Source organism: Sylvia atricapilla, chromosome 12 (genome assembly GCF_009819655.1).
Source record: "Sylvia atricapilla isolate bSylAtr1 chromosome 12, bSylAtr1.pri, whole genome shotgun sequence".
Lineage (NCBI taxonomy): Eukaryota > Metazoa > Chordata > Aves > Passeriformes > Sylviidae > Sylvia > Sylvia atricapilla.
In genome coordinates this window covers 6,647,206-6,713,951 of record NC_089151.1, presented here as the reverse complement: position 1 = coordinate 6,713,951, position 66,746 = coordinate 6,647,206, and the positions used below count along the sequence as shown (strand labels likewise).

Here is a 66,746-nt window from a genome sequence, read left to right as displayed (position 1 = left end):
AGCAGCCCAGAGTAGGAATGCATCCTGGCCCCCACCCCTCCTGGGGACGCTGTGGAGCATCCCTGGGTGTCGCAGTGCTGGGGTGGGTGCAGAGGCACCAGGCACCTCTCATCATACCCCTGGTGTCCCCAACACCCCCCAAGCTGGCTCCCTGCTGACCTTAGCTGGCTGCAGCTCCTGCACAGGGGTCTCCTCTGTCACATGGGGCACCGGGGGCTGGGGGACCACCCGGTCAATCCAGCCCATCATCCCGCTGGCTGCGGGCAGTGCCGAGGGGTCTCCAGCTGGCAAGAGCCCAGCAGCACAGGGGCACAGTGCCCAGGGAGTACCAGCTGCACCAGCTGTTCACGTTGTCTCCTGAGCTGCCCAAAAAGGTTCTTGGTGTCCTTCTGTTTCCACGTCCTGCTTGGGAAACATGGCACTGCAGCACAGCCGGAGCAAACCCGGCTCAACTCCTCATCCCTCACCACTATTGTGAGCAAACAAAACACTCTATTTTATTCTCACCATCTCAGTTAAACTTGCTTTTTCTAAAGGTAGCACCTCATTCAGATATTTTATTTTTCACAACCTGTCCTGACTAGGAAGCCACTGCAGATAGATCACGGAAGTTGTGATGCTCTGCTCAGGGTCCTCTGCTCTCCCCATCATTTTTCCTTTGAGGGAAGCTGAACAGTAATTTGAACAGAATTTTTTTATGAGGAAGTTCATGTCCAAACAGACATACCCCCTTTTTTCTGCCCCTACAAAACAGCTCTGGTCTTCAATGACATGAAGGAGTTGGCAGTCTTATGCATCCTGCTGCATTGCAGGCACCCAGCGGTGCCACCACCTGTTGTGGCAGCTCCTTTTTCCAGCCAGCAAAGGGCCTTAGTCTCATTTCTAAGAGCAAGAAGGGCACAGACTCACGGGCCCATTTGCAGCAGGGATCACTGTGGCCTTTTCTTCCCCCCAGCAGCTGATCAAACCTCTACATTACCCAGCCCTCACAGCATCCCTCCCCATGGACCGGCACAGCTCATCCTCCAACTCCATTTCAGATCACCAAAGCCCCATGTGGTGTGCAGAGATGCCCCTGCAAAAGTCCCAGCCACATCCCTTGCCTCCATCGATTCCACTTACCCCTGCAGGCTCACCACTGCCTCCCTGGGAAGCCACTCCTGGCCACTGCAGCTCGCCACTGACCCCCCCAAACCCACCTCAATCCGCTCAGGGCTCTGTGGGGATTAGCCCTGTGCTGCCTGCAAATGGGATTACTGGCACTCAGCTGTCCTGAGTGTCCAGGCTTCCAGCAGCCAGCCTGGCTTTGGTGCAGGGTGCTGCAGAAAAAATAAAACAACAAACCAAAAACCAACCCCAAGATCAAGCAGATTTGAGCAGCCTCAAAATCCCTGGAGCCACCAAAGCTACCCCAGGCACTCACCGGCAGCGCTGTGGGGAAGGCAGTCGTCCCACCCGTGCACAGGTGGGTGCAGGGATGTGCAGAGGAGCAGCGGTGGAGCTGCTGAAACCCCGTGGGGTGACACAAGGTGATGTGCCGAGGGTGCTCCACCCACAGCTCTGCCCCTGCTCCGGAGCAATGAGAGCAAATCTGTGCTGGGTCGAGCTAAGCCTCCCCTTGCTGAGCCTGCCAATTGCTGCTTGATCCGTTTACCTCCAGCCCGGCACGACTGCCAGCCTTTCCCACTGCCCCTAATCTTGGCCACAGTGACACCCTGGAATCCAGGTACCCGCATGGCTTCTCTGCTCCATGTCCAGCCTGTTTCTGTAGGTCCAGAGCTCCCTGGAGCAGTGATGGACCTCCCTGATCCTGTTCTTTCTTCCCTGGCTCCAGGGGCGTCTCCATCCTGCCAGGCAACAAGTACCCATCCTGCCTGGCCCCAGCACCTCTCTAACAGGCTCCTCTCTTGTTATCACAGGATAGGGGATGCAAGACAAACCCTCAGGAAAAGCCTGAAGAGTTGTCTGAGGGGCTGGGATCCCCAGAGCACAACGTGCAGCAGCTTCTGCCCCCCTGAACAGCTGCTCCTTTCTGGCAGGAAGAGACTTCTGCCTGCTCCTGCCCTGAAGCTCCCAGGGAAGAGTTTTGCCCTGGGGAAGGATCATTCAAATTCTAGCAAGGGGCAAAAACACACAGCATACTCTGCTTGTGTTTGCTTTTGACCCCTGGGACCCTGCTCGAACCCTGCATCTTCTGGTCACCAGGAAGATGAACCATCAACTCCACCTCAAAAAAATGTAGGGGCAAGAAAGGAAACATGAAAAAACCCCCAAGCAGAGCCAGACAGAGCACACAGATGAGGAGGCAGAGCTTGGCACATGGCCTCCGCTCCAGAAATCTTACACACCCACAGGAAGGTATAAATAACTATAAATTTATTAGTAAAGCAAAACCATTTGACACTCACACAGAAGAGCGGGATGTGTTATTACAATATATATACACACATACATGGAGTATCATCTTAGAAACACATGGGGAGCAGTGTTAAAGGCACTGCAAGCCACACAAACCTCAGCAACCTTGGCTGCGACTTCTGACAGCCCTGGGAACTCTACCAGAGTCATGACCACAGGTTAGGAGGCACCCAAGAATCTCACTGACCATGAAGTCCCTCAGATCCACGGCTTGGAGGCACTCAGAAACAAGCCCACGGTCCAGCTCCCACCTATGGTCCTGCTCTCCCCACTGAGCATCTCAGACACGCTGCAAGAGCAGCATCTTCACATCCAGAAAGTGTCAGAGGCAGCTGCCAGGAGATGCTGCGGAGGAAGCCGGGCAGCTGGGGGGAAGCTGGGTGCTCACCTGGCCTGGGGGGAGCTGCCAGCCCCAAACCTCACTGGCCTGCCCTTGTTGCATCTCAGCATTTCACCTGCATGCACAGGAACCTTCCCACAGGTGAACTCACCACCCAATGGAGAAAGAGTCAAACTCTGAAGGTTTTGCCTATTTTTTAATGGCCAGGCTTCAGCTGCAGCCTGGAATTGATGGTAAATACCCAAGGGAAATGTAGAAAGTGTTCTGCTCCCTCCTCTTCTCCCTGCAAGGCAGGCTTGAGTGCCCAGAGATGGTCCCAAAACTCTGCCAGAGGATGCCTTCCCCATGGAAAAGACATGGGCCCCAAGACTAGAGCATGCACATCTTCCCACCCAGATTGCAGAGATGGCATCTGCTCACCAGAGAACTGGCATGGCCAGCTGAGCATCCCCATGGTCCCAGGGGTGTCCATGCCACAGCCAACTCAGCTCAGCTGCCTGCCTGATGCACACAGCTGCTCCACAGCCCTCCCAGGGGAACGGACTGTGCTGCCTGAGCCCACCCCAGTGCCACAATGTCTCCCTAGGAATGTCTGACAGTCCTTCACTGACTTAATCCCCAGCCTTGGAGATGGAAATGGCTGCTCCCACCGCAGTCCCCATTTCCTACAGCTCTGTTCTGGCTTTTGGTCCTGGCTTGGATTCACTTGTTGGAGCATGGGCAGCATCTAGCTGAGCAAAGCTGCCAGGTCACAGGCATTGCCCGTGCCCAGCACAATGGATGGCTGCTGTGGGGAAGGACCAGGAACACCCACTGCATTCCAGCAAGATTTAGATCCTAAACACCTGATCTCACCATTAGTGGTCTGGTATCACCTGGATCTAGCCTCCGCCTGGGAACGGAATTTGGAGCTGGGGGGAGCAGAGGGAGATGGGAATGAAGGAAGAGACTTCACAGTCAGTATGGAAGAAGGAATAAAAAACAAACCACTGCTTACAAATAAAGAACTCAACAAAGAGAAAAGAAGCAGAGAATGTCTTTTAAAAGTATAAGCTGTGGAAGGGAAGGGGCTGAGACAGCTGAAGGCATCCTGTAGGTAGAGTTAGGGGAAATGAAGGTCAGTAAAACCCCAGGTCACAAACTACCTTTACCTGGACCCAGGAAGCCAGAGGAACAGCAGCCCCAGAGAGCAGGACTTATGCCCTGGACAACACCCACACAACCTCTGCCCAACCTCACCCTTCTCTGCCTACTCAGCAGCATCCCATGCTCAGACTGCCTGCCAAAGGGAGGGACCACCCACTACCCAGCCCCACACAGCATCCTCAGCTGCTCTGGCAACCAGGTCTTGAACTGGCTCAAGCACTTGCCACAGAGCTGATGGCACACCAGCTCCAGCACAGCAACTCTTTTAGGTGCTGAAGGGCAGTGAGGAATGCAAGAGGCCAAGCAGAGGCAGGAGCCTGAAAGTTGCTTGAAAGAAAAACAGAAGTGAAGTGCAACAGGTAGAGAGCTGGTTTACTCCCCAGAGGGCTTTGGCCCCAACTGCTCTTTGGTTTGCAAAGGAAACACCAGCAGTCAGCAGAGCCCTGCAGTGTGATGCCCCAGGGACATCAGGCCAGCCCCTGCCTCCCCATGCAGCACAGCGCTCCTGACACTCCTGTGCCTCCTGCTGCTTCCACCACTCCCAGCTCACTGGACAACACACAACCTGAAGGCACAGCAACGGAGATGGAGCTGCTTCCCCTACCCCTGCAGGCAACACTGCTGCTTCCAACTAGAAAATGCTCCTATAAAAATATACGCACAGCTCTCTGTGGCCACTCAGTGCTCATCCTGCACAGGTCCTCTACCCATAAGCTCCTGCTGCATGTTCTCCATGGGCTTTTACTGGATTTGGGCTGTCACAGGGCAGCAAATGACACAAGAGACTGAGTCACCATGGACTCACAGCCAATCCTAATGATGTCCTGATCCTGCACCATGATGTTTTTGAACCTGGAAGCACCTCTTCACCAGCTGATGGCTGGACCTGAGCTCATCACTGCCAAGCTCCCCACTGCATTCCCTCTCTCCCTGGCATGGGGTCCCATGCACACAGCTCTGACGAGTCTCTGGCTATTGCCACATCCTAGGCAGAGCCATAGCTCCTCACTGAGATACCCAGGGCTTTCCCAGCTGCCCAGCAGAAGAGAAACAGCCTCCAACAGTCCCTATGTCCAGCTGTACCAAGGGAACAGCATCTGGCAGCTCCATGACCCCTCACAGTGTGGAGATGTGCCTGGGGCTCACCATCGTCCTCCTCTGCTCCAAGCACCAAGAAGTCACCCAGGCAGCTCCCCTGGGCTCCTGGGGAGGGAAGAGAGGAGAGCACAGCCAGCTAATGATTTCTCCAAACCTCCTCTAGCCAGGAGCTGCCCCAGAAAGAAACAACAGAGCCACAGCGGCCCGTGGAGGCTGCAGCTGACTCTCTCACACCCTCCTCCTAGCAAAGACAAGTCTCTCTGCAAACTGAGCCCTGGGCACTGATCCTGGCTGCCAGTGCTGTGCCCAAGTGCTCAGGGTGACCACTGAACCCCTGGCAGCTGTGCTGGGCAAGAGCAGAGGGAACCATGGCCCAAGGCAGGAACAGAGCAAGTTCAGGTGGGTGCCACAGCCCTCATCTGGCCCCACACTCAGAGCCTCCATCACCACCAAGCCCTTCTGTAGACAGGATTATCCTTCCTTTGTTTGGACTCTCTTTTACTCCTACAGTAAAGCATACACTGAACTTACTACATATTAAACAGCAAAAACCAGCTACCTAGAACTAAAGAGCTCTTTAAAAATCCAAGTTACCACATCTCTTTTTTTTTTTTTAAGATCCAGTATGACATCAAGTTAAACTATACAGTATTTTTAATGACTGCTTTAAAAAAAGGTAAAACAAAAACAAAAAAAAAAGAGGAAAAAAAACACAGATGGAAAACTTGGTAGGAAGTTCTACATCTTTGAGGCAGCACAAAGTAAGATAACCATCATGGGTCCCTCTTCCTTGGGCAGCAGAGAGCACAGTCTGTTTTAATCTCCTTAGAGTTGTGAAGAAGACTCAGCCCCAGGGTCTACCCTGTCACTGCACTGTCCCAGCCCCTGAAAATGAACCCTGTTCTCCCTCACTATTCTGGAAATGGAAACCTACAGCCTTTCTCCACCTTTCAGACAAGTGTCCCCCAACAGAGATGCAGACCCAGTCCAACCAAATGCAAGGTTAATCTGTCTACACTTGCCACGGACAATTTATTAACCTTGTCCTATTCACCCGTGCAGCACATGGGCAACTTACTGGCTGCTGTTGACTACAACCTCACAAGAGCACCACAGCTGGCAGGGACCTCTGAAGACCATCAGGTCCAACTCTTGCCTGCACAGGGTCAGCTACAGCAGGTTGTCCAGGACCACATCCAGTCAGGGACTGAACATCTCCATAGATGGATACTTAACATCTTAATATCTCCAAAGACAGAGGGGGGAAGGCTGGAGGACAACCTAGTAGGCACATCTTCAACCTTCAAGGCATCTAACTGACATGAGAAGCCAGCCAATTCCTGCAGAGGAAAACACCTGAGGCTGTATCAACCTTGCTAGGGGAAATTTATTTTTAAGTGATGTTTACAAGAAGTGTGCAAAACCTGAAAAATACAGACGAGGTAAAGAAAGGGCAAAGGGATAAAACAGGACTTCTGCAAGAGGGGGAAAAAATAGACTTCTCCTTTACCCACTGCTAATTTGCCCTCCCCATGGAGCCGAGCCTGCAGTCCAGAAAGGAATTCTCTTGGTTCACTCTGGTTCCTCCAGCAAATCAGACACCAAGCCCCTGCCACGTGCCGTGGTTACTGCTGGCCATGGCAACACCTCTGCAGTTGTAGGTTATTGTAGTGCTCATCTCACCCTTTAGTGTTGGAGCTGTGACAGCCCTTTGCCTGACCCTGCTGGAGGTACCACTATCAGCCCCAGGGGTGCTCAAGGGGCTGGAGTCAAGGCTCAGCAGGAGGGCTAGGTCCCTTGGGAAGCAGCTCTTGAATGCCAGGCTTTTGGTCGGGAGCAGGGTATGAGTGCTGTAAGAGAATCATGGAACTGTTAGGGTTGGAAGGACCTTTGGAGATCATCTAATCCAATCCCCCTGCTAAGTCAGGGTCACCTAAAGCAGGTTACACAGAAATATGTCCAGGTGGGTTTTGAATGTCTCCAGAGAGGGAGAATCCATGATCTCCTCCCGGGCAGACTGTCCCAGTGCTCCTTGCCATGCTTTCTGGGAGCAGCACAGTGCTTCCTACAGTTCCCTGTGCAGTTGGCAGGGACAGGGGGCAGGCAGGCTCCCTCAGAACCCTTGCAGAGTGTGATAGCCAGCAACTGCAAAAGCAGCAATGCCAAAGTGCTTTTTGGAGCTGTGAAGCCCCATGGCTTTTCCCTTTCAACACTCTAGAAGCAGGGAGAGCAGGGGAGGTTTGGGCACTCAATCAAAACTAATGATCTGAATTGGTGCCCTCACCGGAGCCTGGACCAAGCTGGGAGACCCCAGCAGCAGAAACCTGCTACCTCCATGCCAAGCAGCACACCCTGGGAGAAGGGAGTGCTGGCTCTGCCTTGCTCCTAAACCCTCTCCAGGAGGAGAATCACCCAGCCCTCCCCACCAACCCTGCCGGGCAGGGCAGGGGAAAAAAGCTGCATGCAAAGAGCTGGCGCCTGCCACAGACTGCTGAGCTCCCAGGACTGGACTGCAGGAACAGCATGAACTACAGTCCAGAGAACACCAGGCATCTACAGGCATAGTTTCCTCTCTCCACCTCCCTCCTTCCTTTCCACCCCTTTGAGATGTTCACGTCGTCTGCTGCTACTTTGATACAGGTGTCATATCAACCACCGAGGCCAGAGGAAAGTCCACCTGCCCACACACCGTACTCCCCTTTCCCCCACACTCCTGGAGGTTGGCAACGACCGAGGAGAGGGAAGGGAAGGCCGAGGCTCGGGAGCGTCCCATGCGAGCTGAAAGCCACCGCGTGGCGGGAGGCTCATGGCAAGCAGGCAGCCACCTGGTAGGCACCCTCGGCCGTGTGCTGCACGCTGTGCTCCTGCAGCAGGCCCAAGTCCAGGAACCGCTCCCCGCACCACATGCACTTGTACTGCTGCTCCCGGGCGTGCACGCTGTGGTGCTTGTTGAGGTGCTCGCGCTGCTTGAAGGCCTTCTCGCAGGAGGAGCACTTGTAGGGCTTCTCGCCCGTGTGCACGCGCCGGTGGCGCTGCAGGTCCGAGGCGTACTTGAACCGCTTTTCACAGTCGGGGCACTTGAGGGGCTTCTCGCGGGCCGGGTCGCAGCGGTGCTGCACGAACTCCGAGGAGGAGAAGAAACGTCTCTCGCAGAGCGTGCACTTGAGCGGCTTCTCGGCGCAGTGGGCCAGCTGGTGCTTCTGCAGAGCCGAGGCCCGCTTGTAGGACTTGTTGCACACCGCGCACTTGAAGGGCCGCTCCGCGTTCTGCACGCACTTGTGCCGCAGCAGTTCCGAGGACTGGTTGAAGCCTTTCTGGCACACGTTGCACTTGAAGAGGTTCTCTATGCCGTGCACGTGCTGGTGGTACACCAAGTGCGAGGGCTGCACGAAGCCCTTCTCGCACAGGTTGCACTTGAAGCGCTCCTCGGCCTTGTGCGTGCGGCGGTGGCGCATGAGCGCGTACTGCTGCTTGAAGCTCATCTGGCACAGGTCGCACTTGAAGGGCCGCTCCTCGCTGTGCGTGCGCTCGTGCTGCCGCAGGTCCGACGGGCGCTTGAAGGCCTTCTGGCACTCCCCGCAGCGGAAGGGCCGCTCCCCGCTGGGCGTGCAGGGGTGCTGCAGCAGCTCCGAGGACTCCTTGAAGTGCAGCTCGCAGACGTTGCACTTGAAGAGGTGCTCCCCCGAGTGCGCGTACATGTGGCGCACCAGGTGGGAGCGGTGCTTGAAGGTCTTCTCGCACACCGTGCACTTGTAGGGCCGCTCCGAGCTGTGCGTCCGTTTGTGGTGCACCAGGTGGGAGGACTGGCTGAAGCTCTTGTCGCACAGCGTGCACTTGTACGGCTTCTCACCCGTGTGGATGCGCTCGTGCCGGGACAGCTCCGAGAGGTGCTTGAAGGTTTTCTGACAGATGGAGCAGCTGTAGGGCTTCTCCGAGGGGTCGAGAGGCTGTGAATGCTCTACCTCGGGAGGCTTGTAGGTTTTCTCACAGATAGAGCACTTCATGGCGTTGCCGTTGTGGACGTTGTGGTGCTGCGCCAGCGAGGTCAGCAGGGAGAAGCCCATCTTGCAAACCCCACACACAAAGGGCTTCTGCTCCACCTGGATACACTGGTGTTCGAGGAGGTCGGTGGCCTGGTGGAAGATCTTCAGGCACTGGGTACACTGGAAAGAGCGGTCATGGCCTGGCAAGCACTGGTGCTCATGGGGGTTGGAGAGGTGAGCGAGGTCATGGCCACACACACCGCACTTGTGGGATGGTTCTCCAGCCTGGATGGGGGCGTGCTGGTGGTGCTGCAGCCCGGGGTCCGGCTGGAGCAGGATGCCGTACACAGCACAGCCCAAGGGGTTGTCAGCAGTGCTGGGAGGGATGGAGTGCTCTGGGAGGGCGGCTGCCCCAGCGTGGTGCTGCTGCGGTGGCGGTGGCTGCTGTGGTTGCTGCTGTTGCTGCTGCCAGCTTTCTGACATGCTTGGGAAAAAAAAAATGGGATTTTAGCAGTGATAGCTTCAGCTTCCCGGTTGAAAGGGTTCAAGTAAAAGCAAAACCAAAAGACTCTGAGATCCTGATTCCCTGTAACTGATCCCTGATGTTGAGACCAGAAAATCCAGCTCACAGCCAGGATCCTGGGAGGAAAAGAGGTGAAGAGACTCCAGAGCCTCCTCCTTAGACCAGCACAAGTTCTTTATGGACTGATTTAGTCTGGCTTTTCCTTCTTTTGGACAAAAGAACAGGAGGCAGAGGCAAGTGCCTTGAAGACAAGAGGAGGCCCTTCTCCGTGCTGGCTGTGATGTGATCACACTTGGGAAGGGCGCAGGAAGCAACCCAGGGAGCGAGAAGAACCTCTCTGCAAAAAAGAACACAGCTCATGTCAAATCTTAGAAGAAACGTGGGCAATTCTCTATCAACTTTCCCCATAGCTCTCTTTGAAAACTCTCCTGCATCCCTGCACAGCTACCAGGAAGCCAGTGTGGAACCAAAGCCCCAGCTGCTGCTGTGCAAAGGGCCTGGGACAGGGAGTTCTCAGCCTGGGAAGGGCTGGGCTCTGCCCAGACACAGCCAGGCACACGTTTGGGTGTTGTGCTCTCACAAGCGGCAGCACAACTGCTCAGGACCCACTTAGCTCAGCCTTGAGTGGCTCACTGGATCTCCAGTACTGCTGTGGCACTGTCCCACAACATCTGTCTCTCTGCACAGGCTATGCCCCAAACACCGTGCAATCAAGAAGCAACTGGGTTAGATTTTACAGGTGTCAGTGTAAAATGTGGCATCCTAACATGATCCCCCTCCAGCTGAAACAGCCCTGTGAAACGGTTCTGCTCCTCCTGCAGCCTGGATATCGAGCCCATCACCCAAGGGATGTATGCAAAGCATTTCCCCCTCTCTGGGCAGTGCTTGTAGACTGGAAGAGCCAGAGAGCTCAGAAGAAGATTTTCCCTCAGTGTTATCCTATCCTCAGACAGAACACAGAACCCACAGGGATCACTCTGTGAAGATAAAAGGAGAGTTAAAGCAGTGGTTTAGCTGAACATCCTACCAAACCACGGAATAAAAGTACACTGAAGCCAAAAAACCTATGCAAGAGCTGTAGCCTGCCCCTGCTAGAGAGCACCATTAGGCTTGTGCTCACTGAAAAGTTCCAGTCTTTCTAAAGATGTCCAATAAAACCTGGTACCAACTTAAAGAAGAGTAAGACCCACCAGCAAGCAGCAGACAGCAGCAGTGTCAACACACCTCAAGAGAGAAGAAGGTGCAAGCCCTGGTGAGCAGCAGCCACCAACACTCCTGGGCCTCAAGCTGCCAGCCCCATAACAGCAGTTCCATGTCTGTGCCAAAACATCTGCCCCCAGGGTAAGGAAATCCTTGGTCTACCACGAGAATATTCTTTATGTCTAAAACTAAGCAATAAAGAGCACCAGTGAATCTCACTTAACAGCATTCCCACCTCCATCAGCACTCAGCTGAGACTGAGTTGAGCCCCACAGCTCAGGTAGCGCTGGACCCACCTCTGACTTCATTATTTTGTGCTCCAGCACAGTTTCAGCAGTAAAGCCCCCAAAGGCCCCATGGCAGCCCTGCCAGCACGCAGGATGCCCTCCTTCTCCTACAGAGCTCACCTTGACGAAGCGAGTGCTCGCAGTGACGGTACCTGCACCCGAGCTCGGCGGGACACCAAACTTCAGCCCAGCCCGGGCGCCACCTTCCTCCGCAGACACCGCGAACCGCGGCAGGATGAACCCACCGGCGACGCATCCCGGCCTAACGGGAAGGGAAGACTGTGCCCCTCGCAGGGAAGAGCGATACTAACCTTGGCTTACCGAGGGCTCTGCGCGGGGACCCGCGTCGGCGCCAGCTCCAGCCTAACTCATCCCTCCGTGGGAGGTGGGAAGCGACAACCATTTAGGGAGCGCGGTCGGGAGCGCAGAGGTACTTTCAAACTGGCGAGGCGGCCCTCTCGGCATGGCCCGGCCCGCTCCCGCCGGGCCCGGGCCGCCTCAGGGCCGCGGGGCGCGGGGGCGGCCCGGGAGCTCGCAGGCCATCAGCAGCCGCCGCCGCCGCAGCCCGCGGCCAGGCCCGGCCCGCCGCTCGCCGCTCCCCATCGGGCGGCCCCGCTGGCAGCGAGGGGACGGCGCCCCGAGGCCTTCGCCGCCGCCGCGCCGGGAGGCCCCCGCGGTGGGCTCGGGTGTAGGGGGTCGCTGCCCGCCCGGGGCCGCCCCCGCCCCGGCGAGGCGCACACAAAGGGCGGCGGCGGCGGCCGGGCCGCTCACCTGCGGCGGGAGGAGGCCTCGCCGGCGGCAGGGCCGCGGCCTGCGCGCTGCGCCCGAGCCCCGCGCTGGCGTGGAGGCGGGAGCCGGGAGGAAGGGAGGGAGGGAAGGGAGCGAGCGGCGGGCGGGAGCGCAGCGGAGCGAGCGGAACGGAGCGGGCCGGGGCGGCCGCGGCGGCGGCGGAGGAGGCGGGGCGGGCGCGGCGGGTGCTGCCCCCTGCCGGGCCGCGCCGGCAGCTGCGCGGCCGCCGCCAGCGGGGACCGGGCCGTGCCGGCGGGGGCCGCGGCCATGAGCGCCGCGCTGGTGGGCTACAGCAGCTCCGAGGAGGAGCAGGAGCAAGAGGAGGAAGGGGGGAGCCGGGGCGGCGGTGCGCAGGGGTCCCCCGGGGCCAGGTGGGAGCGGTGGGGTGGTGGCGGCAGGAGAGCGCGGGAGGCGGCGGGAGCGCGCGGCCTTCCTCCTCCTCTTCCTCGTTCTCACCCCGCTCCGGTCCCGCAGCGCCGGCCGCCCCCGCCTGCCCGCGCCCGCTGGGCTGCCGGGAGACCCGGACCCGGAGGAGGCCGTGAGCGATGACAGCTCCCGGCACGGCGGCCGCGTGCGCGGCTTCCCCCACGAGCGGGGCAACTGGGCCACGCACGTCTACCTGCCCTGTAGGTACCGGACCTGCGGGGGGGACCGGCACCGGCACCGGGGTGGCTTCGGGGGGATGGCGGGACGGAACAGCCGCTGCGCCCCAGGGTCCTCTGACGGCGCTGCCCCGCAGACATGGCCCAGGAGGAATTCCTGGAGCTGCTGGAGCTGCTGGTGTCCCGCGCCCGCACCTACGTCCCGTCGCTGGCTGCCATGGAGGAGTTCCACCTGAGCCTGTCGCAGTGCGTGGTGCTGCGCTACCACTGGATCGAGCCCTTCGTTCGCTCCCTCAGGGAGCGCCTGGCCGCCTTCCACAGGTGGGTTTGGCAGCGCCCCGGGAGAGCGCTCCCCGCAGCCCTGCTCTGCCCTCGGGATCCGTGTTTTGCCAGCATCCACGCCCTAAGGTGTCCTTGGCACCTGGCGCTGGCAGAACATTAAAGCCCTGGGGATTTTTCCTCACTGCCTCAGGATCTGGCACCAGACACGCCAGGTTTTGGCTTTCCAGGATCAGGCCAGAGCCGTGCCATCCCCTAAACCATGAATAGTTTTGTTGCTTACATCTGGCTCAGGCACCACCTGAGCATCAGCTGCCTCAGGGCTTCTGTCACTGTCCAGGCTTTGGAGGGCTGGAAATGGGAGGGGAATTAATTAATTTGAGCTGCAAAAGGTTCTGGTTGCACCAGTTCTGTCCAATTACAGCATACATTTGCCTGTATCTTTCCATGGCTTGGTAACAATCCTGGCCCTTCCTCATCTTCCCTCCCCCGCTTTTTTTTTTTTTTTTTTTTTTTTTTTTTTTTTGACTTGCAGCTGAAATAGGATCTTATTTCAGATTCTTCTGCGTGGCTGACCAAGTGAAGGTTTACACCAACCAGAACAAAACTAGGTGAGTGCACAGTGGAGCAGCCTGCCTGCCCCAGGAGAAGCCTGAGCAAGGTACTGTGTGGATGGGAAGCGCCACCCTGCCTGTCCCACGGTTGGGCTGTGTCACAACACAGTATGTGATCACCTCCAGATCATCTCCAGACATTTCACACCTTTCCCCAGCCATCTGTACAAGTTTTTAGCTTTGGCGCTGGTTCTCTGCAAGCCTTTGGTGTCGTTAGCCGACGTGCACAGCCTGGGGCGAGCAGAGTGGGACCACCTCTTTTGGCAGCAGTGCCAGTCGTGAAATTGTAGTGCAGGTCTTCCAAGAGCTGGAGAGAAATAGCTGAGATGGTGCTAATTCTCCTGGGCGTCAGCTCAGAAGCCTGATTCCAACGGAATGCAATTAAGATTTTTTGAATGTCAAAGCAAAGGTGATTAAAATTGCAAAAAGTTGCTGAGTCTGGTGGGAAAGGCAGCCCAAGACAGTCATGGGTAGGAAAAAGTGGATATGGAACCTGGGTGACATTTGAATCTTCTGCTTCCCTCCTGGAGGAGAGGAAATGATGATTCTAAATGACTCTAGAAAGTGTCATCCCAACAGTCCTGGAGGAGGTGCTGACCACTTTGTCATGTCTCTCCAGCTTGGTACTTCCCATTCCCTGCTTCCTGTCACACTGTAAAACCTCTCCAGCAACTTCCACTTTTTTAATGCAGCTCCTGCATGAGCATGGCACTCTGCTGAAATTCCCATCCAGTGCATCCTTTGCCTGGAAAATTAATTTTTGTGTCCCAAAAGGTACTGGGTTAGTAAATCTACGTGGTTTATCGTCCAGTTGTGCTTCTCCCTGCTATCACATCATCTGCTTTTCTTCTGAATACAATCATCCCTGGATGCTTAAACCTGGCATTCCTCAGACTTTCTTGTGTTAGGGAGTAGGGAGCTTGCCCAGTAGGAATGTAGGGCTAACTATTCTTACAGCTGTGCTTTCTGCAGCATGAAAAGGTGCTTGCTGTATCTCCTTGCCTTTCTTTAGGACATTTATTGGCTTGGAGGTCTCTGCTGGGCATTTCCAGTTGCTGGAGCTGGTCTCGGAGGTGGACAGAGTTCTAGAGGAATTTGACCTTCCCATATTCTACAAGGTGAGGCGTTTCCTGCTTACTTCCCTGCCAGTCTGGACATGCCGGCTGGTTCTCTGTGAGATGTTCACTCAAATAAACAGGAGTCAGTTGCAGTGGCTGCCCTGCTGTGCATGGAAGCAGGGTTGTCCTAGGATAGAATGGGCACTGTGGGAATGAGGACAATCCTTGTGTCTTTGGCTTGGGCAACTTTCTTGTGCATTAGTCCAGCCTTTTTGCTTGGCACTAGCTTTGGGAACAGGTTTGGGATTTTGAAGGGCCAGATTCCAGTTTGTCTGTCTCCAGAGCTGAGCAGGGAGCTGATGTGGGTTATTCAGAAGTGACCCAGCCATGTACCTGCTCCAGGACCAGTGCTGAGATTCTCCCACAGCTGCAGAGTTGCGCACAGGGAGGCTGGGAACCAGGCAGCCTTCCCCACTGGTGTCCAAAAGGGCTGGGCTGCCCAGGACTCCTCTTGCCTCCAGCACTGTCCATATCAGCTCTGCGTTGTTGAGTTGGCAGAGAGGACTCCCAGCTTTGGGACCCTCCAGCCTCTGTGATCCCAGACAGGGCAGCAGCATCCTGCCAGATCTCCCACTGTGGCTCTGTGCATTGAGCAAAGCCTCCTTTATCCCTCTCATCCTTATCCCTGTTTTGTCTTCAGGACCCATCGTTCCACATCAGCTTGGCCTGGTGCGTCGGGGACCTGTCTGGCCGGCTGGAAGGGCAGTGTCTGCGGGAGCTCCAGGTGTGTCCCCAGGTGCTGTGGAGAGCAGGGGGAGGGCAGAGCTGGAGTCCAGCCACATCTCCCTGCCAGGGCTAGAGAGTGGGAAATTCTCTTCACCGAGCAGGACAAACCTCACTGGGATGAAAGATGAGAAGCTTTTGGGGGGGAACGTGAGTTAAATCACCCTCCCGAGGGAAATCAGAGGCTTGCAGCTGCACATGGCTTCATCTGTGACTTGCTTTAGAGGGAGCTGCCGACTCCATCCTCTGGCAGATCCACCCTCCTGGTACTGACTCCTGCCTCTTATTTTCCAGGACATTGTGGATGGGTTTGAGGAGTCAGCATTCCTGCTGCGTATCCAATGGGAGCAAATCCGCTGCAAGTCGGGGAACAAGTACTTCTCCTTCCCCTTGAGGTAGGGGTGCACTGGGGCTGTGCATTTTGGAGCCTCGAAGACCATCGTGTGGCACAGCTCTGGGTGGTGTGGGCTGTCACGCACCTCCATGCTCTTCTTGCCTGCTCAGCGTCCCTGCGGTGTCTGTGGCCTTGAGTCAGGCCACTTCCAGTTTGAGCTGAAGAAAAGTATGTTTGTAGCAGATTTCATCCTCGCTGCTGGATGTGCTGCAGTCAGCACCGGCGATTCCAGACATCCCACGGTCGCTAATTTTGCTGATTTTTTTAAAAAAAGAAAAAAAAAATCTTCAAAAGCCATAGATGCCTTATGGGAAGGAGGAAGAAGGTAGCGTGGGAAGCTGCTACTAAAGGGAGAGTGTCTCTCACAGTGGGAAGTAGCACTGCCAGATTGTTGGGAGGCTTTGGACATGTTTTGAGTAGCAAAAGGCAAGGACATGGAGCTGGATCCTCTTCCCTGAGTGTTTTCCGACTGTAAGGCAGCTGGGACAAACTCCTGAGTCATGTTGTGTCCCTCTCACACTGCTGCTGCCTCTGTAGAGACATTTCAGTGTCTGATCCTTTTGCCAAACAATAAGAGCTTGCTGCCAGGTGTGGGTGAGCCCTGGAATGGACAGTGTCAGTGTTTGTCTGAGCTGGGAGGGCAGTGCCCACAGGTGAGTCAAGGGGTGGTGGCTCCTGCTCAGGCTCCACGCTTCTTCCCTGTGTGATCAGCACCCAGGTGGATGATGACCATGGGGATTGCAGGCTGGACATCGTCCCTTGGGAGAAAGCTCCTTTTTAATCCTTTTGTTCCTGCAAGTTGGTCAGCTGCAACCTCTCAGGTAGTTGGAACAGGATGCTGATGTAATGCCCTGAATCTTTTATTCCATGTCTGTCCAGAACTCCTGAGCAGTAAAAATCTGTCTCCTGGTGTCATAAAACTGCGTCTGTGTGTATTTCAGCTGTTTCCTTTCAGACACGCACAACTCCTGCAGGCTTCACGTGAGGCCACGTCTGTCAGTGCTCTCGTGTGCTGTCCTGGCACACGAGAGTGGCTTTTTCTGTGGGAGCATCTCTATACAGTTGGGATTTGTGTCCCTGGGAGCATCGCAGCCGGTTGCTGCTGCCAGCAGCTTTTTGAAGTCCTTAACAAAAAATCTGTTAAGTCTTTAGCCAGTTAGTTTCCTGGATGGGTATCTGCAAGATAAGTTTCTTTTGGGGGAAGGAAAAACAAACAAAGGTAGAGATATATTTAGCCCCTGGGAACTTCAGTGAAACCGGTTTCTCTCAGGTTAATGCTCAACCACCAGCCCCAGCAGGGCCTTGGCACAGCACCCGGTTGTGTAACATCGGTGTCAGAGACCCTCGGCACAGGGAACAAATGACTGTGGGGGCAAAGTCGGGGGATTTGGCGGCTGCCGGCGGGGCCGGAGCGGGCGAGGATGGCGGCGGGGAGCGGCCCGGGACAGGGGGCGGAGGACTCTGCGCGGGGCCGGGATCTCTGCCCGGGGCCGGGTCTCTGCGCGGGGCCGGGTCTCTGCCCGGGGCTGGCGGCTGTGCCCGGGGCCGGGGTGTCTGTGCCCGGGGCCGGGGTGTCTGTGCCCGGGGCCGGGGTGTCTGTGCCCGGGGCTGGCGGCTGTGCCCGGGGCTGGCGGCTGTGCCCGGGGCCGGGGTGTCTCTGCCCGGGGCCGGGGTGTCTGTGCCCGGGGCCGGGGTGTCTGTGCCCGGGGCTGGCGGCTGTGCCCGGGGCCGGGGTCTCTGCCCGGGGCTGGGGGCTGTGCCCGGGGCCGGGGTGTCTGTGCCCGGGGCCGGGGTGTCTGTGCCCGGGGCCGGGGTCTGTGCCCGGGGCCGGGTCTCTGCCCGGGGCCGGGGTCTCTGTGCGGGGCGGGGGCTGTGCCCGGGGCCGGCCCGCGCACACACGTGCGGGGGGGAGGCCCCGCCCCTCTCAGCCCGCCCCTCTCAGGCCCCGCCCCCGTCGCGGCCCCGCCCGCTCCCACCGCTCCCCGCCGCCGCCGCCGCGCGCGCCTTCCGTCAGGCGCTCCCGGCGGCGCGCACAGCGCGCGGGGCAGGGCAGCCGAGCAGAGCAGCCGAGCGGAGCCGGGTCCCGCCGCGCCGCGCCGGCCGCCCATGCACCGTGCGCAGCCCCCCGCGGCGGCTCGGCCCCGGGCCATGAGGGCGGCGTAGCTCCGACACCGCCGCGCTCGGCCCGGCCCGGCCCGGCCCGGCGCGGCCGGGGGCAGCCGCGACCCGGCGGCGGCGCGGAATGGCAGGAGGGGGCGGCGCCCCCTGGCGGGCGGGCGGGCGCCTGCCGCCGCTCGTGGTGCTGCTGGTGCTGCTGGCGGCGGCGGCGGGCGACGAGATCAACGCCGAGGTGAGCCACGGGCCCGGGGCTCGGGCACCGCCGCACCGCCACCTGCGGGCCCGGCACACCGCCGGCCGCTGCAGGTGCAAGGCGGGGCGGGGAACGGGGCGGGGGGGCTCCGGGTCGCCCCCGGGGGTGGCGGGGTGTGGGGCGTGGGGAGGAAGCGCTTTGTGCTCGGCGGGGGAGGGGGTGAAAGGGGTTTTGATAAAGGCTCTGCTCCACCACCTCGCCGGGGGAAGGGGAGTGGGGGTAGAAGAAATTAATAGATTTAATGTTGATAGTAATTAAAATGTTAAGCCTTTTTTTGGGGAAAAAAAAAGTGATAGGAAAAGAATTGGGATAGGAAAAGGATTGGAGAACCTGGAGAAGAAGACTTGGAAAAGGAAAAAGACTTGGAAGAGGAATAAGATTTGGAAAAGGAAAAATACTTGGAAGAGGAATAAGACTTAGAAAAGGGAAAAAAATTGGAAAGAATTTAGAAGAAAAGTTTTAAAGATTAAAAGGACCCCTCCCCTAATTTGGAAATTAAAAAAGAAGAATAAGAGGAAAAAAGAAAGTTACAAAAGAGTAATAATAAAGATTAAAATAAAATGCAATTAAAGCAGACAAGAGGAGGCGGAGGCTGGGGCAGGAAGGAAGAGACCCGGCGCGCCCCAGCACCCTCCTGCCCCCCGCCCTGGGGCTGCAGCCCCGCAGGACAGAAGCCCCATTGTGGCTGGAGGCTGGAGTGGGGGTCCCAAGCTTCACATCCCTCAGCAGCTCCCAGGGGACGCCTCCGGAGGAGGATGGGGACAGGCAGCCTGCAGGCAGCCTGGCCTCCTGCCAGCTCCCTTGTCCCTGGAGTCAGGGCATCCGGCAGCAGCCCCCCGAGATCTCTGGATCCCCCACCTTTCAGGGCAGGGCAGGGACCCTGTCCCCTGCTCCCACACTGCTGCCTGCTCGGGGCTGGCATTTGCCACTGGCAGCTGGCACTGACCCCCATGAAGGGACACAGGGCTGGGGTACAGTCAGGCAGGGGACAGATCCTTCCCCACCGGGTGTTGGGGAGCTCCAGGTCCCTGCCGGGGCTGACGCGCGGCTCTCCCGGTGCAGGCATGGCTGCGGCTCTACGGGTACCTGCCGCAGCCCAGCCGCCGCATGTCCACCATGCGCTCGGCTCAGACCTTCTCCGCCGCGCTTGCCGAGATGCAGAAGTTCTACGGCATCACCGTCACTGGCGTCCTGGACGAGGAGACCAAGGCGTGAGTTTCTCCATTGTCCCCTTGCTTGAGCAGATGGCAGCTCCACTCTCAGGCTCTGTGGTTTTGTCTGACAGCCCCAGGGCTCTGCCGGCACCTGGAAAAGTGGGTCCCCCTTGGGAGCTGCTTCTCCCCTTTTGGAGGCTGCACCTCTGCAGCCAGGATGTTATCCCTGGTGTCTGTGGGTGCTGTAACCCTTTGGGACCTTGGCCATGGTGAGCTGAGCCTTGGCTTGGTGTCCTCCTGGCAGGTGGATGAAACGTCCCCGCTGTGGGGTCCCAGATCAGTTTGGAGCACGGATGAAGTCCAACATGCGTCGGAAGCGGTACGCGCTGACAGGGCGGCGTTGGAGCCAGAATCACCTCACCTTCAGGTACCCAACACTGCCAGGGATTCCCTCCCTTCAGCCCGTGGAGAGCCTTGGATCCCGTTAGGGAACGAGTGCTGTTCCAGGCCTTCCCTAGTGAATTCTGTATCCCCAGCATCCAAAACTACACGGAGAAGCTGGGTCGGTACCACTCATACGAGGCTGTCCGACGAGCTTTCCGGGTGTGGGAGCAAGCCACGCCACTGGTTTTCCGGGAGGTGGCCTACGAGGACATCCGGCAGAAAAGGAAGAAGGAGGCTGACATCATGGTGCTCTTTGCCTCTGGATTCCATGGAGACAGCTCTCCCTTTGATGGCCTTGGGGGATTTTTGGCTCATGCCTATTTTCCTGGCCCTGGCATGGGGGGGGACACGCATTTTGACTTGGATGAGCCCTGGACACTGGAGAATGCAGATGTGTCTGGTGAGTTGAGGGCCAAGGAGGTGGTAAAGGTGACCAGAGGAGCCTGGTGGCCTTCTGGGTTGGAGGGTGGGGAGGGCTGTGCTGGTGTGGACAGGAGTGGCAGGGAGAGCAGGTCCACCATGGGTGATGCAGGCTGATCCCACTGGAGCACCCCTCTTGCAGGGTGCTGGGTTCAGGGTCCACATCATGTGTCATGTCCTCCACCCCCTCTTGCTGATGGTGCCTCTCCATGCAGGGAACAACCTTTTCCTGGTGGCCGTGCACGAGCTGGGGCACTCGCTGGGCTTGGAGCACTCCAGCAACCCCAGTGCTATCATGGCCCCCTTCTACCAGTGGATGGACACAGAGAACTTCCAGCTGCCTGAGGATGACCTCAAGGGCATCCAGCAGCTCTACGGTGAGGAGCTGGTTGAGGGATCATCCCAAAGGTGGGATTCTGGGCATGTGTGTGGGGAAACTGAGGTACAGGTGCTGCTGGTCTGCATCACCACATCCCTTCTCTCGTATGCCTGATCCAGGTACCGCAGATGGGCACCCTCAGCCCACCAAGCCTTTGCCCACCGTGACACCCCGGAGACCTGGCAGGCCAGACCAGAGACCCCCTAAACCTCCCCCTCCGGGGAAACCAGAGCGACCACCCAAACCTGGCAGCCCAGACCGACCTGACCAGTATGGCCCCGACATCTGCGATGGGGACTTTGACACGGTGGCAGTGCTGCGTGGGGAGATGTTTGTATTCAAGGTACCTGCCAGGACCCCCTCTTGCCCTTTCCTTGGGTCTATGGGTGGGAGAATCTCTCAGCAAGGTGACTGTGTCCCTGTGTTGTCTCCATGCTCTGCCAACACCGTTTCTTTCCAGGGCCGGTGGTTCTGGAGGGTCCGGCACAACCGGGTGCTGGACAACTACCCCATGCCCATCGGACACTTCTGGCGGGGCCTCCCTGGGGACATCGATGCTGCCTATGAGAGGCATGATGGGAAGTTCGTCTTCTTTAAAGGTGAGCAGGGAAGCTGGATGGGAGGGCTGAGGTGGAAGCGAGACCCCCAGTGCCCCCCACAAAGCTGCTGAGAGCTGGTTGGCTTCAGTCCCATCCTGACCCACCCCGCCAGCCAGGGCTGCTGTGTGATCCCAAGGGGTTGGGGTGGCTACAGGTACCTACACTATCCCTGTCCATTTGTGCATCTGCCACAGCAGCTGGGCAGGACCTTCTCATCCACCTTCTCCAACTCTTTTCCCCTCTAGGTGACCGGTACTGGCTCTTCCGAGAAGCCAACCTGGAGCCTGGGTACCCACAGCCCCTGGTCACCTATGGGCAGGGCATCCCCTACGACAGCATTGACACGGCCGTCTGGTGGGAACCCACGGGACACACCTTCTTCTTCCGTGGGGACAGGTGAGTCTCTGTGATCTCCCTGCTCTGCTGCCTCCTGGCCCCTGTCAGGGGGACAGTGTTGGGCCGTGGGGACCTCTGTGCTCCTCACCTACTCCTCACCTCCCTCTCCCCAGATACTGGCGCTTTAATGAGGACACACGCTCGGTGGACCCTGGGTACCCAAAGCCCATCTCTGTCTGGGTGGGCATCCCTCCCTCTCCCAAGGGAGCCTTCCTCAGCTCGGATGCCTGTAAGTAGAGGAGGAGAGGGGTGGGTGGTGGGGGGGGTCTTGGGGATGAGATTATCCCTCTGATAGCCTGGCCACATACGGGATATGGGATGGACTTGGGGAGAGTGTCTGGGGGTCAGCAGTGAATCCCTTTCTGAAGGGTTTCACCAGTCCTGGAGCAAAACCTGCTGTCTTGGGCATCTGCAGGGGTGCCCAGGTTCTGCAGTGTCCTGTGCCCACCGACTTACCCCTTGTCCTGATCTTCTCTCCCCCAGCCTCCACCTACTTCTACAGAGGCACTAAGTACTGGAAGTTTGACAATGAGCGTCTCAAGACAGAGCCAGGCTATCCCAAATCCATCCTACGGGACTTCATGGGCTGTCACACGGAGCTGGTCCCAGACCCCAATCCCCGCTGGCCCGATGTGGACCGACCCCCCTTCAACCCTGATGGGGATGGGGGGACTGAAGGTGAGGAGGAGGAGGAAGAGGAAGATGAGGATTACAACGAGGGAGATGGCCAGCCAGGCAGGGACGTGGACGTGGTGGTGCAGATTGACGAGTACACACGCACTATGAGCGTGGTCATGGTGCTGGTGCTGCTGGTGCTGCTGCTCTGCATCCTGGGCCTCATCTACGTCATCGTCCAGATGCAGAGGAAGGGCGCACCCCGAATGCTCATGTACTGCAAGCGCTCCTTGCAGGAGTGGGTCTGACCCTGGCTCCCTGCCCCAACCGCCCCCACCACCATGGTGCTAAGATGGACCTGACACCCCCTCCCCTTGACCCTCACCACGGCCTCAGCCCCTCTACCCCATTGTTGCTTGATGGCTCCAGCCTCAGAAAAGGGGGGATGCCCAACCCCCCCAGCCCCTCCAGAGCAGCCGGGCTGGGACCGGGGATGGTCATGGGGGGGCTGGAGGGCATCCAGGCCCTGCCTGCTCCCTAGTGCCTGTGCGTCCCCCTAGCCACCCCTCAGGCTGCCACCCATCACATGCCTGCATCTGCCATGGGTCCCAGCAGGGTCCTTTCCTCCTGTGTGAGCCCGCTGCAGCTTGGGTGGTGAGTGGGCTGGGGGCTGCTCACGAGTGCTGCGGGCTGGCAGGTCTCAGCCGCTGGCACCTGCAGTGGTGGGGAAGGGAGGGCTGAGCTCATGGCTGTGTTTCCTGTTGAACCACGGGGATACAGGGATGTGGTGCCTAAAGACAGTGTGAGTTGGGAAATGCCACCTCTGCAACCCTGCTGGAGCTCAGCTCAGTCCGGGCCCTGCTGCTGCCACCGTGGGACAAAGCCCTGGGGCACATGGCCCTGTGGGCAGGGCAGTGGGCACGGCCGCCTTGTATGTCCATTAAACGGGTCGGGTGTGTGGAGAGCTGTGGTGCCATTGTCCTTCCTGCTGCGGGGCTGCCCTGGGAGGGATTGGGCAAATTTCATGATAACGGGGCTTGTCTGGGGGCGTCTCCCTGCATGGCACCCCCAGGGGACAGGGTGCCATGCTAAGGGATGCAGGGAAAGGGTCAGCATGGCCAGTGATGTCCCTGCCCTGGGGCTGCCACTTTAGGGGGGTCAGCTAAAGCAGCCCCCCCCCCACCAGTGGACAGAGCTGCCTTTCAGCAGCTCCCATGGCAGTGACAAGGGCCTGGCTGGGAACACAGGGTGCCTTGTTCTCCCCCAGCCAGCACTGCTCTTCAGCCCCGGGCGGCCGCCTCCCTTCCCCGGGCAGGGGCCGGCACAGCTGGGGGACCCTCCTGGAGCCACTTCACAGGGTGCTTCAGCTCCCTGTCCCCACACGGCCATGTGGAGTTTCCTGGGGGGAAGGGGTGGCCATATCCTGTCTCACCACTGCTGTCTTGGCAGAGGAAGGCAAGAGGAGTCACGACTGCTGCAGAGATCAGGGAAATAATCATGGGAGTGGGAAAGATTAGACTTCAGGGATAGGAAACTGGCTTTATCTGGGGAAAAATGTTGCTCAGACATTATTGGGAAAAACCAAACTACAGAAGCGGTGATGGAGATAGTGGTGTCCCTGCCTCTGCTGGTGATGTTGTGATCACAGGGGTGGCAGCCAGAGCCAGGTTTGCTCTGCAGGTGGAGCCTTGGGGTGGGCAGCAGAGGCCTGGCACAGTTGCTGCACTGGTGGGGAGGCTGATTGGGCTGTGCTGGGCGAGGAGATTTGTGTGAACCTGACCCATCCCTGTGGACATGACCCTCTGGAATTGGGGAACATCCCCATGTGGGAATTGGCTCCAGTTAGCATCCTTGCTTCCTCCAGCCTCCCCTGCAGCAGGACCAGGGCCAGCACTGTGCCAACACCTGTGCCCTGCCTCTCCCCCAGGCACCTCTGTCTTGGTGCACCCCTGACCTGCTCCCCTTGCCCAGGTGCTCCAGCTGCTCCTTTGCCCACATCCCCTCCTGCCAGCCCTGGCTGCTGGGTGGGAGGGTTCCCCCACTTCATGGATGAGGATGTGAAGCCTCTGTGCTTCCCCCATCCTTCTCCCTCCCTAGGGCCCAGAGCTGCTGGCTCAGTTCCCGACTGCTACAACCACTTCCCAGCACTGAATTACCCTGAGCTGCCCAGCCACTTGTCAGACACTAATTACTGTAAAAGGGAAGGAGTGATGCTGGCTCTCACTCTGCTTTCCTGGTGCTGGGGGGGTACCCTGTGGCCTGAGTCACCCATCATCCCCTGCCCTAGCCTCCATCCCTGTCCACACTGGGCAGTGATTTCCAGACATGAGCCGATTCCCTGGAAAACACGTTTGGCTCAGACTCAGCACATCACTGCAGCCAAGCGAGAAGTCAAAATCAGGAACAGAAAACCTCTGAGGAATTGGGGGGAGTGGGTGGAAAAAGGTCTCAAAGTGGCTGAGCTGTTGTATTCCATCAGCCAGGCCTTGCTGGGTCACATTCCTTCAGTTCAGTTTTGACCATTTTGCTCAGATTCGTACTTGTGTGGGTCCTCCCCAGAGCTGAGGGAGGACTCACAGCTCTGCTGAGCCGGGAGCCCTGCCATGGGGCAGCCTGACACTCCAGCCTGTCCTGAACCGCGGCCAGACAGGCACCAGGAGCTGCCAAAATCCATGAACCTTGCCAAAAGGCGAGGCACGAGGAAAGCACGGCCGGGATTCACTCTCCCCACCCCCGCAGAGACTGCTCCAGAGCCCAGAGCAGATGCATTTCCCACGGCAGATGCATTTCCCACACTGGATGCACTTCCCGTGGCAGATGCATTTCTGAAACAGATGTATTTCCCACGGCAGCAGTGTTTCCCTTCTCTCCTGGGGGTACAGAAGGCTCGACGGGGTGCAGGACTGGGACCCCAAAGCCTGGTACCTGGAAAAACGCCTGGCTCGCAGGGAACGCCAGAGCTGGACAAGGATGCCCAGGGCCAGCTGCTCATGATATCCCTTCCATGGCAAGGGCGGGGCCTCCTTGCTGATTCAGGGTGGGACAGGAGCTGGGAACAATTCCTCGGCGGGCATTAGGGATGCTGGGAGCAGAGGGCCAAGCCGCCACACTTGGTGAGCTGGGACACCGCCTCCCACCCCCTCCCGCTTTTCCCCGGATGCTGCAGCAGAGTTGGTGCCAGGAGCCCAGGGCCATCTGGAAACGCTCACGGACAGCAGTAAAGGACCCGCTGGAGACAAAGCCCAGCATTGCAGCAGCGCCCAGGCTCTGCCGGAGGCTCCTGCGCTGCCCTGCACACCCACAGTGGGGTCAGCTCACCTCTGGCCACCCGTGGCTGTGGGAGGCAGGGGCAGACACCTGCTCCAAGGGACAGGGCTGTTGGGAGCATGAGGGAGTCAGGTCTGGCTGAGCCGGGTGCCCCGCCAGGCTCCACTCCTGCCAGGCAGCTCCCTGCTTCCCAAAAATAGGTTGGAGAAGTCTGATCTGGAAAAGACCCTGGGAGCTCAGCGTCCTCCAGGCCCTGCTGTGCTGGGATGGCTGCTGGGATGTGCGTGAGGAGGTCACCAGGGCTGGCAGGGGCTCTCTGCCTAATTAGCACCATCTCAGGAGAATCCTGCTCTTCCTCTGCAAGCGAGGGCACCATCCCCTGTTCGGCGCTGAGGAAAGGACCCGGAAAACACAGAGGAAGCCGGGCTCAGTGCAGAGGAAGAACTGGGGCTGGGATACAGCAGGCAGCGACCGGCCGGCTCAAGGTCGGAGGAAACAATGCTGGGGATGGAGGGCAGGGCCGCGGGGCCCTGGGAGGGGTTGAACCTGCTGCATGTGCTCGCTGCAGGCAGGGCGGAGGCTCGGGGACGGGTCGGTGCCAGCACAGCCCCGCCGCGGGTGGGATGCACCCACCAACCGCACTGAGCTCGGCAAGTGTGTGTGTGGCTCATACCCCTCTCCTCCCCTCACACCCGGGCAGCCCCCAGCCTGCTCCCGGGGTGCTGGGACCCCTCATCTCACATATCTGGGGCTGCAGGGGTAACATATGAAGTGATGGTGAAGCAGATGGGCTGCTTCAGCACAACTTGGCATCCATTATCTTCTCACCTCTAGCGGCTCTGAGGCTCTCCCCTCTGCATCCCAGGTTAGCTCTTAGGGTGCACAACTCCTCCCTTACCCAAACAAATTGTGTTTGGGTGATCCCATTTTGCAGCCTGCCAGGCCTCTGACCCCTCTCCTGCAGGCGCCAGCAGGGCAGGAACATCAGCTCTCTCTGCATGCAAAGTGGCCAAAGTCCCCAGTACCGTCACTTGGTTTTCCTGGGCGGTGGCCAGTGGTAAAACTCAAAATAAATATTTCCCTTGCTTCCAGCACTGCCTGCCCCACATTAGACAACAGCTGCAAAGGATTAATGTCGCCCTGGAGGTGTAATCCCTCTATAAAGATGACAACATTTGGCCCAAGACATCCAGGGAGATGCAGAATGGACAAGAAGCAGAGTTTGGCCCAGATTTATTTGATTCCTGCTTATCCTTCTGTGATTACAGCTCTGTGCTTCTTTGTCAGGACCCACTTGATAAGAAGGTCACAAAGTGCAAGGGGACAAACACAGGCAGGGACAGAAGCTTGTACCAGTGTCCTGCCACTCTGCTGAGCTGGACGCTCACACAGGACTCTTCTGCCCCAGCAGTAGAGCAAACGGAGAAGGCTTTCCAGGAAAACCCCACTGCCTGCTTGCCCTGCCAGCAGCTGCCACCTGTCCAGGCAGAGCCACTGGAGCCTTGGGATGTCCCAGCCTTGGCATGCACCACAGTGACTGCCAGCTGCTCCAGCCCAAGCCTGCTGCTGCTGGCCCAGCCCAGGGGAGGTCCCTTGCTGCCAGGAGCTGCAGCCTGTGCACTCACCGTATTTCAGCATCCAAGCTTTCAAATGGAAGCTTTGCCTTTCATGTAGAAAGCAGCTCCCAGCACTGAGGTCCTGATCAAAGTGTCCACGTGCAGAACCTTGCCCCAGCCAATGGAAGACAAAAGTGAAAAGCTGGTGCAGAGAAGAAAACTGATCTTTGGGTGGGCCCTGCTCTGCCCCTGGTTGAAATCAGGGCTCTCCACAAAGATTCTTTTCTCTCCCACTTGACGTGATCTGTAACAAGGACTTATGAAGGAAGGAAGGAGCAGGCCACCCACAGAAAGGTGAATGAGGAGATATTTAAGGTCTTTTCTCCATAGGCTGCCTGCACTGAACCAGGACTCCCCTGTGCCCACCCCTCATACCTAGCTGGGGCTGCCCTGGGAGCAGGCAGGCAGTAGCCATCCATGACTCTCATCTCTGCCCCCACCTCCTTCCTGCATTCCTCCTTCCTGTATTCCTAACTCTTTCCATGTCAGGAGGATGTTCCATCCCAGTCACATCAAAAGCCATAACCAAAGGAGTAAGAAGCTGGGCATGATGCCTCTGACATTCTGGCCCATCTACCAGCATCTCCTCTTCTCCCACAGGGAGAGCATCCAACTTCACCCACCATCAGCGAGATGGTTAAAGTTTTGGATGGGAAAGAGGGATTAGAAGAGAAAGATTTTGGAAGAACACTGTGTAAATCAAGCATCTGGCCCTAAAGGAAAGAGCCAGTATCTGATGATACTCCACTTTGTGCAACAAGTAAACAGGAAGATTCAGTATTTTGTTTCATATTTAAAAATACACAGAAGGTCCATATGGATGTAAGGGTTTGTGGCTGGGAGTTTATTCCAGCAAATCCGCTGGCACAGCTCCTAGAGGTCGGGCAGGAATTTGCAGCATGGCCCATCTGATCTCTGCAGAGGCAGCCAGCTCGGGGCCCAGGGGAGCCCAGCCCCTCTTAATGCATTAGAGCTGGTCACTCAGGGTGAGCTCAACTCCTCAAGGACAAGGGGGAACTCCAGCACAGGCCCCAGCAGGGCAGGGAAAGGCAGCAGCAGCTCCTGCTGAGTTTTCAGCTGCCAAAGACTCCCAAAACCACATGGTGTTAAGCAAGGGCTTGCGGGAAAAGATACACATTTAACCTCCTGGTGTCTGATGGATGCACTCAGCAGCTCCCCCAGCTCTGGCAAACTTTGCAAACATGGAGAAAGCCTCAGCATGGACTTCATTAAGGCCAACCCTTGGCACACGATCCAGTGCAATTCCACTTAACAGATCGAGTCCAGCCAAGCCTTGACATATGTCAATGCAAGATGGATGGTGCTTTCTCATGTGGGCTTCATTGGCTGGGATCCTTAGAGCTACCAAGCTGTTCAGCTGCTAGAAGAATTGCAAAGGTCTTCTCCAGAAAGTCTTCTGCAGGTGCAATCCAGCCCCACATGGCAGCACCTCCAGTTGAAAGCCCAGCAGCTCTAAAGGTGCAGGTGAGGCAGCTCCATTACAGGTGCCTGGAGAGCTTTGCCATAGAAATGCAGAGAGAGGGTGCACAGACATACCAAACCCTTTAAACCAGGTGGGGTTTCAGTGGTCAGGATTAAACCCAGAATCTAAGGCAGATGTCCCGCAGCAGGCTCTCCTCCTCCTGAGAGAGCAGCTTTGTTCTACAGAGCAGTAACTCAAGTGAAGTCTTCCACATTCACTGCACAGCCCAGGGAAGGATCGCTCCCAGCCTTTGGTACCTCCCTTGCAAAGTCTTGATGGGGGGCTTGGCCCCGCAGGAAAGGCATCATCTACTCCCAGACACACCCCATTACTGATGGAGTCTCTGGCCTCCCCTTCACAAGCCTTTCTACAACAAAGGCAGATTGGTTTGAGGCAGGGAAGGGCAGCTTCAGCACAGGAAAAGACTTCCGCTTCTGTTATGCTGCTTTGCTAAACCTCCCCTTTGATCCCTGGGGAAAGGGACAATTTGGCAGCTGGAAGGCTATTGTGTGCCTCCTCATGCTACTAAAGGCTTGGTTGAGAGCTGGAGTGAGTTGGTAACTACACAGCCAACAAAACTGTGCCCTAACAGGCAGGTAAGCCTAATTTGTCACTGCTGGGAAAAATGGCTTCAAGGAAAAAGGGAATGAAAAACCCGTTTTCACGAGCAGCATGAGTTTTTGTCATAGTACTACAAACTTCATGAATTGGAGACAGTTTCTGTCTTCTCTGTGGAAACCTCACTAATTTTCCTCTCACCAGACTGCTGCTGTTTGCATCTGTGCTATCCCTTAAACAGTGAGGGTGCTGATCAAAGTCAAGTTCAGAGGCAATTTCTAGCATCTGGGCTCTCAAAGAAATTCTCTGGCACTTTTTGAAGCACTCAAATGTGCAAGTTAAGGATCCATCAAAGGAGGAAGAAGACAGAAGCAGATTTACAGAGCCAAATGTTTAATAACTTTTCAAGAACAAGTATTACATCCATATTTAGAGCATATATAAGAGATGGAAAACGAGGAAATAAAAAATAAAACTGCTAACTTCAAGAGTATACACTTAACTCCACAATTCCTGCTGAATCCCTTCTTTGGAGGCACAGCGGCCACTTTGAGCAAGACAAGACTGGGTACCAGGCCACCTGCACAGTTTAGGCTCAGCACTTTAGGAACAGCCAGGAAAACTCTGACTCTGTACAATTTGCACGCCAACATCTCTTCCCAATGTGGTGTTATTGCTGGACAGAGCAGGGAGAAGAAAGGAGACACTTACAAGACTTGGCAGCACAAGACAACAGTACTGGGAGGGCTCCAAGCACTCCCCAGACACCTCTGTGAGGCTGCTACAGCCCAGAAGGCAGTGACAGGCCCCCCAGAGGTGTTACCTGCAGTTAACACTGTACCTCCTACCTCCCACTACCATAAGCCCCCAACATTCTCCCTCAGCAGCTTGACACTTTGCCCAGGAATCTTCTTTGCTAAAAGAAGTGTTTGCACTGGGACAGGCTGGCCCTGGCAAAGAAGGTGCTTCCTCACAAGCCTCAAAATTGCTGCATGTTGCTCAAGATCTCTCAATATGCCAGCATGTTCACTCCTCTCACATCACTGCAAGAGCAGAGCTTGGCAGCTCCTCCTGAGGGCAGCCATGGTGTCTCTTTCCCCCCTTATGGCACCACGGTCTGCACTGGGCGGGGAAAAGATCAGAGGGGACTCATTTTGGGCTAGAGGGACACAAACAGCATCTCTCCTGGAAGACAAATGTGGAGCTGCAGCTGCTCTGAAGAGCAAAGTTGCTGAGCTGAGTCATGGATGAAAGCTCTGGAGAGATGCCGGGAGGCTGCAACTGCCCAGAGTCCTTCAACGCAGCCACAGAGGACATGGAGAGCAGCTGAACAGCTCACCCTGCTCCTAGATGGGAATGACAATTTCCATGTGTTTTGGCAGGAAAGCTACACAACGAGGCACCCCAGACAGACTGCTCACCCTGGCAACAGAGAGGGTGCTCCCTGGCTGGTGGCCAAAGCTGGCAAGAGCTCCGCTGCCAGAAGGAACTCTGGGTTGCAAAGGCAGCAGGAGGAGGCAGAGGAATGGTAGTCTGGCTCACTGTTCTCCCACCCTCCTTCCCACATCTAGCTCACCTTGGCCTTGTTCTGGACAGGCAGATACAGCTTGAACTCGGCTGGGAGCTCATCCTCTGAGTACAGCCGGTCAGAGAAATACACCCGTCGGATACGACAGTTGGCGTGGATCTGAGAGTCAAAACAAAGAGTCAGTCCATTTTCCACATGCTCTTTCCACATCCCACTTTGTTGTCATAATGCAACATGGGTTCTTTGGCTCAGCAGCTGGAAATCTACTTCACTCTCTTGCTTTTCTGAATCTGACAGGGCACAAGAGAAATGTAGGTTTGTGCCCTCTGCTTTGCATTAGATGCTCTCTCCAGAGATCAACACTTACTCAAAAGATTTGGCAAAGCTCTGGCATCTCTGCCAACTGAGATCTGTCTTAGTTGCTAATGTGGACTTCTCTGCAGTGAACTGACCTCTGCTTTGCTGGTATCAGCATTTGCCAGAACACCCACAGCCTCAGCCTGCTGCATTTTTAACACACCCACTTCAGGGCCTCCCTGAGGTCAGGAATGAGCCTGTCCAGTCTGTGCTGCCTCCACTATCAGCTGGCAGCAAAGGGGTTGCTCTGGTCCCCCTCATGAGCATGTGAGAAGGCAGACAACTCTCAGCTTACTGCCTGCACCTCAGAGCGATCCTGCAAGGAACTGCAGCACTCCCCTCATACTAAGGAACAGGCACGCTCCACACACAGACATTCCTCAAAATAACACATACCACTGGACACTGTGAACATGACTCCCTAGCATATGGAACAAGTTCCATGTCCTCTGCAGGAACAAACACTGCATCAGCTCTGTTACAAGGGACTCAGTGATAGCAGGGTCACTCCACTACCACTAGGAAACAAGCTTGACCACGAGTATGAATGGTCTGTACACCATGGGTCCTTCCCATCCAGGCTCCCATTCAGCCCATCTGGACAGTAAGGCAACACATAGGTAATTCCCAGCAGAGCTACTCCTTCATGGCATGCCACAGGGAACTACAACTCTAACCCTAACCAACAGCCAACCAGAGAAATATGAGGGAAATGGGCTCCTTCATCCCAATCTAGTAAGGTGAGGCTTCAGTCAGGCCTTTGCTCCCGTCCCACAGTGCTCTGCAAAGAGCAGGGCTGGCAAAGGAACCACGCAGGGCTAAAGCCAGATTCCCATGCTGCTGTCCCAGCCACAGGAACACCCCCGGCTGTTGGTTTCCCAGGGCAGGTCCTGGCTGCCCCTCACCTGCACTCGCAGGGTCTCGATGTAGTTGGTGCCGTAGGCGCGGCGCGTGAAATCAGACAGGTTGAACTGGATCTGGTTCCAGCCGTCGTCCAGCCGCATGGGCATGGTGCAGATGAAGGGCTTCACTCGAGTCGTGCTCTGGTAGTTGCTGGCCCGGAAACGCCGACGGACGTTCTTATCATCCAGCACCTGGGCAAGGAAGGCAGGCTGCTCACCCGGCTGCCAGGCCCCCGACTCCCCAGGACAGTGCTACCCGTCTCCAGGAGGGCTCTCTACTCCCACCCCTCCACTCCACAGCAGAAGTCATTTTAACACAGGAAACAGACCCATTTCCAGGAACAGCAACAACGTGTTTGTGAGCTGACTGATGCCCCCATACCAGAAGACCTGACACACCACATGGCCAAGAAAGCAAAACTGTTTTGGGGATCACTCACTGCCTGGGACAAGTTCCAACACAAGACTGCAGGCTCTCTGGCGCCTTCCTCAGTGGTCCCTGGAGGGGCCTCCCCACTGCACACTCCTCACCTGCACTTCAAAAGTGAAGTATTTTTTCAGGTTCTTGATGATCATCACTAGGAAAGGTAGTTTGATGCCCAGGGTCTTCTTTGGGTCAGCAGGGCACGTGATGTACGTGGTACTGAGAGGTGAGAGAAAAACACTTTAGGATCTCACACAGCACAAAGTGCACAGCCCGAGGTAACCCAAGTCTCTCCCTCGGCCCAATGCAGCCTTGGAGGACAGGGGATCATAAGATCTCAGCAACAACCAGGGCTTCCTGTAACAGGAGGAAGAGTTTCAGAGGTAGCTGCAGGCAGAAAAAGATAAAGGGCAAAAAGAATGCATCTCAAATTGCACTTTTCTCACCCAGGGCATGAAACACCTTCCTGGACAGCTTCATCTCCCCCGTTTTCAAGGCCATGTCAGTGCTGTTTCTTAACACAACCTCCTCCTACCCTTGACTGAACAGGTAGAGCCCTCCAGATCTCCGCAGAGGCCCTGTGTGCTCTATACGGCTGGGAAAACAGAGGCCCTGAGCCCTAGAAGTACACGTCACGCCTGGCAAGTTCTGTATCAACACTTCTTGGAGGAAGAGAAGCATTGGCTCAGTCTGTGTGCAAGAGAGGAGTCTCCACTGCCCTTATAAGGAGCGCGTGCTCTGAATCACCCCTGGAGAAGCCTTGGAGACTCTGAGCCCGCTCACTGAGCTGGCGTCTGTCTCCCGGGGTGATGGAGACAAGGTTGCTAAGAGAAGCTCCATAAGCAACTCCCCTCATAAATCTCCCTTTGATCTTCCTGCTGTAAGAAGAGCAGCTGTCATGTGAGGAGAACAGGCCCAAGACAATAGAAGAGACAGCAGACAGTGCTGCTTTTTCAGTAACTGGCGGTGCTGACTGAGGCTGGGTATTAAACACCACTTTTCTTGCCTTCAAATGATGGAAAAATAATGGGATTTTATTTTTTATCCCTTAGCTCCACTGAGGATGAGAGTGAGAGCTCTACAGGCCCATCCAGGGAAAGGCACAGCACACTGCCACAGAGGAGTATCAGTGGTATGAGCCAGATTCTTCAATTTATTGACAAAGACATTGCCATCACGTTGCTGTAGTTTGAAGATGATGTCTGCTGGGTACTGACATATTTCACTCCACTTCAAGGCAGAGTCCTGTTCCCCCAGAACAGCAGAAGAGGCTTCTCCTACCTGACATTTGTTCCTTCAATCTCCAGCACCAGTGACTGGATGTCATTGTCCGTGATTCTCTTGATGTGGCCATTGCGCACCTGGAACAGAAGTGGGGCAGACAGTACAGACGTTACTTGAGAGGGAAAAAAGAGGCACAGGCAGCTCCATTAAGAGAAGGAATAGGACCCCAGGAGGACCCATTTACATTCAGTTGGCTCCTACTCTCCTGGACCTCGCTGTTTCCAAGGCTTTGAACACTGCCCCAGAGTGCCAGCAAGAGTTTATAGCCCAGCATGCTGCACATGCACCAAGTGCAAGATTTCCATTTATTAAAATATGCTGCAGTGAACACAGAGGACTCCAGCCTCACGTCAGAGGCCCAAACAAACAAACATAAAAGAGTAAGAGTCAAACTTGAGTGCAGTAAGGGGTAAAAAAAACAAGGACAAGCAATACAGGGGAGACACCAGCCACCCACTGGTCACCAAGGGCACTTGGTCTGTGCTGCTGGGCATGGCTGACTGCCTCTGGGGGAGGGCTGGACACTCACACACTCAGATACACTCCTGCACACTCACACACACACACTCTTCCCACCAGCACAAGCAGTGCACATCCTACTAAGGCAAAAAAATAGGTGGGTTTCCCCATGTTACAAAAGCTTGAGATATTCCCTAAGATCTTAAAAGCAGAAATCACAATCTGCTGGTTCTTTTTGCAAAGATATGAAAGTCTACATTAGGACAGCTATGAATCCAGGCATGCACCTACGACATGGGAGAACGTTAAATACTGTTTCCAGTTCTCACCAAAATGACAGGAGCATTTCATGCACTGCTGAAAAGAGCAGGGCAATCCTCACAACAAGCACACCCAAGCTGACCATGCTTCACGCAAGAGAGACTATTGCAAGACTATTGCAACTGAAAGGACTACTGCAGACATTTGCCCTGCAAGCAGAGCTCCTGCTGGCCACTCATGGGCCACAAAGTCATAACAGTATCACCCTGCATAGGACAATTCACGTAGGAAGGTGCCTCCAGTCCAACCTTCACCTCCAAGCAGGGTCAGCCCAGCCTGCTTATAGCTTATCCAGTCTGGCAGCACACTACATCCCTTTGTCTAAGAGTCTTTAATGCATCTCGTCCTTGCACCATCCAAATAAGCTGTTGATCCTTTTCTAAGTCACCAATATTTGTGCAAAACACAGACAGACACACTGGCAGTGTGAGGCGTCTCAGTTCTTCACTGAGCTACCTGGGTACCCTCCTGATGGGAAACAGGATGGGACTGTGCTTCGTCTCCCCCTTCTCACAACTTGTAAATGCTCACATGAGCCCGCTCAGGTCAAGCATCACTGCTGTCTGAACTGCCTTGAAGGCTTTCCTTCCAGCTGAAACTACAAAAAATTCAGCTAAGGCTCATGTACAAGCAACCAAATACAGGTTGTGGCCTTGGTCTCAGAGGCTGTAACAAGTATTTTGCAGAATCGCTAAACCATGAGTGGTTTGTGACTGGGGGAAAGCAGCACAGCTCAACATCTCTAAAGATCCGAGGAGAACTCCTTGATGCAAGATAGCCTGGAAGAGGCACGGGGCCTTGAGCAGGAACCACTCTAAAAACTGGCAGGAGGTAGAAACAAAGTGATGAGACATTCACAACTTCTCCTACACGCTACAAGCCGCCACACAGCTCACTTTTGCACGCCTCTGGCAAGCCTGTTTGAAAGGCGGGTCAGGCACCAGAGGAGAGCCCACCTCAGCCCCCGCAGTGGCCACGGGGCTTTGGCCGTCCCGCTGCCTACGGCCAGTGCTGGACACTTCTGCAGCTCTCCCACAGCGCTGCAGCTTCTCATGCCGCCGGGCTCTTCTGCCCAGCAAAGGCAGAAAATACTCATAATAACATATTCCCCTCAGAAACACCCCGCGGGGCCCGGTACACCGGCGCTGGGGGCATCCCGGGAACCTGTACCCGAGAGATGCCGGTATCCCGGGGGTCCCGGTAACGCGGCCGCTGCAGCTCCAGCCCCGGCCGGAGAGCGGCCTCACAGGTGAGCGGAGGCCGGCCCCAAAGGTGAGCGGAGCCCGGCCCCGAAGGTGAGCGGAGCCCGGCCCCGAAGGTGAGCGGAGCCCGGCCCCGAAGGTGAGCGGAGCCCGGCCCCGAAGGTGAGCGGAGCCCGGCCCCGAAGGTGAGCGGAGCCCGGCCCCGAAGGTGACCGGAGCCCGGCCCCGAAGGTGACCGGAGCCCGGCCCCAAAGGTGAGCGGAGCCCGGCCCCGAAGGCGAGCGGAGCCCGGCCCCGCAGTGTCCGGAGCGCTCCGGGGGTTGCCGGCGGCCCCGGGCCTGCCCCGGGAGGCTGAGCCGAGCGGCCGCGCCGCTCCCCGGGCCGCTCCGCTGCCCCAACCCACCGCCTCACCTTCTTGTCCCAGATCTGTAGCGGTTTGCTGCCGATGCTGTAGAGCACCGAGAGGAAGCCGCTCTGGAAGGTGTTCTTGAACATGCCGGGGCCGGGCGGGCCGCGCCGGGCCGCGGCCGCCGCTCAGCCAGGACACGGCGGATCCCTCCGCGCCGCGCCGCCGCCGTCACCGAGGAACTACTTTGGGCGGCCCCGGATGCACTTCCCGGGTGACGGCGTTGTGGGAGCGCTGCCCCGGCAACCGCGGCCTGTGCCCGGCCTCGCCCCGCCGAGCTGCTGGAGCCCAGCCCGCTCTGAAGCGTGCCCGCTCCTCTGTGGTTGGTATCACGTTCCCTGAACGCCTGGGCTCTAGGCAGGGACGCCTCTAAAGCACCTCGGTTCTCCCCCTGCAATTCACCGCCCTCAGGCCAAAGGGGACGCCGTGGTTTGCTTTTTCCAAGGATACTTTTTGCTCGTGGAGTGTTTCTCAGCCTGGGCTCTCTCTGCTCGTTCCCCTGTGCTGGTTGTACAGGACTGGAGCATTTGAACGGTGTTTGTTCCGCTTCGTTGCTTCCTTTAGCTCCGCTCATTCCTGGGTGCCCTAGGAACCTCCTGTGTCTTGGTGCTCCGATCCAGGCAGGATAGCATACAGAACCCTGGCAATATTGGGGGCTTGATGTAGGCTTTATGGGCGTGACAATGTCTTTGAGTAGAGAAAAGGCCTTGGCACAGCTGAAGTGGCTTAACAGGAACAGCTTGGGCTAGAAATTACATTTCTAAACTGACATACATTTCTTCCAGCTGTAATAACACCTGTTTGAATCATCTATTTTCAATGCACAGACACTAAACAGCATAAGAATTACCATTCTGCACCAGCTTTATGGTTCCTCAGGTTAACTGCAGGCCTCTGTTGCTAGCTAATGTCCCATCCAAATGCTAACAATGTTGTCTGCTAGGCGTGTTTGTCTCTCCCATCGGCTACAAATGCTCCCTCACAGCACCTGGGTTAGCAGCACTTTCTCTTTCCTTCACAATTCCTTGCACAAACAAGTAGAGTACACAAAAAGCAAGGCATTAGTTAGAAATTATCAGCTATATTTAGTCAGCGGGTTAGAGTACACTTTATATGGTATGATGAAATAACTTGTTCCCTTAATCAGACGGTAGGAGACAACTGGGAGGAATATCCAGCTGCCATTCCTGAACAGCCGGCTCATTCACACGCTCTCCACTTACCACTTTAATGTCATGTTTTGCTGCACACAGAAATAGGTTGTGGTTTCAAATTGTCCCTATTTCTCAATTAATTTTAACAAAATGTAGTACCCGTTGCTCCTCCTCCTTCCCTGGGCATGTGTGGGCTAGAGGAGAGGCCAGAGAAAGAGCCCTGTTAGTATCACCTCGATATTAATAATCGAGGCTGGCATTTGGGAAGAGGTGTCTGAGAGATGTATTTCAGAGATTCGCAGACTGATGTTATCCACCTGGAAGATAGGCAGGAAGATGTTGGCATGTTACCTCACCTCTGCTTCCAATTCCCAGGGTGCACAGGGATTGAATTTGGGGGAGCAGATGGAGGAAAAGGCCCATCCTAAAAAAATAATCTGGTCCAAGAAGTGAACAGAGAGTGCCCGCTCCAGAAATAACTGCCCACTAAAGCATTTCCTTCCCTTCAGAATTCTCAGCAATCTGATGCCTTCAGAGGAATGAGATTTTTCGGAAGCTTCTGAAACATTGCTCTTCTGAAGTGTCACATTGCTGTGTGCATTTACGAGACCAAAATGTAGCAGGTCTCTCCAGTGTCACCAAGTCTGTGCTTGCCTTGGAGCACATGGCCCAGGTTCATGGCCTGGGAAATCCTAACCCAGGCCATTGCCCTCTTGACTGAGACTGGAGAGCAGATGTCCAGGGCTGGGCCAGCTCCAAGGACAGCGCTTGGACCAATAAAACCAGCACCAAATTCAGTCGGTCCCTTCGTGAGCAAAAAGCCTTCACTACATGGCAAAACCAAGAACAAAATAATGACTCCTGCAAGGAGTGTGAGATCTGGGATTTGTCCAGATGACTCCAGATGACTCTTCCAGCCTGGATTTTCCTACAGGAGCAGCACTGGATGAAGGGCAGTTGTAATGGGAAAACCAAAACGACAATTGGGCAGGAGATCCCTAACCACCACATGCAAGGGGAGGCAAGGCTCAAAAGTGGCTTTGCGTGCTGAGGCAACCTGAAGGCTTTGGACCTCACACTGGCTGAACTCTGAGCAGTGCAGAAGGAAGAAGAGAAGGAAGCTGGGCTGATGCTGAGCAAGGGATCAGAAGAGAACAAAGGTGTAAACATCAGTGGATGCAGAAGGAGACAGTGCCAGCATGTACTGGAGCAAGTTGGCAGAGAAAATCAAGGAAGGAGGACACACCACCTTCAAGGGACACCTGTGCAATGGATGGAGCACGGGGCCAGAATGAGCAAAACCTTTTTGACTCCAGAGGAACTGAAGACAAAAAGGATCGGCAAAGAAGAATTTATTTCTGACAACAGTTAAGAGCCACTGAAAGCACTGTCTGGAGACAAGCTGTGGACTTGGAGAGGATATGGCAGCAGGTGGCAATAGGGAACATGATCCAACACCATCAGGAGATGGATTGATCCAAGCAGCAACGGTGTTTGGATGTGCCACTGTGCAGCAGGGACCTCAGCTCAGCATATGCTCGCAGTGCTGCTTCTGTCTAGTGTGGCCCTCAGGTGGGCTCTGCCATGGGCTCTTCCCTGCTCTCACCACTGGCCAGAGCTGCAGCCACCAGAAACAGTCTTGATGAACGTAGATGCCAGAGATCAGTAGAGTCCTGGATACAACAGAGCTGCCATTAAACTGTTCCTGGGCAATGGACCTGCCTTACAGCACCAGTAGGCTGAACTTACCTGATGCCCACATCTACATCTGGATCCACAGCATCTCCATGTGTGACACACCAGGACAGTGTGTTCCCATAGCTGTACCCATTACAGGCCTTGTGCAAGGAGTCACTCCTGCAATTCCACTTTGGCCAGTGCCCAGAGCTGGGTGAGAGCAGTGCTGAGTGGTTCTGTGCTGGCAGGAGCCCATGGCTCAGTTCTCCTCCCTGGGAACCAGCAACAGGTCTCTTCTTCCCAGGCAAGAGCCTTGTCTCAGAGGTACCCTTTCCTCTGGGCAGCTTCAGTATAGGGGAAGACTGTATAGGGAAAAGTATATGGGCAATGGGAAGGAATGGGACAACACAAGAGAAATGATTATGTACCTACAGAGTCCGGCTGAGGACTTTTAGACAGAATCTCAAGTGGTTCATTAATACCTAAGACCAGAGCCCAGCTTGGCCAACAACCATGATTACAGCCATTCTCTCCTGAGCACTGCCAGTGAAGGATCACATCTGAGAGGAACTCCTGCAATGCAGCAGCCTTTGGGCAGGACCTCCCGGCTCACGGCTTTGCAGTCATGGTGCTGGGGGGGAGGAGGAGAGCCTGAGCCTAAGAAAGAGGAAGAGATGGGAGCTCCAGTGGTTCAGAGACACCGCCATGGCCAGGCCTCCACAAGGCTGGAAAAAGCAGGTACCAGCATTCAGGCCACTACCCACCCAGGCAGGCACCTTCAGAAGAGAGTGGGGGCATAAGGAGGGAAAGGATAAATACCTCCAAAGGTGGCAAGTGGCTCCTTTGCCTCTGTCCACACTGATTTTGTATGATTTTCTCTTGCTCTCCTCACCCAGCCTGTCCTAGCTGGGCACAGGGAACAGCTCACTCTGCCAGCACTCTCCAGCTGCCTCTCCACTGAATACTCCTCCTTGCGTGCTTCTTTTAAAACTTTTATTCAACAATATAGAATTCTTTTAATTATAGTATAGAACTGTCCATCACAATACTACATCCCCTGCAACCCCCATGTCCTGGAAGAGACAGGCACAAGCTGGCTAACCATGGTCCATCAGAGGTTGGGGGGGAACAGCCGGAACAGAGGAAGGAACGACTAACCAACAACTGCTTTGCACACCCTTCACATTCCCACGCTTTCTGGGTCAGGAAGAGCTCAACAAGGAAACAGAGGCAGAAGAACCTTTAACACTCGGAGGGAAGGGCTGCGGTCATAGCGAGGCGAGTGCCGTCCAGCCAGGCGTGTGCCCCGCTCTGAGCCCTGCCCGCGCCGCGCAGTCCGCCCGCCGTCGCTCGACCGCGCCGATGGGACGTTTGTTTTGGTTCTCATTCTGCTTATGGAAAATTGGGAGCAACAGCATCGGGACCTGAGGAGAGACGGGAGGAGGGAAGTGAGCGTCGCGGGGCACTGCCGGCTCAACACGGAGCTCCTCCAGCGCCGTGATGAGGCCACGGCTGGGCACGCTGCCCCGTATCTGCCAGCCCACCCCCAGCCAGGCCCAGGCTCACCCTCCATGGCCCTCTGGGTGTGGGGACAGCAGGGGAACCTCAGCCTGCTTTGGAAGGGGTGAGAAAGGAAGGCAGGCCTGAGCAAAGCAAGAGAGAGATGCAGTCCAGCAAAGCAGAAGTGTCACAGCCAGATTCAAGTTTGGATTTTTTTTTTTCCCATGACCTACTGTTTTGAATTTCCCTCCACTACCACAAACACCTCCCATAATTCCACTGAAAGCTCCCATCGTGCCCTGCTCACTTCCAACAGACAAGCTGGCAAAGCTGCTTACTGCATCCATTTCCTACTGCATCCCTAAGTGGCTGCTGGGGCTCAGTTTAGAGCCTTTCCTCTTACAAGGCACTCAGCCAAACCCATGCTCTACCTCTGCTAGAAAGCTGGAGCCAGGCCAGCTTAAAGGCTAGGAACATGCACTAGGACTAATCACTTTCTCCAGGAGAATGCAGATGAAGATGCATGTTCCCCAGACCTCTTAATTTCCTAGAGACAAAGCACTCTTCCCCAGCTCCAGGCTATCCCTGCAGCCAGGAGAATTCTCTGCTAAGTTCAGGAGAGAAGGATTTCCTGCTCTGAGTGCTGGACGAGCCACTGGCTACAGAGATAAACTGGCACAAGCTGCATCAAACTTGTCCCCACTGCCCTGGGATCAGGAGACTCCACACCCTCCTCACACCTAGACTAGTCTAGCTCAGCTGCTATTTCCCTCCAGGATGAATCTCTCACTGCTCATTCTACCCTAGAGCTGGGTAAGGATGTGGGGAGATAAGGGGCAGGTTGTTCCAGCCTCTCTGCTTACTGCAACCAGGGAAAGCCATTTCAGTCTCTGGAAAAGCAACGCTCTTCCTCTGCTTGAGGGTACCAGGAAAGAATTCCTGACTCAGATTTACAGAACAGATACTTTCCCCAAATGCAACCTTGAAATTTTCACCATCAGGTTCAGACACTGTCAAGCATTTATATGCAGCACACTCATACACCGTGGTCAGCAGTGTTCACCTATCAAAGTTCCCCCACTCAACCCATTTTTCTTCTCCCCAACTCTTCTGCCTTGCCCCTCCAGAAGCTGGGAATGCCAACACACAAGAGCTGGAAAACAGACAAGCTTCTCCCATAGCAACCTGGACAGGCCATGAGAAACATCCACTTCTCAATGAAGCAATTCAATAGATATTTAAAATCAGTTCAAAACTCAATATTAAAACCCCAAACCAATCCTGCTGGTACTGGCACAGCATAAGAGCACAAGAGACTCCCCTGCCCCTCAGGCCAGGCAGCCAGGACGATCCCCATGTCCCCAGGTGCAAGGAAACAGCTACTCCCTACTCAGCACATATTCAGACAAAGCCATCCACCCAGGCTGAAAGCAGATGAGCATGGGGGTACACAGGTGGAGAATCCCGAGTTCCAGCTGTGCATTGGTGACCTGGTCTGACCCACCAGGTGACAGCAGAGTCAGGTCTGTTCCTCAGGCAGTGCCCGTGTGAGGCCCGTGGAGCACGAGAGCTGAGCCCAAACCTCGCACCTCCTCTGCGACCCCACAGCAGCAGAGACAATCTGCCCCAGAGAAACTCTCAGGGCTGACAGCAGAACTGCAACCAAAGGCTGAGTGAGAGATCCCAAAAAAACACAGACAAGAGGGGCTGGAAGAGCCGACCTGCCCTCCTGGAGGAGACAAGCCTCCAGCTCTCAGGCCTTCTGGCTATCCCATAGATTTGAGACGGCAGACGTTCAGACGTATAGATATTTATTGGTTTCAGTGAATTATACAAATGGATTGACCTGCTGTCGATGCCAATAGAACTTTATTGGAATATGGAATGTAAACAGATGTTTCAAATAGAAACATTGCAACCTTATAAAAAATTAACTATTTCAACAATGCCGCAGAAGGAAATTCTGTGTTTAGGTGCTGGTGGGAAAACACTATCTCCAGCGTCTAGGTTTGAGTGTCACCAGAACCACTTGATGAAGTTACACACAGAACAAGTAGAGGAGGCAACTGTGAATTGTGGGGCTATAAAGCCATCGAGGGATCTGATGAAAGAACCCATAAGACGAACCCCCCACCCCCCAACAGGATAGGCACCCCAGAATTCAACAAATGGCTGACTTTGTTAAAACACTGCGTGGGATCCCAAGGCCTGGATCAGTAGCTGCACAGCCCCCACCCTGATGCCGCTGTTTGTCGATCCTCCCCCCTCCCTGTGCTCTCCTCCCCGGCCTCCTCTCCACTCCTCCATCCTGCGGTGCTGGATTGAACCGCTCCAGAGCTGTGCTCTGGCACAAGTCTGCGTCTGGCACGAATTCTCATGGGAGCCACGTCATGAGGTACGTGGTTGCACACCTATCACAAGAAATCTTGCAACACTGACTTTCCTGAGCTCGGTGGGAAAGTCTGGATAGTCCCTCCCCTCTCCTGCCACAAGAGCAGCCCTCACATTCACAAGTTTCCAAAGCAGGTCTATTGAGTTTCTTCTCAGAGCGAGCCTTTGTCAAACACACTGGAGGGGGGATCTCCTCTCCCCAGCAACTCGGATCAGTGCCTTCGTTTTAATGCTCCAAACCAATCCCGAGATGCTGCTGGGTTTGTGGGTTGTTTTTTGTCGAACTCCCCCTCCCTCCCCCCCAACCACCCCGGCATTCACAATTGAAACTGGAATTCAAGGGCCAAATTCAAGCCCAGAGTGAGCAGTAAAGACTTGGACCTCAAAACAGAGTTGCACCTGCTGACCCCCAGCCTGAATTTGGTTCATTCAGAGTCTACAAGTCAGAAAGGCAAGTTCAGAAAGAGGCATGCTAAGGGCTGATGGTGGAACGACCAATTTGTCCCCACCAGCGTGGTGGGGAAGGCTGGACTGAGAAGGAAGAGAAGGATCCAGAGATGTGAACCAGAATCAGTTGTGTGGAGCCCTGGGGATATCACTACATATTTAGCTCTTGCAAGACCATTTGCCCAGGGCTTTGGTACCACAGGGTTAGAGTTACATTAACCACAACCACCAGAGAGGAACTGAGGTTTAAGACCCCCCCCCAAGGTTAGATTTCTGCCGAGTATAAAGGGGAGGGGAAGGAGGGGGGGGTCCTTGGTTCTTTTCCCTTCACTGTGTGACCGAAGGTTTTGCTTTTATTTGTAAACATCTTGAATTACCCGTCGTTTTCCAGTCCTCATCGTGCTGTTGTCATGCCACTGGAGAGCACAGCATTTTCTGAGCTGGGCTGGGACTGCTCCTTCACCACTGGATCTGCAGGAGACAGACCAGGCAGGAAAAGGAAACAAGTATTTAATAAAGCGGAAACTCCACCCAGGCAAATCCTTCCAGAAAAACTGCCCTCAAAACCCAAAGAGCTGCTAAGGCTTTTGCAGAGTGGGGAGACAAAATCTGCCCCCACAACTTGATCCCTGTTGGCCCCAGCTACTCCACAGACTCACAGAAATAGGGGTGATCCATGGCCTCCTTGGCAGTCAGCCTCTGTTGATGGTCATATCGCAGCAGCTTGTCCAGGAGGTCAAGGACTTCAGAACTGACCAGGTGTCTGTTCTCACTGTGGATGAAGTTCTCCCAGCGCTTCCGGGAATGCCTGCAAAGGGTCCAGCTGTCACTGCACTGCACCACCCCGATGTCCCATGGGAATCACCTGCCACCAGCCAACTTCTGAGTACAGGTGGCTGTGATAAACAGCCCACAGCTCTTCCTTGCACAAACTAATGCCCAGCAAACACCTGCAAAGGTGGAAAATCCTCTTCTTTATGTACACAATTGTATGGATCTCCTGTGCCAGGAAAGGCACAACATTGCACATTCCCTTCTGTCTACTGGGACTAGACAACAGCATGTGACAGGCAGGGTGACACCCTTGGGACCAGAACTGCTCTGGCTTGCCAGGCAGCTTCACAGAAGCTGTCCTCACTATTCTATCTATTCCACTTGTCCTTTTCAGACATCTCAACTGGAAGACTCTCAGCCACTCAGCCCACATTTAACTGCAGTGTCTACATCCTCCACTTTAAGGATGTGAACAAGCAGGAGAGAAAAGAAATAGAGGATGGCTCATGAATCATGGGAGAGACAAAAGCAAAGAGCCTGCATTTCAGTGACTTCCTGAGATGACATGAGCAGCTCTATGTGAAGCCTGCAAGCAGCATTGTTATCCAGATCGAGCAGGCCTTTGCTGAGAGTGCCTCAAGGGTACAGACATAATTTTATCTCCCTCTCTGTGCTTATAAGGAAAAAAAGGCAGCATTTCACTGCTCCACTTACTGCCCCAGGATGTCGTTGAAGTGTGGGTCCAGTTCTATGTGGTACTTCTTGAGATACCCATACAGCTCATCTGTGCCCAGGACCTTTGCAATGCGAACCAGCTGGAACAAAAGGCATGTTCAGAGAGCAGAAGAGCGGCTCACCACTCTTCTGCAGAGGCAGAGCTGCCCAAATCTAAAAGCTCTCCTTCTGGAAACATCCCAGGGAGAAGGAATTTCTTCCGTGAAACTTGTTTTTGCAACATGTGCAGAAAACAAGTTTCCTACACACATGGCAGCAAAATCATAGGTGGCTTAACCAAGTATGTAGCAGCATCCTCCCAGCCTGGTAGTCCCATCCCAGTCTCCCCACTACACACACAGAGATGAACTTGGGACAAACTTTTCACAAAATGAGCCAGGTAGCAATGTCTTTACTTGGTCATAATTGTCCTGGCCGTGGAAGAAGGGCTCCTTTCGGAAGATCATGCTTGCCAGCATACAGCCTAAACTCCACATGTCTAAGCTGTAGTCATACATCTGAGGGAGAAAAGGAGAAGCTGTCAGAAAAAGGCACACTCACCACAGCCTGGTTCCCCACCAGCACAGGCAGCCTCAGCCTTTGCACTTCACAGCCAGCCTCTCTCCAACCCAGGCAATGCCCTGACAGGCAAAACCAGACAACCCAAAGGTGGCTAAAGTGCAGCCACAAGTGTTATCACTGGATAGCAAGGAGGAGACAGACTCTTACTTGGTAGTCCACAAGGAGCTCTGGTCCTTTGAAGTACCTAGAGGCCACACGGACATTGTATTCCTGAGCTGGATGGTAGAATTCGGCCAGACCCCAGTCTATGAGCCGCAGCTGAACATGCAATAGAGACATAGAGTCATCAGCCAGGCAGGTGAAGCCACACTGGCCACACTTCAATCCCTTGATGCAGGTGTGGAGCCCAGGGTGGAGGGAGGCCCTCTGTGGACAGCAGATGCTCTCAGCAGTTCTCTGATTGGGTTTTTCCCTTTTCCCCTAACATCAGCTGGAGGGGCAAAGCTCAGCTTGGAGAGCTCCACTGCCTTCTGAGTCCAAGCACACTGTTACTGCTGGGCAGCTGAGTCATTACCAGCACCACCAGGTCCTTGTGTACTGGGGAACAGGCAAAAGTCTTATCTCACTATTTAGAAGGGCTGGGCTGAAGGCAGTGTTGATTTTACATGGCGACTGAGAGCAGAAAATGGGGTAGGAGGGGCTCAGCACATCCTGCAAGGCAGACCATCTCCACAGCTGCAGGGATGGTAACCTGCTTACTAGGGAAGTACTCCAGTAAGAGATTCCCTTCCTTATACACCTTGCCTTGCCTGTACAGCCACTGCAGATTGACAGAGGGACCTGTGGACCAGCAACTAGCTCCTTGACACAAACTGCAGGTCCTTGGGGCAGGCACATACAGCACTCAATGGGATACAAGTACCATGATGGGGTGGGGTAGGCCCCTTTGCTCCCCTGTGGGATTTTGACCATCTCCTGCTGCTGGCACAGGTGGAGGGGAGCCAGTAAAGAAAGGTTAGAGGGGTATGTGCAGCTGCCAGGGCCATGGCTACAGAGGCAGCAGAGTTTCAGGTTTCCCTGGAAAACCCCTGCTTGTAAGCCCTAGTGTCACAGTACCTTTTTCTGTTGGTGGTCTATCATGACGTTGTGGGGTTTGACATCCCTGTGCATGATTCCCATGCTGTGACAGTAATCCAGGGCCTGGCAGACACACACACACACACGTTAGACATGGCTGTGACCATGGGTACAGCATTACCAATGTAACAGTTCTCAGCCAGAAGCTAGAGTTCACAAGAAGTGCCATAACCCTGGCACATGAAACAAGCAGTTTCAGCTCTTATGCTGCACATCATAAAGTGACAAGCGGGCAACAAGACTGTATGGACCTTGTGCCCTACTGCAGTCACAGGTTCTGGAACTGTGTTCCCTGCATAACTGTTGAAGAACACAATGCAGAGAGGTGTCCCACCTGGTGACAAGCCCAGTATGCCAACCTGGGTAGCCCTGTGCTTACTGGGTCAGGCTCTCTTCCCTAGAAAGGGAATGATTCCTACATGCAGGCAGTTTCATGGCCTTCCAGCAATGCTTTCCACTTGGGTCCCAAAACACACTCCAGCTAGAAAGTCACCTCTGCCCTGCTGATTTAAGTCAAACTGCACTTATAAAAGGCAAGTGATAGCACATGAGGGAGAGAAAAGTTGCTTCAAGCTTCTAGGCAGGAGCACATATAAGCTCCCCAGCTCCATGACCTTGCACCACTTGCCCCCAACGCAGCTGTTCCCTTGAGCAAGGGGGTGAGAATGTTGTTTTCTCATCTCCAAGGGGAGGGAGAATCATCCATCAACATCTATCAGATGCTATGACATCTCCAGCAGCACAGAAAGAGGGTACAGCCTGTAGTCATTCAATATCCAAGACATCAGTGCCAGGGAAGCAATGGTGTCCTTGGGCCCGTGCCACAATGGGAAGCAAGGAGGCAAAAGCTTCCACCATAGCAAGGCCTCAGAGAACAGCCCTGCAGTGACACGTGGCCTCACAGCCCACAGGACTCACAGCAAACAGTGGCCCTGGATCTCCAGTCCAGGAGATCTGTAGCAGGTTACACAAACTGCTTCCAGGGATGATGCTCTCCTAGTGTCTTGTGTTGCCAAGGCTCAAGGATCATCTAAACTTTATCACCCCTCCCATCTTAATGCCAGGCTGCCTCAGGCTCACTCTCAACACCCAGTAGGAAGATCCTTCCCTTGCAGACAGGTGGGCAAGTGTGGGGGTGCAGAGAAGAAAGCCTCCCTTGAGCCCATTGGATCTGTTTCAGGAAGTCTCCTTCAGTCATCATGTCCTGAAGCACAAAGGGCTTTCCTAGCCTGACCCACTCATTTCCAGAAGCACGGGAGCTGCAAAGTGCCAGCCCAGAAGTGCCAAGGCCCTGCTAGGACCTGATACAGGCAACCTGCTGCTCCAGCAGGTCAGCACAGAACAGCCCTGGGATCAGTCAAACCTGTCAGCTCTCCTTTGTGTCCTGCTGCCTCCCCCGTCCTGCAGCTGGAGACCCCAAGAGCCAGTGCAGCACATTCCACAGACCTGCCATGGCTCCTTGAGGGAATTTCCACGGGGAAGTGCAAGCTAGGCTAGTTAAAGGGAGGTATTTAGGGCAGTCTTCACCTTTCATCAGAGAGGTAAGGAAAGCTTTGGCTGGGAGGTGTCAAAGGAAGGTACTGATGTTACCTGTAACAACTGGCATAACTTGTGGGCAGAATTCACCTTCTGGGGCTGCATTTGAATACTGCAGCAGAGGAAAGCCTGGAGCTGCCAATCCCTCTCTTCCACTGTCCCTAGCATCACAGTTCTCCAGCCCTGCCTCAAGGGCCTTGTCGTGGCTCTGGCTGTTTTTCTGGGAGCTGATTTTTCTCACAGCAGCCCAATGGTGCAAGAGACACAGGGAGACCAAGCTCTACCTGGTGACAGTCACAAACACTTCAGACCTCAGAGATGCACAGACTCTTTGGACGTGACCAAAGGCCCCCAGTTTGGCTGCAATACCTCACAGCAACAAGCCAGGTAACCTGATCTCTTTCCAAACCTTCCCAAGTTATGAGACTTGGATTCTGCACTGAACACAAGAGAAGTATTCTCTTAGCAACAGTGCCCCATGAGCCCCACTACTGCCACTCTCATTCCTGGCCTCCCCATACAGATTGTCATGTGCAATGCCACTCACCTTAAGCAGCTCATACATATAAAACCGAATATCAAAGTCTGTCAGGATCTGGTACAGTTGCTGAAACACATTTGGGGAGGGAGGAAAAAAAAGAGAGAAAAAATAAATACTCTGGATTTGGATTAGTTTCATTTTGTGCACCCTACCAGCCTCCAATCATTGACCCCATTCCAGATTCCCTAAGAATGCTACCATTCCTGAGGGCTCTCCTGGTCTCAGACTTGCCAGGAAATCTAGAAAGGATGCAAGAGCTCCTGTGAAATGCTACTGACATCATTCAGACTTGTCACAACTTTCCAGCAGGAGATGGGCAGGCTGTCTGTCCAAGGGGGACAGAGCAAAAGCTCTGGAAAAGGCACAGACAATAGTGACTTTCCTTCTGTTGTCAAGTCACTGTGATGACTTTGTATGTCAGCACTGACAACAGCATTCAGAGCAGGTGGGCTGGGAACACATGGGAAGGTGTCCAAGTGTTCAGAGTGTGACAGGGAGAGGAAAATATCAATCTAAAGGAACCTGAGGTTGGGAAGCACAAAGAAGAGAGACAGCCTTAGTGCCACAGAGATTCTCCTCTATCCCAGGGTAAAGGCTAATGCAACTGAAGAGCACCGGAATGCTTGTGGAACCAAGGAGAGCACAACTCGAGTTGTGGGGAGGTGTTCACTGCCACTGCTCTCCTCTCCTGTGTCCTTCTGCAGCTGCTCATGTGGAAGTGACAGTGTTCCAGGGGGTACTTTAACCTGCTCTGTGCCACCAGCACCATCACAGGAAAACTCATCATCCTGCTTCTCCCACAGCAGGTAACAGCTGGCCCCAAATTTGCCTTCTGTTCTGTCACAGGCTGCGGAATCAGCCCAACCTTGCTGAGCTGTTCTCTCTTCCAGGGAAAGCAAGGCAAAATGCCAGGGCAAGACAAGGAAGGACACTCACAGGGCAGCAATGGGACCAGACTCTCTGCCCTTTCTTACAAACAAGGGTCATCTCATATCTCAGACAAATCACCAATTGCATCAGCACTGGAGCCCGCTGTCCATCACAGGCACCACTTGGCAGCTTCAGGAAAAATCCCAGAGCAAGGGATTGAAATTCACACTCCAAAAAAGCAGCTCTGGCCCTGGATCCCCTCCAGGCCCATGTTGAGATCCTCAGGTTCCTGCTTGAGGGCCATCGCCAAACAGCCCCTGCCCAGCCCCCAAATCAGAAATCTTTTGACAAGATACAAGTGTCACTTACACACACAGAGCTTTAACAGCCTCCAGGACACAACTGCATTGTATTCTCGTGAGCTGGGATGATCCTAACGCTTTGGAGCAACCCAGTGATGCAGACAAGTGAGCAGGGAGCAAAAAAGACATAGCCACAAGCTACAGAGCCATAGCAGGGATGGATTTCCTGACTTGTGCACAACTGATGCAGGACACAGGGCCAGCAGAGGACAGCTGAGTCCTTCCAGAAGTCTGCTTAAATGGCTTCCAAGGTAACAAACACTGTGAGAAATGTGTAAAACATGTCTTCCTGGCATTCACTGCCCTGTTCAACTTCACCTGGCAACATCAATGCACCTGGGGAAGGGGGAGGGCAGGAAAGGCAGTGGCATTACAAGACTACAAGTGCTGCCTGTAAGTGGGAAGGGGACAGAAGGGAGGTCACCAATGTCTTCTCAGACCTGCAATGCTGTTGCTTCTCTGGCTCATGGCCTTTGGCACTGGGCCATGATAAGCCCAAACACTATTGGGCAAACAACATTCAACAGATTTCCCTACAAGAGCTGCCTGTGAAACCCAGCCCCTGTGACCTCTGTCAGTGCCAAGGCTAGCAGTGTGGCCAGCAGGGCCCAGCTCTGCTCACCACAGGGAACAGTCCTTGCAGGAGCCTGCTCAGCCCTGCAGGCAGCCAGTGAGCACAGACAGCTTTGAAGAAAGAGCCAAGGTTTCCACTGCAAGTGGGTCCTGCACAGCAGCTGCTTCAAGCAGATTTGGCAGTGGGCTCCAAATCCCCTTTGCCCAGCCTAGCAGGGCAGAACAGACACCTCCTTTGCAGACATGCCCCATGCTGTGTTCTTACAGCTGTCTCTGTGGAGTAGGATTATCAGAAACACCACTGTGGGGATCACTCAAACCCAGCCCAAACATCTGCTCAGCACTCAGAATCCCACGAGGCCCAGAGACCTGGGCTGGTCTCCTTTCTCCATAGAGAGCACTAGGAAAGGCCAAAGCCACCCACAGGCAACCACTACCCCTCTCCAGCTTTCAGTGATATTTTGGCACACATCACATAGCCAATCATAAACGAATGCTGTTAGTGCCTGAGGAGGCAGAGACACACTTCCCCCTCCACGGGGCTGACAGGAGTTAAACGCTCACTCCTCTCCCCTGAGTGAGCACACAGCTGGCTACGTGCAGGAAGCAGCATCTGCAGAGCAACAGGGTGGCTGTGAGGAGAGAAACTGCTTTGGGGTGCAGGCAGCAGCAGTAACAAAAAGGAAAACAGTTCCCAAAGCATCCAGTCTTGGCAGCCACACAAGGGAGGAGAATCTTTTATACTTCTGCATTGCTTATGCAGGGCAACAAACATTTTTTTAAACAAACCCTGGATGTACAAGGATAAAACCCATGCACATATTTCCCTCACAGCAACTGGGCCTGAAAATTCCCAAAAGCGCAGGTGAAGTGGAAGACTTGACTCAAAAGCCCACTGTACCCACAACTCCAGCAGGATGAACATCCTGAAGCACCCTTCCATTGCTCACCTTCCTTGCTCATCTTGTCTTCAACTCCAAACCTGATAGAGCAAACCCAGCCCAGAACTGCTCCTTGTGACCTGTCTCTGTCCCCTTCTTTCCTAAGGGATTTGCCTCTAAAGAGCAATGAAAGGCACAGTAGCAGGTATGCTTACAAACTACATGACAGTTGATAGTGGCTGAAGTGCAGGCGTCTCATTTCTAGTTTGAAACCAATTAGCAAAAGACATTTAATTTCACTGATGGTTCCTCAGCTGCATGTGGCTCTGCAGTGCAGCTTTCATTTGAGGCAAATTACTGTGGGGAGCTTGAATGCTCTCAGATGACAAGTAATGCAGCAGGTCTGAAGAGAAACACTAACCCTGCACATAAGCTGCTGTCCTCACACAGCAGAATACATATCCAGTCTGGCTCCAGCTCATCCTCCCGGCAAGTACAGTGCTGTCACTTCCAGAAGGGACCCAGACAGGTAATTTAAGAAAATGTAATCAGCTCTGGGGAGGTATCACCTAAGTCTCCTGTTTATACCATCATTTAAAAATAGTGAAATAAAAGCTTGTGCTTCTGATCTGGGATCGTCCACAGCCACAGGTGAGATCCCACAGAACTGCAGCTTCTGCCCAGGCACAGAGAGCTGAGGAAACCCAGCAGCCACTTCCATGGGTGCACTGACATGAACAGTGTTCTGCCATTTGAACAGGCAAAGGGGTCAAAGTATTAGCATCAAAGCAAAAAAATAATAATGCTGGAGGAAAGGAACTTCAAGAAAGGAGACAACTGAGCAGACATCCAAGCTTGTGAGCAACTACTGAAAACAGGACAGAGAAAAATGAAATCCTGTGAAGTGGTCAGCAACCAGCTGCTGCCTGCAAATCGTGTCACCAGGAGCTAAGGCCTTCCCCACAGGAGGAAGGCCAGCCAGGACTGCCAAAACTGCAGCAGCATCTCCTCTCCAGGGCTGCCAGCAGGCTGGGAGTCACAGCCTCAGCCAACAAGCTGCCCTGGGAACTCCTCACACACCCTGAAGGTGATTTGCCAGCAAGATGCTGGTTCTCATCAGAGCTGCTGAATCCAGATGTTAACACAGATGGGCACATCAGCAGCAGCCACATCCAAACAAAAAGAAGAGGTCCCTGTCACCTGGATTAGCTTGTGTAGCACTTAACTCCAGCAGAACTTGGCTGCCCAGGGAGATAAGGACTATGGAGCAGAGGGGACAAAGGGTGCTCTCCAGCTGCTTCATGTATAGAGGTACAGAGCCAGCTGAGACCTCCAACACAAGTGATCTCACGTACTCTGTACTCTCTACTTGCCACTTCAGAGCAAGGGAAGAGACATCTTGGGAGTTTCTATAGGGAAGACACCCACAGGCACCCTCAGCAGAAGCAGCTCTATAATCTGCAATTAGTTGCAGCCCAAAGAACCTACTCAAACAGGCAGACAGCTCATGGGAGTGGAGCATCAAACAACCCACACACCCCGTACACAGCCAGGGAAATTCAGGTTACAAATAAGCTCTGAACACAAGAAGCCACACTGCATGCCCTGGGGACACACTTGCATTCCCAAGACAAGTTATTCCTGCCTTGTACCAATCAGCATCAAAAGCATCAATACTTTCTGTCTTGGACTTGTACAGATGTGAATTTGGACTTCCCCAAGGAGCCAGGCTTTCTCCCAGGAGCCTAGAAAAGTCTGCTGCAAGCTCATGTAGTTGTTTCTAATGCAGCAGCCAGAGTTGAGCACTGTCATTTCTGCAATGGCCAGTTCAATGCTCCTCACTGGCTGCAGCAGTGCCTAGCCTGGCTCTCCATGTGGCCAGGATGGCCAAAGGACCGTGGACTCTGAGCCCAGCATTTTTCAGTTAAGAGTCCCTGCTGGCCACCAGCCTCAAGGTACTGCTGAACACTCCACTTTGTAAGACACATGTCCATTTCTGGGGGATATCCTTCAGGGTAACTTTCTCCTCTAAGGACTTGACATTTTGACTCGGAGACACACAAAGCAATCCTCAGCAAGGTGCACTACTGCCTGAGCAATGTAGCTTATCTCAAGCCATATATTAAAAACAAAAATCTATTAAATAATTGAAAAGTCCCTAAATCGAAATTTAAAAACTTCTAAGACCAGCCTTACAAGGAGCCTGTGGGTCACAGGAGAAGCATAGGGGCACATTCCCAACACATGAGGTGCTGGCACAGCCCAGCTGATGTCAAACAAAGCCCAGACAAACCGAACCTGCTTTAATTAGCCCTGAAAGGTCACCACAGAGCACTCCTCTCATGGCTGTTTACTTGATGGAGGCAACGCTCCTCTCCCCGCCCCAAGCTGTCAGGGCAGAAGCTACTGCAAGTTGCTGTTGTTGTGGCTCCTGCAGTGTATCTCTACATGAGATTAAACAGCACTCAGACCCCCATTGCAGCATGGCTGCAGCTCTGGCTACACACACATCCCACCCAGCAGCACCCAGCTCACCAGGCCTACCCCAGAGGGACAGAAACTACGTGTGCTGCCCCTCAGCATGCAGGCCTGCAGAAGCTGGTCTGTGAGCCAGCTGCCTCCTTTATAACCAACACCAGCCCAAGATTCTTCTTTGGGTGTTTGGTGCATCTGCTTCCTACAAAACCTGTACCTACATAATGATCCAGGACAGAGAGGAAGAAAAAACCACCATCCCATAGCATGGAATGAAAGAGATCCCTGAATGGTGCAGGAGGGATGACTGCTGGCTTTCTAATGGCAACTGCTCAATTAACTCTCCACCACTGACTTACTGACTTAGGGCAAAGGCTCACATGGGGGAATCAAAGATACCATTAAAATAGGTGTGGCTGCTAATTATAGATCCCTTGTCTAGAAGCATTTCGGAAGCAAAGGCAGTTGTAGCTGCATTCAGACAGAAGGACCCTCATTTTGGGAACAGTAATATCCCTTGGAGCCCTCAGACATCAAAAGAGCCAAGGAACATGCTGCAGCCTCAGACAAGAAAAAAAAGCTCAAGATGTATTCAAGAACGTTCAATCCCCCACTACCAGGCCCACTGGCAGTTGGAAATGAGCTCTCCAGCCTCTGGTACCCCAGAGTCCCCAGGTCTGAAAGATTCCAGAATAAATCAGTGTCACCAGCTCCATCAACTGCACTGCTGTAAACAGAGCACTACAGCTCAGGGATTAACTTGAGCTGAATATATAGCACAGCAGTGATTACTAAATTGAGAGGGGAATAAGAATATCTAACCTGTTGACCCTACTCCTCAGAGTTGGGAGTTCAGCACAGAAACCTTTTATGCCTTTTCACCTAGAGCCCATTAACAGGTTTCTGATTTACATAGAGAAAGAAAAGTGAAGCTGACAATTGCGAAAACTCTATAAATTCCCCCCACAGCTCTTGAGGATTATCTGAAAATCACAGCACTTTACAGAAATAGGAAGCCTCCCTCCTCCACACTCAGGCAAACTCACCTTAAAATCTGTGTTATTGATGTACTCAAACACCAGAGCAGGGGTCTTTGACTGCAAGAGAGAGAGAAAATCATGGTTTAAAATATGCACTTGACCTTTCTTTGGTTCCAAGAGACCTGAGAAAGCCTTTGCTTCCTGCCCAGCCCTCAGTAGGGAGAGCAAGATGGGACAGGACATGGAAGGTGCAGCTTATACCCCACACACCAACTCGGCATTTTGGCCAGTGCTGCTCCCCCCATGCCATGGAACAGAGAGAGCACCAGCAGCTAAAGCCTCCCAGCCTTCCTTAGAGGAGGAAGGTCAGCCAGGACTGCAGCATTTCCTCTCCAGGGCTGCCAGCAGGCTGGGAGTCACAGCCTCAGCCAGCAGCCAGCCAGAGAAAACTCCCCAGGAATGGGGTAATTGTGGCAGTGCAGATCATGACATGACTGCTGGTCACTGGGTAGAACAGCAACCAGAAGAATTAAAGTGCTTAATATCCAGTTGCCCTGGCTGGTACTTAGGTTCCAGATGCCAGACAGAGGCTAGGAGGCTACAGGCTTTACTTTCTTACAGAAAATTTATAGGACTTCAAAACCTTCCCCCATCAGAGGACACAGAAGGGGTGTTGAGGAGTCTGGGGAAGGTGGAAAGGAAGAGGAGCCCATCCAAACCAACCAGCCCATGCTTTCAGCTGGTGGGAAGAGAATCCCAGCACACGCCCCCAACACAGGCACCTACCACCGGATCCTTGACAGTGTCAATCAGATTAATGATGTTGGTGCCACCACGGAGATTCTCCAGAATCTTAACCTCGCGTTTTATCTTCTTTTTCTTCACTGGCTTAAATAGACAAAAGAAATTAGAAGTGAGAGTCCTTTCAGAAGTTAACATTGATTCCTGCCACTGATTTTGACTGGAACACATCACCTCCCCTCATCTCTCTGCTCTCACCCTCACATGGGAACATTTCTAGCACCAAAGAGGAAACAGACACCTTGCCTGAACTAGGATTTCCCTCTCATCCATGAAACCTTCCCTTGCATCAGGGGGACAATCAAACCACTCCAGCCAAACATAACCGTGACTCCAGTAACCATGGTTAAAAGTCTCTTTGACTGCTATGTTGTAACCTCAGCATACTGATTCAGGTTCTGCACTCAGAGCCACAGGACAAGCATGGTGGACCTACCTCTGTTTTTGTTTACCAGCACTAACCAGTCTTTCTTTCACTTTTCAGCCTGTTTCCAACGAGTACTTTAATCCCATGTAACAATAATCTGAGAGTCTTCAACACCAAGATTACTTGTAAGCTCAAACACTGCTGTGTCTCACTTGCAACCACCTCAAATGCACAAAGCTACCAACTATACTGCATGTCACTGCATCCATAACCATGATTATTTCTGAAGCCTAAAGACATTTTAAACAGTTTCGACTCCTCCTCCAATCTGCTCAGTCTCAGGAGCCCTCTTTGCAAAGTAAGCTTTTCTCTGGACATCACCCTGTGGAGAATGACAAAGAACAGCTGCTCCCAAGGCAGAGGCTCAGAGCTTGGGCTGGCTTTTACACTCTTGCTGATCCAGTGGTTCACTTCAATGCAAATGATTGTTTCTGTAACTCATCCACTCCCAGGACAGCCCTAGCTCTGTGCCTGCTGGAAAGGAAAGGCAGCTAGAAGCAGATAAGAGGTGAGACTTTTTTAATGAGTCTCAGCTATTGATCAGTATGTGCAGCACCAGCTGCAAGCCACCAAGTATAGCAGTCCTTTGGTTCCATAGCTGGAACATCCCCTCCTGCCCCACCAGTACCACTAAAAAGAACTGCAGAGACATCTTGCAGGGGGACTGGTAAAGCCCTTTGCTGGTAAAGCCCCATCTCTGAGGCTGCTGATGAAAACACTTCTCTCTAGACTTTTAGCTTTCTAAAACATTCATCATCTGGCACTGAGTCTGGTGTGTGTGGAGGGGTGTGATGAGGAATGGTGAAGGTATGAGGCACCTTCCCAAGGTAACACACATTAGCAGATGTCTGTGTGAAGCACAAGGAGCCACAGGAGCTCAACAGCTCATGATCCTCACCTCACCTCTGCCACAGCCTCCCACTTCTGTGACGGTCACAGAGTGCTGATGGGACAACTGATACTCCCCCTTACAGGCAAATCCAAAGCAATCCCTGTTTTCAGACCCCTGGCAGAAATGCATGAGCAGACAGGAGAAGGAACAGAAGGTTTTATATAGTGGGAAAATATGGCGTTTATGTAAGTGATAAAATATGCTGTCTTTCCAGGCTCTTCAGGTGGCTGAAACCTTCAGATTCGAATCCTGCTCTTCCCCTCTTGCAAGTTAAAAGGCATGAGCTAGACTTTAAAGCCAAAAGATGAGAATCTCAGCCTGAAGCTAAGTGCCAAAAATAACACCAATGCCAGCACAGGGAGCGTCAGCACCTCATAAAGCCACTGTAGAAAATGGCAGCAAGGCCACTGCAGCTGTCAGAGCTGAAGCGATGCAGGGCAAGGCTTGCTGGGGAGTGGGCGACCAACAGCCTCAGGGCAGTTCCCAGAGAACACTGGAGCTCCTGAGAGCTTAGACAGAAAGGGAGAATCAGCCACAGCAGGGGCATGTAAACCAGCAAGAGTGAGGGCTACATTTTGGAACCTGAGAGGAGGATGCTTCATTAGGAACGAATTTAATTTATGTCAGCATGGAGACGGACACCGCCCTTGTGTCACCCACATGCACAGATCTTACCAGAAGGCCAAGATGGAATTAGAGGATGTAATTTGGTTACTCTGCTTGTCCAGTGAGGCAGATGCACACACAAGCTGTTTTCCAAGGAACTTCAAAGGGGAACTGAGGCACTGACATCCTGAAGGTGCTCCCTGAATGGCCTGGCTATGACAGACATGCCTTTACAGCCTCTCTGCTGCAACACCTGCACCTGACTGGGAGCTGAAACAGGCCCTGAACACAGCCAAGAGGATCCAGCCCCCACTTTGAAACACCTTTTCCTTTGTACTGTAGTTTTTTCAGGGGTCTTTTGCATCAGCCAGGTAAGGGGAGGATATCCCTCTAGCCCTCCAAGATTTCCTTTTCTCCTTCCACAGCCACTGCTCCCACTGGGGCAGAAGTTGTCTTCCAGTCATTTCCACATATTTCTTTCACCGTTTGTAGGATGGGAAAATGATGCTCTATGTTATCTCCATCAGAAATCTATCCTTACCCACCACACATTAAAAACTCTAGAGCAGACAAAATGAGTGACTTTTAGAAAAAAGGAGGGAAGAAAGCCGATCTTTTTAAAATGAAATACCTGCAGATAATCACCACCAGCAGCATCTCTGACATCACCAAGGGAAGACTCTTGGGCAAACACTGTCTCAGCAAGAGGGAGAGTTAAAAGCCACTTGCTGTTTGCACTTTTTCCTGCTAAGCTGCAGGACTGCAGAGCACTGGCCAGGCCGGTCACACCATCCCCACATCACCTGTGAGCTGGGATGAGGGCCCTACAAGCCTCCAGGCAGGGCTGGGAAGCAGCACATCCTCAGATGCTCTCCCTGCACGCAGCCAGAGCTCAGTGGGGTTTTCCACCACTAGGTAAACAAGGATGCAAAAGAAATGCCATGGGCTGAAGTCATTTTAGAGGAAAAGCTATTGCCTAGGAGTGTCCTCAGAGACAGCAAGGTGGGGGAACAGTTTCCCCATTTCAGTGGTGACTGCTGGCCTACAGCCCATCCCACACAGCCTTCACCTACCCAGCCTCACACCACCTCCTACCCACACGTCCCACCCCACTGCTCCAGCCACAGCTGCAAACACCGTGTGCCACCCAAGGACACATCACTGGGGCTCCATTTTTGCCCAGTAACCGATTCCAAGCCCAAGCTCTTGTATCTGGCAAGTCAAACACCCAGCCCTGCACTGAGGATAAGTGTTCAAACCAGAGAAACCCTGCTGACTTCCCTCATGTCCCAGAGACCAGTACTGCCGAGACCACAGGCTGGCAGCAGCCCATCAGCCACGCACTGGGATTAAGTCTGGGTTGCTACAACTGTCTCCCAGAGTCACCCGATCTGTCTCTCCAAGGATGTTGACTCCAAACACACATGGATTAAATGTGAACTGAAGCTATTATGGCCTCCAACCATCTGCCTCTCCCAGCAGGGATAGCTTCTAAAACATCAGCCCTTGCAACTAGAGTATTTTTAACGACACTCATTTATGGCTATTTTATCAAACCAGGCTATGAACAGCAGCATTTCAAGTTGTGCTTCCTACACAGGCCAGTCCTCCTGCACTGGGAGGGGAATTTCCAGCAGAGGAAAGGAGCAGGCACCTCGACAAAATTAACTGCTCCTGAGTTTGACCTGCCTGTGTTTGCAAGGCAATGTTTTACACAGGTACAGCCTCCAACTCCATCTGTTCCCACGCCAGAGGCATTTCAAAGCTTTCCTCCATGCTGGGATTCTCTAGTGACCAGTATGGGTGAAAGCTTTTCCCTCTGAAAGGGGCTCCAACACAGTCCCTCTGCTCTGTGCAAACACCTACTTCCATGAAATCTGTACAAACTTGACAGCTTGGAGACTTCTGTCGCATTTGGTTGAAATTGGCCAACCAGTGCAAAAACTACTGGGGGGAGGAGGGGGAGAAAGGCTGACAGACAGCAGGATTGCATAAGACTCGTTTCCATAGGAAACCAGGCTAAAAGACATGTCTCAGTTTAACCGTGTCTACACTGGGAGGGGTTTAATTACTTCAACTGCATCAGTACCCTTAGAACAACATTACTGTCTAGCACAAGCCAGTTTTCCAGTTTCCCAGAAAATTGCTTCCTTCCTCAGGCAAACTGGAAGTGAGGTGGTTGTAGATTGTGGAGACAAAACACACAGCTCACAGCTGTCCACTAAGCTGAGTGCCCAGGGCAGAGGGACAAGAAGATCTCCAGCCACAGTGGGATGGTCTCTGCTGGACCCAGCTGCTCTCACTGGTAGTCCCAGCCACCTCTCCTTTGGTGGCTGCAGGTTTCCTGCCCTACCAGCCAAATGGATAAGGATGCTTCACTCCACCTGCAAGCCGAGCAGAAGAGGCAGTGACAGTGGCCAGAGCTACCCAAACTCTCTTTGCCCAAAGACTGGGGAGCATCATGCAAAGCTATCCCTCTGCAGAGGTGAAAAATGTCACATGATAAGCTTTGCAGTCAGGTAGATCCAGAAGAAAACACCTCTTTGTGACCAAGAGAACAGATCCTAGGTTATTTTTCACAGGATCATAAGTAAACTTGTAAGCAGGGAAGGAGTCCAGCTGCAGCAAACACCAGCTGGGAGAATTAACATTGTTTGCTAAAATAAACCTTTAAATAAAGACTGCAACCATCACATCCTGTCTTGAATGAATAAATGGCTGCCTGGTTAAACATCTTTTTTGCTTGGTTTCTAAAGCAGAGGGAGTACACTCTTCTGTCAGATGCTCCAGTTCCAGCCTTCCCCAGCAACCTGGGGATCCATTGCTTGAATTCAAGAAAAGAAAGAAATTAGATTTGTTATCCAAAGTTCTCTACGCATTTTCGCACTGTGAAAGAAAAGCAGTGACCAGGAAGGCATGTGAAATATGAGTTAAGTCCAAAGCATAAAAATCATTTTACATTAGCCCAGAGCAGGCAGCCCAGCAGCACACACACGCTGCCAGCTTAAGAGCACACGTGCTGCTCTGAAGGAATCCCAGAAGGTGCTGGGTTTTTTGCCCAGCAGGTGCTCTGAAACAAAACTGAGGTTAGCACAGCAGGAGAGAAGATTTAGCAGTCAAAAGATACAAATCCATGAGAAACTAATGTATTCCATCACCCCATAAAAAATTAAAAAATCAATTCTTTGCTCACCAAGCCTGAATAGCCTGGAAATACGACGACGCTTCCAGTGAACAAGCAGGGAGATCTGAACACACAACATCCAGGACCAGAGAAAGGCTCGAGCAGCATCCCTATCACAGGCTTTAAACATTTAAAAGCTGGCACTAGAAGCTCATTTGTCTCTAACAAGTATTATCGAAAGGATCACAATAATCGGCCTATAAAGCCCGACGCCAATTGCTCAATAGGAAAATTGGCCTCAGAGCAGCTCTGCTTATTTTACCAGACATCAGCTGGGAAATCAAATAATCGTATTCCAAAGAGCTACAACATCAAGGAGCCCACTTACGTTAACATTCTGTTGGCTGTTTGCATTTTACCACTTCCATTGTGGGAATTCAAACTTTTGTGAGCTGCTCTTGAATTTTAGAAAAGAGGGGGGAAAAACATACCTTGAAACGACTATTACTTTTTTAGTTAAATAAAATATATTTAAGTTTGGTACAATATCCCAGCACATGTTCTGAAGGTAGTTTCATTCTTTCCTTCAGAATCCTTTTTGTTCTAACATGGCAAACCCCAAAACAGCCCTCCTGGGGCTTCAGAACTGCCCATGATACATCAAGAATTCTGCAGTCAACTAAAAGGAAGACACGTGAGGACCAAGCCCTGATCCCCACCACCACCATTCCATGGGATGGGAATCATTCCTTCAGGCCCCTGCAAACAGACACAATGCTGTATCTCACCCTTCTCCACGTGGCAGCTGCAGCTTTGCAGCTCATCAGTTCCTTGGTGTTACACCACCACGAGAGTCACCAGCTGCATCTCCAGGCCTCTGTGAGACACCCAGTACTGTCCCAGTTGGTCTCAGCTCACATAAGGCTGGACTCCAGCAGCCAACTCTGCCAAGCTCTTTGTGGGCAACTGGTGTTTAAAAGAGAAGAGCTGTGTACCCATCTCTCTTGCAAAAAGGCTCATTTCAAGACTGCCAGAGGAGGAAGTGGGCCAGGGGGAGTTGATTCAGTGCATGCAAACGCAGGAGGAGCACGAGACAGAGTTACCAGGAGCAGGCATTGAACGCTTTGGTGGAAGGTCACCGATGCAGTCAAAAGCTCCAGCCTGAGGGACCAACAGCATCCAATCCTATTTCCCTGTGCAATCCCTTCTGCACATCAGCATGAGAGTCATTTCAGCCCCCCTGTAGAACAAGCTGATGAATGTGGGCTGTTCTAAAGCTTGTAGAGACAGAAGAAAACTTACCAGAGCCACTATCCCAACTTGGTTCTCTAGTTACCAGAGTGATATTTGGGGTTCAACATTGGCAGGACCTTCCAGGAGTGCCTGGTATGAGCAGCAGCTCTGGAGGGCTCATGCAGCCCAAATGGGGGAACAGGGGAAAAACAAAGGCAAACAAACAAGAATGCACTTGTGAAACCATGTACATGGTTGAAATTTCCAGTGCATGGACTCAGCACAGAGGGACAAAAGCCACCATTGGAGAAAAAGGCTATTTCATCATTGCTGCAGGACCTCCATCTCACTGGTCCTTGGACCTGCATTCTTACCCTACCTCCACCCATGTTGTGCCTATGCAGAATGACCACACAAGGGGACAAAACAGCCCCTTTCTGATGAGTTTAATGCTTTGCAGGCAAGTAGAGCATACATGGACACAGAGGTGCATCAGGAAAGCAGGATGACTCCTGATTCCTGTAGAGACCTGCCAACATGGATGCTGTAATCCCCACTCCCAGTGCACACTGGGATGGAGGCAGCACAGGAGACTGGGAGGTGAAGGAGACAGTGGTATGGCCAACACTTGGCACCAGCACTGACTGCAGGGAAATCATTATAACAGCATCATTCTCACTACAAGGTATCACCTGTAGCAGTTACAAGCAATGTGGAAAGTTAGCATTTAGCTTTTAGAGTAGCAACTTGCAACACTGTTCACATCCTCCAGGAACACTGTTACCCAAAACAGAGGATTCACTTAAAAGGCATGCTGGGAGACATTTTGGAGCTGCATTAGCAGAAAAACAAAATGAGAAGCTCATCAAAGAGCCAGGAGACAGCACAGACTGACCTCAGCGGCCCACCAAAAACCCCTATGTGGTAAGATATGGAAGAGTAGAGCTGTGCTTTAGATACCTGCATTGGATGTAGACAACACACAACCCACAGGCAACAAGGATGAATTAAACCTCCTTTGTACATGCTGAGGAATGTCAGGCCTCATCCTGGGAGTCAAACCTTAGCATCAGATTTAAGCAAGACACGAAAGCACGTACAGAACACTTTCACACTCTCCCCCTTGCTGGTGTGGGCTGTCCCAAGGCAGGCAGGAAGCTGTACCCAGATCAAAAAGCCCACAGGAACCTCCAACACCAGCGAGGGACTGCGGGAGCACAGCTGCTGGCTGAATCCATGCCCTGCTAACCTGAGGGGTAGGAAGGTCAGTACAGAGCAGAATCCCCACACTTCAGACCCTTCCCACTCTTTGCTCCCTGAATACATTGAAAAGTGGAGCTGTCCTCTGCCTCGCTGCTCAAGGTAAAAGCTTCTGGAGGATGCTGGGCAGGGGTGTCTGTGTGGCAATCCAGGCTCCTGCCCCACTGCTTTGCACACATCATCTTACACAGTGCATCCTAATGTCCTGCTGCAGTAGAGTGAGAAGCAACCTGTTTGCTTCATTTGCCTTACTAAAAAAAAAAAAAAAAAAAAAAAAAAAAAAAAAAAAAAGCGCTGCAGAATTTTCCCAGGAAAAGTGACATTAAGACCATGATATTTGTAAGACACTTGATCCAAGAAATGGTAATGTCACATTCATTTACATGATCTTAATTCTCTTCCTTTGCTGATACACATTATGACCACAACTAGAACATCCCATTTTCCTGCAGGATTATGCCTGGTCCTGCACTTGGGGGAGCAGAACTGAAAGGAAATGTTGGGTACTGGCCAGGGAAACAGGACACCTTGCTTTATGCAAGCCCAAATGGCTGAGGGCACTGTGGTACCAACCAGAGCCCTCAACTCCCTGGCTTGTCCAAAGCTAAAGTCTTCACTTACAAACAAACCAGGCGAGTGACTGCCCAAAGAGGAAGAGCAGTTATCTCCCTCATGCAGCACTAAACCAGGACCTGTGCTCTAGTCTCAGCTTTGTTGAAGCTAAGGGACTTGCCCAAAGTCACACAGGAAATCTCTGTGGCTCAGTTCTGCATCAAAGGGTGATAAAATTTCCTGATGTCTGTGGATGATGATACAAAATGTTCAGGTAGTACAACACCAAAGCAGGAGAAGCACTTGCTATGTGCTAGCTTGAGCTCAGTAAGGACAAGCTGCTTCAAAGAGCAAAGGCTAGGAAGACACACCAGTGGCTTCCCATGAAACTGAGATATTAAGACAGTGACTCTTGCTAAACTCACTCTAACACCTAACATAACATTATTCTCAAGAAATGTTAAAGAGAAAGGAGCAACTGTGCTAAAAAGCTCAACAGCATCCATTGCCCAACCATGGTACTTCCCTTTGACCCATCCCTGCATGACACAAAAACCTGAAGACTTTTGGTTGCATTTCTCATCTCAGAGAATCCAAATTTTTCCCCAGTTAGAAGGAACAGAGACACCAGCCCCTTTGCTAAGGCTCCACTGTAGATACATGCAATTACATTTGCAATGAAGTTTTAACTCTAGTTACAGGAAACCAGAGGCACTTTCCACAGATCAGAGTGATGTTATTGCCACACTTCACAGGTTTTCATAATGTACACAACGTGGTGCTCTGAAACTCCCTTTTCACTGACCCACTTTCCACTGAGGAGAAAGTTCATCTTTATTTATCTGGACCTTCTGCTTTTCCTTGCTCACTCACAAGAATGCTGTCTGCATGTTAATGCAAGTGGGGAGAGCCAGGGGAACCAGTGGCAACACCATCCGCTTCAAATCTGGGACAATCCAGTCTCCTGCTTGCAGGGCATTAAGGCAACACATTCAGGCCCCAAGGAGAAGGAGCACCCAGCTGCCCTCAGACGACTCTTGCCGGCTGACTCACCGTCCAAGGCTGACAGGCTCCCTAGACGTGACAGAGTTCAGCTGCCACAGGGACAGCAGCACTGCTCCAGGGGAGACTCTTTGGACCGGGAAGAGGCAAGGAGCAGGGTTCCTGATGACTTTCCCTGCAGCCTCCTCTCAGCCTCGTGGTGCCTTTCTGTGTGGGACAAGGCCAAGGATCTCAAACCACAGCAGTGCTGAAGAGGCCATCAAGGGCTCCAGAGCAGCATGCACACGTGCACAGTTTCCCTAGACCAGCCACAAGGCATCTTGCTGTAAAATCCAGCTCAGTATTTGCCACTTGTGACAACGGTATCACAGCAAAAACTCCTGCCTGCATCTGCTTTAAAAAAGACAAAACCCCAAACCACAAAAAGCATCCAAAGGAGGGGGAGGGCCAAACAGCATGCCAGAGGAACCTGGCTTGGCAAGGACACGTGAACCTCACCACTCTGCCCTGACGTCAGGCTCAGCCACAGAGGCTCTCCCAAACAGCTCACCTCCTTGACCACAGCCAAAGCTGGGGCTTATCTGCCTCCTCCCAGAGACAGATGGAAGATCATACCTTTCCCAGGAGTGCTGGCTGGACAAACCATGACAAGTTTTTTTGGAAGCTAAGGCAGATCCAAAGGAAGCAGGCATGGTGATTGAGTAGGAATGTCAGCAAAGACAGCATGACACGCTATCTGAGTGGATCTGGTGAATGCCTTAAGGCTACAGCCCTGCAGAGATGCATGTCCTGGAAAGCTGCTCTTCTCAGTGGCTGCAGGGGCACATTAAGCTCAGACCCCTCTGCACACTGTGGATGAATGTGTGCTCAAATTCTTAGAACACCCATGGTCAGACACTGGCTCCCACGTGCTCTTGGGGAACAAGTGACAAGTGTTGCTGGTCCAACAAGTGACAGCCACAAGTGTCAGCCAAGCCAGAACCAAACATACCGCAACTCTAACCTTTCATTTCTGTCTCAACTCCCCTGCCTGCCCAGAGATCACCAACACAGAGTGCTGCTAGGACAGTTAGGACAGCTCACTTTGAGCTGTTGCTTCAGTGTCAAACACGGTAAGACAGGCCCTGCAGTGTATAACCCATCCCAAACTACAACCATGTGCTCAGCCATCCCAAACTACAACCTCCCACTGCTGCACAAAGGTCCCCACAGCCCAGCCCCATCAGGGTCAACACACCAGCACACAGGCCACCAACACTGCCCAACTTTAGTAGGTCTCCTTGAGCCCCCTCAAGTTTCCATAGTGTTTACAGTCTGACTGTGATAAAGTTCTTTTCCACATCAGATCCTCTAAAGGACTGAATATAAAATATTGGTGCTTTTTTTAACAGCCAAGCATCCCACAGGCTGGCTCTGAAAAGGCCACATGCTGGCTGTCTAGAGGTTAACAGAAGGATTCTCCCCTCCAGGCTTCACATTCCTGTTGAAATGGCAGTCCCTGGGCTGTTTTAGACAGGCATTGCCAGATACGATTTGCCAAACAGAGGCAGAACACGCAACGCTGTTCAAATGTCAGGACTCACAGCTCTCCCCCACCAGAGGAACTCTCAGCCCCGAGCTATGCTGGACAAGGAGAGGTGGAGACATCAAAACATCGCTAGAGCACGCAAGACACCAAATCCATTTCCAAACACACCAACCCAACGTCCTTAACGAGAAAACAGGAGTTTTAGGGTGAAGAAAGAGATCAAACAGTTCTCTAGCCTCGCCAACCCAGCTCCTCTCTCTCTTGCTCCCAGCCACAAGCCTCTCCATCATCAACGGGATACTCACCTTGAGGATCTTCACGACGACCCTCTCGTTGTTGGTGATGTTGATGGCCTCAAAGACCTCGCTGTACTTCCCTCGGCCGAGCTTTCGAACCAGCTGGTAGTCGTCCTGATTGCTGCGGGCACCAAGAGGAGAGAGGCGGTGGTGGGGGAAGAGTGGATAACTAAGAGGGCAGCAGGCCGGGGAGGGGAGTCCTCTCCCAGCCTCTCGCCCTGCGCAGCCCCCGGGCACACCCCAGCCCGGGAGCGGGGGATCAGGAAACCCTCCCCACGGGCTGAGGCCCTCCCGCGGGACGGAGGGCGGGTCTCCGCACGGCGCTTTACCCCCAGCTCGGGACGTGCGACTCGTAGTCCCAGTACTCGCGGCTCCTCAGGCTGTTCACCTCCGCGTACACCCGCGCCCGGCTGCCGGCGGCCGGGCCGGGCATGGCGGCGCCGGGCGGCGGCTGCAGCAGGAGGAGGAGGAGGGCGCGGGGCCGGCGCGGGAGGCCGGCGAGGCGGGGCGCGGCGCGCAGGAGGGCGGCGGCGGCGGGCGGCAGGGCCAGGCCGGAGCGGGGCCGGGGCGGGGCGGGGCCGGCCCGGGGGCGGCGGGCGCGGGGCCCGCGGAGCTGCCGAGGCCCGGGCCCGGTGCCGGCGGCTGCAGGCGGGGCCGCCCCGAGCGCCGCGCAGCCAACCCGGAAACGGCGCCGCCGCCGCCGCGCCCGCCCAGCGCCGCGCAGCGCCCCCCGGCGGCGCGGAGGTCCGGCCCCACGGCCGCTCCCGCCATCGCTGCCGCCCCTCGGGTGCC

General features: G+C 53.9%; 6 protein-coding genes across 11 annotated transcripts in view; 2 read left to right on the top strand and 4 right to left on the bottom strand.

The window, feature by feature from the left end:
- CNGB1 (cyclic nucleotide gated channel subunit beta 1) overlaps positions 1–662 on the bottom strand; it is a 26,242-nt gene extending 25,580 nt beyond the window's left edge. Inside the window, exon 1 of the mRNA XM_066327322.1 lies at positions 160–662. Coding sequence (XP_066183419.1) covers positions 160–249 — 90 coding nt within the window. The 5' untranslated portion in view covers positions 250–662. The remainder of the gene's footprint in view (positions 1–159) is intronic.
- A 5,710-nt stretch (positions 663–6,372) lies between these two features.
- Positions 6,373–11,520, bottom strand: ZNF319 (zinc finger protein 319). 2 transcript variants are annotated; one of them, XM_066327573.1, is made up of 2 exons: positions 11,307–11,520; positions 6,373–9,845 (listed from the first exon to the last, which is right to left on the bottom strand). In XM_066327573.1, the coding sequence occupies exon 2, from the start codon at positions 9,466–9,468 to the stop codon at positions 7,807–7,809; it is 1,662 nt and encodes a 553-aa protein (XP_066183670.1). In that variant the 5' UTR covers positions 9,469–9,845; positions 11,307–11,520; the 3' UTR covers positions 6,373–7,806. The 2 variants fall into 2 exon arrangements, with proteins under 2 accessions (XP_066183670.1, XP_066183671.1); XM_066327574.1 differs by lacking the exon at positions 11,307–11,520 and adding an exon at positions 11,116–11,232.
- Positions 11,521–12,014: 494 nt separating this feature from the next.
- Positions 12,015–15,853, top strand: USB1 (U6 snRNA biogenesis phosphodiesterase 1). Its single transcript, XM_066327575.1, has 7 exons — positions 12,015–12,155; positions 12,259–12,410; positions 12,524–12,707; positions 13,223–13,276; positions 14,292–14,397; positions 15,038–15,121; positions 15,415–15,853. Exons 1-7 carry the CDS (start codon positions 12,052–12,054, stop codon positions 15,517–15,519), a joined length of 789 nt encoding a protein of 262 aa, XP_066183672.1. The 5' UTR covers positions 12,015–12,051; the 3' UTR covers positions 15,520–15,853.
- Positions 15,854–17,642: 1,789 nt separating this feature from the next.
- Positions 17,643–22,856, top strand: MMP15 (matrix metallopeptidase 15). Its single transcript, XM_066327571.1, has 10 exons — positions 17,643–17,864; positions 18,948–19,096; positions 19,344–19,466; positions 19,576–19,883; positions 20,119–20,280; positions 20,402–20,625; positions 20,743–20,881; positions 21,127–21,277; positions 21,391–21,506; positions 21,761–22,856. Exons 1-10 carry the CDS (start codon positions 17,757–17,759, stop codon positions 22,198–22,200), a joined length of 1,920 nt encoding a protein of 639 aa, XP_066183668.1. The 5' UTR covers positions 17,643–17,756; the 3' UTR covers positions 22,201–22,856.
- A 6,336-nt stretch (positions 22,857–29,192) lies between these two features.
- On the bottom strand, positions 29,193–35,892 carry CFAP20 (cilia and flagella associated protein 20). 2 transcript variants are annotated; one of them, XM_066327570.1, is made up of 6 exons: positions 35,705–35,891; positions 33,309–33,388; positions 32,135–32,246; positions 31,607–31,795; positions 30,393–30,503; positions 29,193–29,492 (listed from the first exon to the last, which is right to left on the bottom strand). In XM_066327570.1, the coding sequence occupies exons 1-6, from the start codon at positions 35,786–35,788 to the stop codon at positions 29,487–29,489; spliced, it is 582 nt and encodes a 193-aa protein (XP_066183667.1). In that variant the 5' UTR covers positions 35,789–35,891; the 3' UTR covers positions 29,193–29,486. The 2 variants fall into 2 exon arrangements, with proteins under 2 accessions (XP_066183667.1, XP_066183666.1); XM_066327569.1 differs by lacking the exon at positions 29,193–29,492 and having other exon boundaries at positions 30,384–30,503; positions 35,705–35,892.
- Positions 32,194–66,478, bottom strand: CSNK2A2 (casein kinase 2 alpha 2). 4 transcript variants are annotated; one of them, XR_010744534.1, is made up of 13 exons: positions 66,284–66,478; positions 65,964–66,075; positions 55,020–55,121; positions 54,300–54,350; positions 48,099–48,158; positions 45,995–46,078; positions 45,086–45,196; positions 44,773–44,874; positions 44,357–44,457; positions 43,528–43,676; positions 43,246–43,339; positions 33,309–33,388; positions 32,194–32,246 (listed from the first exon to the last, which is right to left on the bottom strand). XR_010744534.1 is itself a non-coding variant. In XM_066327567.1 (12 exons), exons 1-11 carry the CDS (start codon positions 66,385–66,387, stop codon positions 43,263–43,265), a joined length of 1,053 nt encoding a protein of 350 aa, XP_066183664.1. In that variant the 5' UTR covers positions 66,388–66,478; the 3' UTR covers positions 39,510–39,951; positions 43,244–43,262. The 4 variants fall into 4 exon arrangements, 3 of the variants coding, with proteins under 3 accessions (XP_066183664.1, XP_066183663.1, XP_066183665.1); XM_066327567.1 differs by lacking the exons at positions 32,194–32,246; positions 33,309–33,388 and adding an exon at positions 39,510–39,951 and having other exon boundaries at positions 43,244–43,339; XM_066327566.1 differs by lacking the exons at positions 32,194–32,246; positions 33,309–33,388 and adding an exon at positions 39,510–39,954.
- Between the last annotated feature and the right edge of the window lie 268 nt (positions 66,479–66,746).

Excerpts from the sequence above, each read along its gene's own strand:
- ZNF319 (XM_066327573.1), bottom strand. The coding sequence starts at position 9,468 with ATGTCAGAAAGCTGGCAGCAGCAACAGCAGCAACCACAGCAGCCACCG.
- USB1 (XM_066327575.1), top strand. The coding sequence starts at position 12,052 with ATGAGCGCCGCGCTGGTGGGCTACAGCAGCTCCGAGGAGGAGCAGGAG. Across the intron at positions 12,411-12,523 it reads CACGCACGTCTACCTGCCCT|ACATGGCCCAGGAGGAATTC; the intron begins GTAGGTACCGGA and ends GCTGCCCCGCAG. Across the intron at positions 14,398-15,037 it reads ACCTTCCCATATTCTACAAG|GACCCATCGTTCCACATCAG; the intron begins GTGAGGCGTTTC and ends TTTTGTCTTCAG.
- MMP15 (XM_066327571.1), top strand. The coding sequence starts at position 17,757 with ATGGCAGGAGGGGGCGGCGCCCCCTGGCGGGCGGGCGGGCGCCTGCCG. Across the intron at positions 19,097-19,343 it reads CTGGACGAGGAGACCAAGGC|GTGGATGAAACGTCCCCGCT; the intron begins GTGAGTTTCTCC and ends TCCTCCTGGCAG. Across the intron at positions 19,467-19,575 it reads CAGAATCACCTCACCTTCAG|CATCCAAAACTACACGGAGA; the intron begins GTACCCAACACT and ends CTGTATCCCCAG.
- CFAP20 (XM_066327569.1), bottom strand. The coding sequence starts at position 35,788 with ATGTTCAAGAACACCTTCCAGAGCGGCTTCCTCTCGGTGCTCTACAGC. Across the intron at positions 32,247-33,308 it reads ATTGAAGGAACAAATGTCAG|TACCACGTACATCACGTGCC; the intron begins GTAGGAGAAGCC and ends CTCACCTCTCAG. Across the intron at positions 30,504-31,606 it reads TCGAGACCCTGCGAGTGCAG|ATCCACGCCAACTGTCGTAT; the intron begins GTGAGGGGCAGC and ends TTTGACTCTCAG.
- CSNK2A2 (XM_066327567.1), bottom strand. The coding sequence starts at position 66,387 with ATGCCCGGCCCGGCCGCCGGCAGCCGGGCGCGGGTGTACGCGGAGGTG. Across the intron at positions 44,875-45,085 it reads AGCTCCTTGTGGACTACCAA|ATGTATGACTACAGCTTAGA; the intron begins GTAAGAGTCTGT and ends TTTCTCCCTCAG. Across the intron at positions 43,340-43,527 it reads CATGGATCACCCCTATTTCT|ATCCAGTGGTGAAGGAGCAG; the intron begins GTGAGTCTGTGG and ends TGTCTCCTGCAG.